The sequence below is a fragment of the Myxocyprinus asiaticus genome, chromosome 38 (assembly GCF_019703515.2).
Source record: "Myxocyprinus asiaticus isolate MX2 ecotype Aquarium Trade chromosome 38, UBuf_Myxa_2, whole genome shotgun sequence".
Classification (NCBI taxonomy): Eukaryota; Metazoa; Chordata; class Actinopteri; order Cypriniformes; family Catostomidae; genus Myxocyprinus; species Myxocyprinus asiaticus.
In genome coordinates, this window is record NC_059381.1 from 20,336,168 (window position 1) to 20,397,115 (window position 60,948).

The 60,948-nt window shown below is 36.8% G+C and overlaps 1 protein-coding gene across 1 annotated transcript; it reads left to right on the forward strand.

Annotated features, from left to right (window-relative positions):
* Positions 1 to 18,468: 18,468 nt before the first annotated feature.
* On the forward strand, positions 18,469 to 60,685 carry jam3b (junctional adhesion molecule 3b). The gene is made up of 9 exons (XM_051678399.1): positions 18,469 to 18,629; positions 53,885 to 53,953; positions 54,309 to 54,422; positions 54,669 to 54,821; positions 55,405 to 55,607; positions 57,466 to 57,565; positions 57,659 to 57,788; positions 58,118 to 58,172; positions 58,346 to 60,685. Exons 1-9 carry the CDS (start codon positions 18,581 to 18,583, stop codon positions 58,379 to 58,381), a joined length of 909 nt encoding a protein of 302 aa, XP_051534359.1. The 5' UTR covers positions 18,469 to 18,580; the 3' UTR covers positions 58,382 to 60,685.
* The last annotated feature ends 263 nt before the right edge of the window (positions 60,686 to 60,948 follow it).

Below are 60,948 nucleotides of genomic sequence, written 5' to 3' on the forward strand. Positions count from 1 at the left end.
TGTTCCAAGTATCTTGGAGAATTTGCCACAGTTCTTTTGTCTATTTAGGCTGTCTTAATTGCTTCTATCTCTTCATTTAATCCCAGACTGATTCATTGTTCAGTAGGGGGTCTGTGGGGGCCATGCTATCTGTTGTAGTGCTCCCTGTTCTTCTATTCTAATCTATTCTATTTACAAAATTAATGTTTGGAAGTCTAAAATTTATATTTCATTTTGACACACTAAAGCTGAAGGTATACATAACTATCTTAAGATAAATGTTTTTGTGAAACATCTTATGTGCCTAAGAATTTTGCACAGTACTATATATATATATATAAACTCAGCAAAAAAAGAAACATCCACTCACTTTCAACTGCTTTTATTTTCTGCAAACTTAACATGTGTAAATATTTGTATGAACATAAAAAGATTCAACAACTAAGACTTAAACTGAACAAGTTTCACAGACATGTGACTAACAGAACTGGAATAATGTGTCCCTGAACAAAAGGGGTGTCAAAATCAAAAGTAACAATCAGTATCTGGTGTTGCCACCAGCTGTATTAAGTACTGCAGTGCATCTCCTCCACATGGACTGCACCAGATTTGCCAGTTCTTGCTGTGAGATGTTACCCCACTCTTCCACGAAGGTACTTGCAAGTTCCCGGACATTTCTGGGGGGAATGGCCCTAGCCCTCACCCTCTGATCCAACAGGTCCCAGACTTGCTCAATGGGATTGAGATCCGGGCTCTTCGCTGGCCATAGCAGAACACTGACATTCCTGTCTTGCAGGAAATCATGCACAGAACGAGCAGTATGGCTGGTGGCATTGTCATGCTGGAGGGTCATGTCAGGATGAGTACCGCATGAGGGAGGAGGATGTCTTCTCTGTAATGCACAACGTTGAGTTTGCCTGCATTGACAACAAGCTCAGTCCAATGATGCTGTGACACATCGCCCCAGACCATGACGGTCATTTTTGTGCCCATAGGCGACATTGTTGCCGGTGATGTCTGGTAAGGGCCTGCCTTACCACAGGCCTACAAGCCCTCAGTCCAGCTTCTCTCAGCCTATTGCAGACAGTCTGAGCACTGATGGAAGGTTTGTGCGTTCCTGGTGTAACTCGGGCAGTTGTTGTTGCCATCCTGTACCTGTCCCGCAGGTGTGATATTCGGATGTACCGTTCCTGTGCAGGTATTGTTACACGTGGTCTGCCACTACGAGGACGATCAGCTGTCCTTCCTGTCTCCCTGTAGTGCTGTCTTAGGTGGCTCACAGTACGGACATTGCAATTTATTGCCTTGGCCACATCTGCAGTCCTCATGCCTCCATGCAGCATGCATAAGGCAAGTTCACGCAGATGAGCAGGGACCCTGGGCATCTTTCTCTTGGTGTTTTTCAGAGTCAGTAGAAAGGTCTCTTTAGTGTCCTAAGTTTTTATAACTGTGACCTTAATTGCCTGCCGTCTGTAAGCTGTTAGTTTCTTAACGACCGTTCCACAGGTGCATGTTCATTAATTGTTTATGGTTCATTGAACAAGCATGGAAAACATTGTTTAAATCCTTTACAATAAAGATCTGTAAAGTTATCTGGATTTGTACAAAATTATCTTTAAAATTCAATGTCCTGAAAAGGGGACATTTCTTTTTTTGCTGAGTTTATATATATATATTTATATGTGTGTGTGTGTGTGTGTGTGTGTGTGTGTGTGTGTTACATTTTTATTGTTTACTTGCATAAACTGTACTATTTGCAAGTATTTACATTAATATGTAGAACACGTGCTGAATCGGTACTGTCTTTTTAAGACTAGCGGCATCAGCCAGCAAGCTCATATAGCGAGAGAAGACGTGCATAATTTCTTTAACACATCCATGTGTGATTCGAATTAAATGTTTCTTTTTATTTTCTTAATCAACAACTGACTGTAAAAATACAGAAAGGGTGTTTAAAAAGACATTATTCAATAACATATGGAACCTTGGATCTCATCTTTAGACACAGAAGGAGTTAAACCAAACCAAGCAGTGAAAGAACTCTGCTAATAACTTCTCAATCTATACTACTCAATCACTGGTGAGGGAAATCGGAACATTTAATAGCCAGTGGCTAATCATAGGCATTTTTAGTCACATAGCATGGTAGCACATGCAAGTGAATTACTTGCATTATAGAGAGTTGCCACATAGAGTGAAAGATCGATATTTGGATTTTAGGATCGATATCGAGATTGTTCAAACGAAGATCGTGATGCATCAGAAAATCTACATTTTACCTAGTCCTAGTATTAATAGGTCTTTATACATGAAAATATATACTGTAGCTGCCTTTATATTTTAGGAAGGGGGTCCCTTGCAAGAGGATCATCATATTTGTGGATCCTTATAATCAAAATGTTTGAAAAAACCTATTCTAAAACAAACAGATGGCGAAATCCACAGACTAGTGTGCAAGTCATGGAAAGGAGTTTTAATAATATATAAACAGAGAGTTGCAAGCTTGTTTGCATGAAAGCTTTTAGCATAAAACATCAGCTCTTAATTTTGATAAATGCGACAACCTTTCAAAAATCTCTCCAAAGGCCAAATTAATGAAGTATGTTGTCATTAGGTTAGAAATTGATGGATGGTGTGACCCATAATTCTCATAAATCTCAATGATAATTCTTTTAAATCTCTTAGTCTATGATGACATTAGTCAATTAAAGATGAAAGTGGTAAATAACGCAAAGGAGTCCTTCATAAAACATTGACTGTTACTCTGATGTCACGTCTTGACAGTTAAGCATTGCTCTGATGAACTGGAGGTGTGAGCCTCTCGCATTACAGTAAATGATCTCACCTCAATGTTGAGAGGATGTACATGCATTCTCAGGCCTGGAGCTAAAATGAATCATCAAAGGACTATTAAATTACCATTGTTTTGAATAGATAACTGCCCCATTCATGCATACTGTGATCTCTGAGAAATACACTACAAGGCCAAAAGTATATGAACACCCACTCTTACCAGCATGGTCATACGGAAAATCGACATGCTGCTTCTGAATGTTCATGTATCCTGAAATCAAGCCCTTTCTGCTGAATTACTAACAAGTAGCATTCCTCTTCAGACATTTTTACATCAATTTAAATGTGTTCACCTTTTTCTATGGCCCTGCTGATAACGTGTTGCATGAGCAATCTCAGGGACTTGTGTTCTTATTCTAGGGAAACCAGGAAGTAATCACATTCACATAAACAATTGTTGATTTTGAGTTTGCATTTTCGCTCTAAAATTACATTTTTACTCAACTGATGGTTAGGTTTAGGTTTGGGGTTTGGGTTAGAGCAGGGTTTCTCAACAGGGGTGGCACCGCCCCCCAGGGGGTGTTCAAAGGATGTCAGGGGATGCTGAGAGCAAATTAGTAGAGAGGGGGTCAAAATGGTTACAAATGGGGGGCATTGTGGGGCCTGGGTAGCTCAGTGGTAAAAGACGCTGGCTACCACCCCTGGAGTTCACTAGCTCGCTAGTTCAAATCCCAAAAGCGCATTGGGAATTGGGCATTCCAAATTGGGATTAAAAGAAAAAAACAAAACAAATGGGGGGCGTTTATCAGTCATAATTAAATCTATCGTCAAGTTCCAATTTGCATTAAAACATTTATCTAGACTTGGAGTATATCAGTTGGTTCTCAATTATACGAGTTGGTACACATTTGTACTGCGGTTCATCTGATTTTGAAGTCTAGCAACGCATCTGAAGTACGTGGTTTAGCAGCGTCAAATACACAGGTGGAGGCACAACCTCGGCTAATGCACCTGTATGGCTCTGTAGAGGGATACGGCTCAAAGGACAGAGCAGCGTGAGCGCAAAGCTCTTAAAGCTCGAGCTCTTAAACTCGCAGCTTTGCGAGAATCAGTGTGAAGCAAGGCGCGAGAAGTGGAAACCATTTGAATTCGGCACAGAATTCTACATCACCACCCTTGAATTTACTATAGTAACACTAACTGTACTTTAGGCAGAAATAGATTGATAATAAATATTATCATATCACTACTTAAGCTCTATTATATTTGTCATAGGCTACATTAGGGGAGTGAGGGAATATAATAAATTTTTGTTACAAGTAATGTACGTAATTTGAAACGAAGAGCGCGAGATCTTGCTGACGAGTCGACTGTCATTACTGCCACTATCGCCATTGAGAAAGAGATCCTTATGGATTTAAAAAACACGAGATGTTCTGCATGACCGTGTGATTGGTTATTAAACAGGAAAGGAGGACTGATTTTCACTTCAAGTAAATTGGTAAGTGCTTTTTGCATTGTTATAGCAACATCAGGAGCTTTCTAAGTGTAAATTAGGTTGCTTGAGCATTCAGTGTCGGATCAAGTTTTGAAAAAAAGTGCTGCGTTCCATTCAAATCGGAAAGTCGGATTTTCCAACTTCCTACTAGGAAAGGTACAATGGAATGCATCTTGAAGTCAGAAATACAACTTGTAGGCTCGTGCAGAAATTCTCAACCGAGATGCAGGGGCATGATGTCACACAAAAATGTCGACACTCGGGGAGATATACAAAGTAAGTGATAAACATTCACTTTATTAAGTAATATCGATAAATTAGTTAGTTTCCACATTACATGATATTAAAGCTTGTTTAACAAAAGCCTGCAGAAACAGGTGTATAAAACTTTATAGTCTCTTTTAATAATCGTGCACCTGTAGCACAAATGCTAGCGCTGCAGCATTGTTTATCAGTTGCGTTGCTAGGAGACATGACAATGAGAGTCAAATCCCTGCTAAGCTAACGGGAGCATTGCAGTTCCAAATACCAGGGAATGGAATGAATTTATGGTTGGAGATATCAAGTAATAATATCCCACATCCAACTTGAATGGAACGCAGCATAACCATGTACCCTGACGAAACTAAATTTATTGCAAGCAACATTTAAATCACAAATATTATTAGATAGATTTTTCCAGGTATTATAGACCTCCTTGGTAGATTCATATGAAAAATTATGATTTTTGAATGTCTGTTTGGGAGACGTTCATTTAAAAAAACAGTCATGCTGCAGTTAAAATTAGGCTTGCTTGAGCAAGTGTCGTTTCAAGTTTTGGTTTTTGTGCATATCATTTGGTTTTTTTAAAATGCCAATTAGTATTACTAGCTAGTTGCGACATAATGTATGATGCCCAAAGGCATATGGTGGCTAATTCATTGTGAAACTGTGTTTTCTTAATGGCATGAATCACACTGAAGGTGTAGACTTTAAATTCACAGCCCGCCATTGTAAAATAATCAATTAATAATTTTATTCAGCCGTTATTCATTTTTACTAACACATGATAGAAAGTATAGCAGCAAAACTTCAAGCAATCGCAGAATGGTCCCATCAGTATACACTTCAGAAAATTCTGCACCATTCATTGAGTGCATGTCTGGGCTTAAAAGATAAAACTATGCAGAACTTTTTTTCTTCTCTGTTCCAAGTTCTACTTAATGGCTGATGTGGCCCCAGTACCAAAATAATTGCACACACCTGCTCAATTGAATATGTAAAACTAATACTGTCATTTTCAGTGACAGATTATGGGGAACAAAAACCCTGAAGCAATAAATGTTTTGTACATTAAAAAAACAAACTTTTCTTTAGATTGTTTAAGTAGCATTTAAACATGATTTAATCTATTAAATTTTTTTTTAAATTATGATACATATCCACTTAATAAAGAGCACCCCCACTATTTTCAGAAGCACCCTCAGTGATTTTGATCTGGAACCGGGCCTGAAGGACTGTATATTTTTTCATAAATTACAAACCCGAACACAAAATCCTACTTGAAAAACTGACCTCTAGCATGGACCACTCTGAGAGCACTGACAACAGCGTGTTCGCCTCGCTACATGTGTAGCGTACCCCAAACAACATGTCAGGTTTCAAGCGGTTTTTGCTGAGCTTCTCAACCGGAATAGGCCCCCCGATGTGCGGGACCCCACACAATTGCGTGATTTTCAAGGTAGTTAAAACCACTACTGTTCAGAATAATGTTGTTATGCATGTGCAGATGAACAAAAATTCTGTATCATGCAAATATTAATATCAGAAATACCAGGAGAAACCACAGTTAACAACATATTCCACAGTTAATGTATCCTACAAATTCAGCTTCATCTGGTAAGAAAAAAATTATAGTTGTATAATAATAATAATAATAATAATAGTAATAATTATTATTATTATTATTATTATTATTAGGCTATTATTATGAAATATAATATAAGAGTAAAATTTAAAAATGGGTATTTCATTTAGTTTCGACACACTTCCAATTGAAGCCCTGCCCACACACGGTTCTATCCGAATACAGAGACAGATACAGATAATTTTGTCATATGAACAGATACAGATACAAATACAGATAATGGCTTCACTGCACACCCCTAGTAACAAAGTTATATCCAATTTTACAACTTGTCATGCATCGTACCGCCATAAACCCTAAAATGCCTGTAAAACAAAGATTTAAACAACTTAACAGCTCAAATGGTACACAAGTTTTAACAGAATAATTAATGTAAGTGCTTTCTGCATTTAAACCCTCCAAAAATTGGCCCCATTCACTACCATTTTAAGTGCCTCGCTGTACGCTTGATTTTGGCTTTTTTTTTTTTTTTTAAGAAAAGGAGATATGAGTCAAAATGATTTTTTGTGGAAATTGACATTTTGCCGCAAATTCTGTTAATTGAGCTGAACTTGTATTGAACCTGGAATATTACTTTAAAAAACATTACACAATCTTCTTGAAAAGTGGATTGCAACTGATGTGGGCTGCATTCAGCGACACTCCCTCATAGCTACCTTGGAAAACTTGTGGAAAGCTGCTTGAACCAACTTCAAATAAATAATGGGGCTGAAGGATTCATGAAAGACTTTTATTTTTATTGTTGAATGGGGGCTTTTGTATGCCACGCTTAGGCAACTCCCATGGGTACTACTTTAGACAGAAAGTCTACTAATTACTTTAGTAACTCTCTGCTCTAAAGATGCTTAGCTCATTACAAATTCTATAGAATCCAGCCTTTTTCACTAATGAAACTAATTCATCTTCGCCCAATCAAGACAACAATGTGATGTACAGAAAAATAAATAAATAAATAAATAAATAAATTCAACAGAGAACAAAGAAAATGTATCAATGTCTGAGGAGTGTTTTTGCTCAAATGGATCACCATTCTCTCTTTGGTGAATCTAAATAAAGGTAATTATTCTGGACACAGAATGAGAGTATGTTGGTGTTCCAGGGCACTAGGTAAACAGTCAAATTGCAGTCATGAAACTGGTTAATTGAATCCAGATTTACAGTAATTCAAAATCTAAGTATTACAGTATGTAGTTTCAATTATGAACCAATGATGCAACATGTGGTTGATTGGATTGTGCCACTTACAGGATTGGGACGTTATTTTCATCCACATATCTTGAATGACAGTTGCATGATAAAGCATATCTTAACTCTTTACTCACATAAACACTTCACTCCCTCATTGCATAAGACAGAGCATCACACAGCTACACTGTTTACATTAAACGCTGCTTCCATATCTGTTCAGTGCATCCGCTGACCACAACAACTATGTTGTCAGGGACCATAACTCCCTCTCACTGCAAAGAGATTGTCGCACGCCCTTAAAGACTGCAATATGCAGCATCTGTGTGAGGAGAGGAAGGCTGAGTCCAGAGCCAGGCATGCCATGTAGGCAGAAGCACAGGACAGCTGCATCTCAACTTCAATTAGGTAATGGGACTTGACAGTGCCTGTGCCCACAGCCTCAGTTCAAGGGGAGAGAAATGGGCTGAAGCTCTATCCCTGCACCCCACATCCCTTTGGGCAAGGCTGGAGACAGGATGCAGGCGGACCCTGCCAGCAACAAACAACGTTTGCGGGAAACGTGGTTTCTGACATTTTTTGACAGATAACTTTGGGTTTGAAGGTGTCACAGTGAAATCATACTGTAGCTTAATCTTAGTGAAGCCTGGTACACGGTAAGGGAATTATTTGCTTAATTCACTTGGGGTGGCTGGGTCAATAGAAGTGTAAGTAAGTACTGGAGGTTTATGTGCCTAAATTAACAGGGATTAAGAATCACTGAATACGTTTGATTTAAAACGCTAGATCACAGTGGAGCTTCTTAGGTAGTAAAATAGGTTACAAGGACATTAGAGGAGCTTTCTAGAATGTATTAAGTCCCTAAACCTCTTACACCTTTCTTTTGAAACTGGATTGTGAATTTGGATTGTGCTGGTAAATGTCTATGAAATAAAGGGTTTAATCTTGTCTTTGTCCTGGAAAAAGGAAATAAATCTCAATCATAGGAAAACTCATTGTTACTGTTATCTCTTTGTGTGGATATAAATCCATAATATTACACATGGGTTTAAAATTACCTAGTCTTTTTTGTAGACTATAACAATTCAACTCATATGATGCTGGTTAAATAGATCCATACGCAACCAAAACGACAGGTTTTGCTTTTAAATAGCCTGGGGTTGTGGAATGCCATTTCACAAGTCCATGTTTACACTTTCCAGGTATTAGTCACAAACAGATTAAGTAGCTTGAACACCGAGCCATAAATTCCCGGCACGTGATATAAAGGTGTGCCCTTGGCCAAGCCCTAACACAGATGGGTATGCTAAGGCTTGTCTTTTCCACCTGTTCGCCTCAGCCTGCCAAGACTCAGGCACTGTCTGGGCCTCCACAACTACAGCTGTCACGAACCCCCAGCATGTCAGGCATGCATGTGGTCAGAGGAGCTAAAGAGGGTACTGACCACTGATGCACGCAGCCTGTTGTCAATGCTGCCCTGCAAAGGCTAACGCAGTAACTAAACATTTTGTCCAGCATGATCACACAGGAAATTGACATGTCGCTTCCAAAAGTTCATGCACCCTAAATCAACTCCATACTGCTAAATTACTGACAAGTGCCATCCCAATCAGACAGTTTTGCATCATTTTAACTGTGATGACCCCTTTTGGAGTTGGCACAACCCCCTTTTGGAGTAGCCATACCCCCTTCTGGAGTAACTCCGCCCTCTTTTGGAGATTCCGCCTCCATTTTATAGGTCACCGGCCTGCATGTATAACTACTTGGAACATTAGACCTACTGTTGCCAAATTCAAAGTGTAATCAGTCTGTTTTGTCGAAATTGAATTATGGTCAGAACTGGATCTCTTGGACTAATTGGACCTCCTGTGACAGAGCAGGTTGGCTCAACTACACTCAGATTCAGAGAAACGGAAGTGAGTCTAATCCACATTTGGCTGGACTGTCAAAAAACTTAAAAGACATTTTTCTCAGTTACTGTGTTTTGGATTTGTACTGTAGGACAAAATGTTCTAATAACATGGTGGGGAACATCTGCAGAGGAGCAGCCTGGCAGCCTGGCAACCAGAATGGGCGAAGAAATGAAAAAGTGAATCAGAGAGGAAGAGGGAAAAAAAAGAGAGGGTGGAGAGAGAAAGAGCGAGAGGACAGAGAGAGCTCTGGATGTATGCCATACAAGCAGATGCTGCACACAGTAGCACCTGGGTCTACAGCTCGCCTATCCTCCCCACGCACAGATTAGCCAAAGACTCACACTTCTGAAAACCCAGTGAACCAATGATAATTATCCTGGATTGTATTCATAGCACTCTCGTTCACTGGCAAATCCCAAGGTTATTTTCATTGTAGGAGGAAATTTATACACCTGCGTTGCATAGCAACTGTGTTAAGCAAGAATACCATTGAAGGGAGGGGTTTCTTGGAGACCTTTGATTACTGACAGCTGTACTTTACAAGAACACTGTAATTGCTCCCACAATTGTTGCTTAACATCATTAATTACAATATTTTTATGTGCTGTGATTTTGCATATGAATGTAATATGACTAAGTTATATTTATATATAAAATATGTGTGCCAGAGGTGCCAATAAATATGCATAGACAGTGCACATACACAAACACAAAATAACATCAGGGTGACAATGCAATAAACATGAATTAAACAACATAAAGTGTAATATAAAACATCTTATGTACATAACTGATAACAAAATGAAAAAGAAATAAATATTTCAATAAAATGTAATCAAATGTTACACAGAGACTTCTGAGCAAGCACAATTACTATTTTTCACCATACACCATACACTGTATTTTTTCTTACAATATTTTACCGTAAAAGTGCATGTATTTTCTTGTTAAACATAATATACATTTTCACTGTTAGCTATAACCTAAATCATACTTTTTACTAAAACACACACATTTTACCATAGAAATAGATGTATTGTCTTGTTAAATTAAATATAATTTTTCACCGTACATGATAATAACCTGTTTTTTACTGCAGCATTTTACCATTTTTTCCATTAAAATCACAATAATTTTTTACAGTGCATTGGAAAGAAAAATCACAAATGAGGTCTATTTAATTTCTTAATTTAAATTTACATTTACATGTATTCATTTGGCAGACGCTTTTATCCAAAACGATTTACAAAAGAGGAATAATACAACATAAATGATTCATCTTAAGGAGTATATTAAAGTACATTTGAAATGTATTTATATATTACATATAAAATATACTGTATATACTATATTTTGAAAATATTTTCTCAGTCTCATTTCTGTCTATTTATTTTTCCAATGGAATTTTAGTAGAGACAAAGAACTCAATTATGTCTCATGAGCTTTGAAAAAGCAAATTCCGAGCAATGCAATTTCACAATGAGTGCGTATGGTCTAAATGAACCTCAACGGTTGTTCACATTCCAGGCTGGTTGTCCAGGTTGCCAGTCCTTTAAAACACTGCCAGCTCTTCTCAAACCCTTAAATGCCCTCGGCAAAGTAAAATTCTCAAAGCAGAAGCTATAAGTTGCTATGCAGATGATAAATTCATAACACCTGTTTCACTGGTAACTTTCAAAACAACCCCTGTCCACTCAATGTACTTTTGAAAACAGACTTGGTCAAGGTGTTCTTTTGAGAGACAATCTGGAGCTGGTTAGCTTCTTAGCATCACAGGCAAGTTAACTTCATATGTTGTCATATAAATCCTTTGTAAATGCACATATTTGAATAAATTCCATTAATCCATTTATTGTGGCAGTATAAGTTCACTACATGGCCAAATGTATGTGGTCACCCAAACACCACACCCATATGTGTTTGTTGAACATATAATTTCAACACCACAGTCACAAATGGGGAACTGTTAGTCCTCCCTTTGCTGCTAATCAGCTCCTACTCTTCTGGGAAGGCTTTCCACTAGATGTTGGAACATGGCTTTAAGGATTTTCTCCCATTCAAACACAAGTGCATCAGTGAGGTCAGGTGCTGATTTTGAGCAATGGGACCTGGCTTGTATTTACATTTACATTTACATTTATTCATTTGGCAGACGCTTTTATCCAAAGCGACTTACAAGAGAGGAAAACATAAGCGAATCATCTTAGGAGACAGTGGTATGAAAAGTGCTGTATTACAAAGTATCACTATCATCATAATAGTATTCAAAACAGAATAAAGTGCAACAGAAATGTTTTTTTTGTTGTTGTTGTTGTTGTTGTTTTGGTGTTTGTTGTGCACAAAATAACTATATGATTAATTTTATCCACTTGTTAGTAATGGGTGTAGCTGAAATAGCCAAACCCATTTGAACTGTAAGAGCAGACTGATCACACAGTGAATTCGGCAACAGGAGGTCGAAAGTTATGCTGCTGAAATCGGTCAATGCTTACAGAAAATTAGAACCACTGCCCCCGGTGGCAGAAGCTGGAAGGGTTGTTTAGGTGAAATATCCAGAAACTAATAATAAAAGTGATATTGTTAATATATTTTGCATGTGCCTTTTTGAAATTTTTAATTTATTCATTAATTATTTATTTTTTATAGTTTTAACAGTGGTATTTGTAACAAGACCATAGTAAACACACGGAAGCATGGATCTTCTTCACTACCATGGTTAGCTGTAACATGATTTCTACAAAAAAAACTATAGCATTTTTGTAATTATAAACAGAGGACCTACTCAAAACACATGTAAAAACAATAAATACAAAATATAAATATTTATAAGTTGTAAGACTCATGCAGGACCAGCACATTTTTTAGACACTTTATCAAGTTAAAAATAACTTCAAGTCTCAGAAACGCACCTCGGAACACCTGCGTTCTGTTTCAGTCATTGCGCTGTGTCTAGATTGTTTTTAGTGCAGGTGTCACAAAGATTTAACGTTCTGAACAAGTTCAGGTTGCAAAGAGGGGACTGTTACAATATTTAACATTATTACAGATTATTCTGCACCAAGCAAAGTTTCAGTGCTTGATAAACGTTTTTTTTTTCCCTCAAGCTCTAGTGTGCTGAGGGGCTGCCGTGCCTTCTATGTTTACTGTTACAATACTGTTACGAATGTTGCCTATGATGCTTACATAAAATACAGCCTTTTGCAACATGGTGAACAATACACTGCAGCATCAGAATATAAGCTCCAGGAGAAAGTAAATAAGACAGAAATATATTACTATTGTATACAACAAATCCTCAAAGTTATAAAAATAATACTGTATCATATTATAATGACAAACTCGACAACAATAAATAATTGTTGGGTTATAATAATAATAAATAACAACTGAATTCCAAAAAGTTAGTGAGTGAAGTAGTGAGTTTTGCACACCCTGTTCATTAAAAAAATGTTTTGTAAAAATATATGTATTGCTTTTTTTTTTTTTCATTGTATTGTGGAAAAACTGGAAAACATGCATTAATTATCTTTAACTAGATTTTTATTTTATTAAACATTTTGAATGTACTTGGCTACAATGGCTGATAAGATGAATTTCAAATTATAATTTAAAATCAATTTTATGTAATTTTTTAAGCCAAAATGTTCTAAATTGGGGCCCCAATGGTCGGTTGGTTGCTTGGGGCCTCAGAAATCACACCGTGCACATTTTCATTCATAAGGTTTACACTTTAGAAATATTGGCTGCACAGATTCATAAATTCTTTGTAATTTTTTATATGTTTACTTAAAATGTCGCTTTTTCTTGTGCCTCTTGGTTAATCAGTCATACAAAGATTTTTATAGGCCTATTATTCGGATGAATCCGTTATTCATTTTGAAGTCATTATTGGTGCCTTTCCGAATAAGATATTCAACTTCGGGCACATCCCTACTTGTTAGTAAGTGATTTTTTAAAACAATTAAATCATGTTAACACGTATATTGTTTACATCTTCTGGCTATACTTTTGAGTGTGTTTTTCATGCAGATTGGCCCCATTCACTTCCATTGTAAGTCCTTTTTTTGTTTTTTATTTTTTAAAGAAAAGGAGGGAGGAGTCGAAATAAATTTTTATGCCAACATTAGACCACAAATGCTGTCGACTGAGCCTGATTTGGTAGAACCCAGAATATTCCTTTGAAAAAAGGCACTTACAGTGGAAATCAATGGGGCCAGTCAGTAAACATTAAAATACACAGTTTCAAAAGTATAGCCACAGGATGTGAATAGTATACATGTTAACATGATTTTAATGTAATAAAATAACTTACTAACCTTATCTGTTTAAAGTTATATCCAATATTGCAATTTTGTTGCCATGACAACAAAAACCTGTAATCCTGGTATTGGATAAAACTTTATAAGGTTAGTAATCAATTTCATCATGCTAAAACCTTGTTAACACCTACTGTATAATGTTTAAATCCTGTGGCTAAACTTGTGAAACAGTGTGTATTTTAGTGTTATGGACTGGCCCCCATACACTTCTACTGTAAGTGCCTTAACGTAACCACTTTTTTTAATAAATGAGAGGCGAGTCGAAAGTTTTTTTGTGATAATCAGCATTATGCCACAAATGCTGTTGATTGAGCTTAACTTGTATTTAACCCTAAAAAAATAAACTATTTATCCTGAGACAGAACACTTGTTTTAAAATGAATGGGAGAAATTGGAACACCCAATGTGACGGATGTAGAAAAGGAAAAGGACTGACTTGCCTTGAAAGCGACTTTGCCCGAAATATTAATTTAACCTTGTGCTACCCCATGTACACATGCACGGACGTTGTATTTTGGCTTAGGTATACACAGCACATAATTTAAATTCATTCAAATGACTGATCTCAGTCCAGCAGACTCTGTGCTGTCACTAAAGGATTCAACTTTTGACGTATGGAGTCACGTGGCAAAATAACATGGCTCTGACCACAGCAGAGTTTATCTTTGGGAGAAACGGCAACAAAATTACATCTGGTAAGAAACCTAATTAAATTTTTACATTGAAACCTGTTTCTGAGTCAAAAGATTAGAGTCGATTTATCGCGAAATGCCACACTGCTAAACACAATGTACACTGATATGTACATTTGCAAATTTTTTCCTTAGAAATCCTATATTTACCGGGCATTACCATATTGGGAATCAATAGGTTCATCCAAAAGCTGAAAAATTTTGCTTTCAGAGGTTTTATATGGAGTTAGGATGAATATAAGGTGAATTAAGAACCTTTCTTAGACCAGTGCAGGTAGACAGCACACTGGAGGTTAAGTCATTTGCTAAATGGGGCTAAGGGAGCAAGGGAGGATCCTATATATTTGCAGCTAAGTGCATTCACTCCTAAAATCCGACCAAATGTTCAGTTTAAGGCTGCAGATTATGTTTGGACCACTCAACATGTTTGGCAGACATGGGACAATAGTAATCAGTACATAGATTTAAAATGTATGATGTATAATTTTATTTTAACGTTGTTGGTAGTGATTGAATGATGTTGGCCATTACTTTGAATCAGAATGAATTATGCTCATTTCTGATGTAATTTCTGTAACGTCTCAAAAACAGGAGTAACCAACACTCCTGGAAACACAATAAACAATTTGATAAAATAAAAAATGCTTTCTATAGCTCGGTTTTATTTAAACCAGCTGTCCACATATTTGGACATACATTTTTAGGAAAACTATTTGCTCTAGAATTTATTTATTTATTTTTGCATGTTTATTAGGTGCTAGTTACAAATCAAAAAGGGAAATGAAAATGCACACAGCAGTCACATGGTGGTCTCAGGAGGTTAAAAACAGAAGCCTTTTACTTAAGCTCCAAGAGGAATGGATCAGTTCACTTTTGGCTGAAATGGTGGTTTGTTGGCAGCCTGACAAGATAAAATGAGTTGAAAAAAAACTAACTGTTTTTCCTCATTCCACAAATACTGCAGACAATGTTTCTATGATATTATATGACATGTAACAAATTACAATCTGTTTAAAAAAATCATTATGAAAAATAAATCCCAAAACTGTTGTATCAACGCCTAAGATGGTAGCTTTGAATCACATATTAACATTGCCTTTGTTTCAAGGTAAAAAATGATAATGTAGAAAACATTACCATTCATAATGTTTACGAACATATCCTTTTTGAACACAATGTGAGGAAATATGTTATTATACACAAGGAAAAGTATTCATCATGAGGGAAGTATATTAGGCGAAGAGGGAAGTGCCTCATGGCAGGAAGTGTGTTTAACGCAGGAAGTCAAAAGAATTCTGTATGACTGACCTTAGCTGGCCTACAGGTTTAAAGGGGGAAAAGACTTAAAGTTAAATAAACTGCACAGCTAATTACAGGTACTGTGCATTAATTACCTTTGCTTTTAAAATATGTATTTTGCTGTTATGTAAACATAATATGTTTGTGTTTATTATGATGCATTTGTGTAGAATGCATGTGCACTGTATATTTAATTTATACATTAATCTTTAGATAACTGGCCACTGTTTTATCAGACATGATTGGTAGTGAGTCTGTCAGGTGCCTAAGGTGTTTCCATGAGTAATAAATGCTCACAAGAAAATCAAGGTTAATGAAATTTCAGATTTAATATTCATATGAGGTTATTATAAAATGTTCATTTCAAAGCACAATTTAAAAACCTCCTGAATTATAGATGTCATTTGGCTAATAACATTTCTTCTTCAAACTGACAAGTAGGTAAACAGAGCACTGGACATATATAGAAATGAGTTTTATTAAATATTAAATTTACATTATGTTTCAATGAGCTTCCCATCAATCACATTGCATTGCCTCAGACAACAACATGTACATACACACATACAAACAGCTCTCCTGTGTTCAGCAGCCAAGGGTTTCTGTGAGTGTGTTAAGATGCTGGGATGTCTGCTTGAATGCTCACAAGCTACGCAAAGCTGGGGGGATTCATCCATCTCCCCTTAACTCACTACTCTGTCCACCTTATACAGGACCTGCATCTGCCTCTTCTCCCTCAATAGACTTTCACTCATATTTTTGTTTGTTTGTTTTCATTTTATCTTATTTTTAAGTTTATAAAAAATTTAAAAAAAATCTAGTTACTACCATATGGAACACCATGATGATTTTGCTTTTTTATTTGATCTATAAGATTTCTCTCTGCATGCTTCTTAAAAAAATAAAATAAATAAAAAACATCTGCAAAGCCTTTCAAGAAGGAATATATATTGTAGAAAATATGTATGGAAATCAGATGATGTTGATACTGCACATGTGCCCTTTTTCAGCCCGCAGTTGTCTTCTAAATGTCTTTTTTTTCTCTGTCTTTTTTATTATTAAATTTTTTTTTATTATTATTTATTTATATTTTTCTTGTCAAACTAGAGTGACAGTGGATGTAAGTAGCCTTGACTGATGTACCCTTCATATAAAAGATAGAACATCCAAGATATAAATACACTGACTTAATATCCTTCATCTTCAGCCCTTTACCAATCAGCTCCATACTGAACAACACATAATCAGAGAGCACCGATTACGGACTGCTCTTAGTCTGCACCAAGTGCTGGGAGTGGCTAATTAGCAAAGCAGAAACACTCTTGCTTTGAGTGACCTTGTCGATAATGGCTGGTATAGGAAAAACATGATGTGCCCTGAGCCTTCTGGATTTGCTTATCTCCTGTTGTCAGACACTGAAATAGTCTTTGTACTGAAAATGTCCCTCATATATTCTCTTTCTGACCTTACCATCAGACAAATTCACGTAAACAGGGTGTGATAGCATCTCTTATTACCTCTAATGCACTTTTTTTTCTTTTTTTTTTTTTTTTGGTGGTAAAATAAATATAGCAAAAAAGATTACTAAATAGCAGAAGTTTAAGCGTGAACTTGAACATATTAAGTAAATTCTACATAAGTGAATTCTACATTTGTACTTAAATTCAAACATGTTCAAATGAATGCCCAAGCTTATAAGTATTATTCATTTATGATTGTTTGTTATCGTTTCAATGCATCATCATCTGTCAGTCTTAAAGTAGAAAACCGTATCAAATTTATTTGATAATTTGAGTAAAATAAGTATATTTTCTTTAACTTTATGAAGTTGGTGTTGCCTGCATGCACCAGGCTTGAATAATTAATGAGTTTGCGTGGTTTCACTGTTAGCAAGTTTATTTGTTTTTATTGTTGATTTTGCTGTTACGTTTGGTAACTTCTTGTTTGGTGAAGTATGAAGTTAATTTTCAACTCAAAGTTACCTTTTGATTTTTACTGTCATCGTGTTTTATGCACTAAGTATTGAGTTTTGCATGCATGGCCCTTGTATCTTGTTTCTCTTTCCTGTAATACAACGTGCTGTTGTGCAATAGACTTCATACAGAGGCGTGCCCTGTGTAAAGCTTCTTTATTTTATGTGTGATATGAGTAAACATGTGTGCATAATCAGAATCAGAATCAGAATGAGCTTTATTGCCAAGTATGCTTCCACATACAAGGAATTTGTCTTGGTGACAGACGCTTCCACAAACAATACAGCAACAAGACAGAGATAATAATACAAAATAAAATAAAATAAATAAATAAATACAAAATAAAAAGTGAATAGAAAATTAAGTATTTATAGGAATACACAATAGGACAATGCTCTGTAGTGCCGGCCAGAAGGCAACAGTTCAGAAAGGTAGTGGGCTGGGTGAGTGGGGAGGAAAGTGAATTGTAAAAAGTACCAATAAAATATTCATTTAAATTTGTCTAAATGTGCATTAGATTTTGTAAGCAAAAGTTACTGGATTGACTGAAATGTTTAACTCACTTCAATCAATTTTATGTCATGATGTTAAGTAGACTTTACTCAATTTTTTAACATCAAAATTTACAACACCAAAATTTACAACACCCAACACCCAACAAACACCTCACTTCCACCAACACATTCTCTAATTAAAGATATAAAAATACAATACAATACTGTAATGTTTCAATTTGTTTACTAACAGTTTTTTATTTTTTAAGATAAGAAGTGGAGCAACTTTCTTGGCTTGACAAAAAAAAAACAAAAAAAAAAAATTACAGACACTCCTAAAAATAGTGGCGTAGGCTATCTAAATATTCATAAAGTTGATGCTCTTTGTAGTCATGGGAAGTCAACACAATAGCGCAATGTGTTTCTCTCACTCCGGTCGGTGAGCTCTCTCTCCATCCTCTCCTAAAGCAGACCTAAAGCCTTTTACTTTGCGCATGTACAGCCAAACTGAACATTTCATGACTCCAAGATGGCGTTAACACCACTGGCTTGCGTTCTGCTCCTCCTTTCAATGCAATGTGAGTACACATCTTCACATTTTTATACTTTCTTTGTAGTAGAGGCAAAAGTGACACATCGCGAATAATCGTTTATCACAGTTCTGGAAATGTTTATTTATTTATTTTGCTGGCGACATAAGTGATGGTCAGGTTTCAGAGAAGTGGTCGCCTCTATACCAACTAAACTATTGAGCTAAACCGTTAGCTCTTTTCCAGATATGTTAAATATGGATGTTGAATACAAAGTGAGATAAAAGTACCGTTTTCGGTTAGCGCGCGGCTGTTGTTGTGTTTGGTGTGATATTTAGTTTTCTCGAGACTCGCATCCCGCTCCGCCGTGTTTGTCCAGCTGACCAGAAATAAATCCGCACGGTTCTGTTTTTCCCTAGTTCTGCAGGTTATCAGTCATCCCTGTACAGTTGTTTACGGAAATTCAACGTTTACATTTTAAAAGACCGCCTTTAGAGACCCAATACAACTAAAGTAAAAAGTTCGTACTATGTTTTTATTTGCAGTGTCTCATCTAGTTCAGTCCTTTGTCCCGCTGAAAAAGTTTTTGAAATGACATAAGCAAACGAATGATGAGTGCGTGTGTCAAGTTGTTATATTTTTTCATTCTGCGTGGTTAACGTTGTCACGTTTTGGTTTGGTTTTAGGGGCTTTTATGCTTAGAAGCAGGTCGAGTTGTAGCGGGCGAGTTTATTGCGAGATAACGGTTTTGTCCCAGTGTGTTCACGAGGGGGGTCAGGCAGCGCGCGACACTGACGGCGCAGGCTTTAATTTCAACATTTTACAACATGTTGTCTTCAACCCAGACTTTTACGAAGCAGTTATAAACGATCTGTCATATTTTTGTCATGGATCTGTTGAACAGTCGGTAGTAATTTAATCAAAGGCACCAGTCTAGACCAAAAGCCAAATTAAATTCAGGCAGAAGCCAAACATGACTGATTCGTTTGTTGTGTATAAGTTGAGCTTTCTGTTCGTTCTGTGGACGGAAAAACAAGAACAAGTGAATTTAAAAAATTGGCACAGTTTGAGGCTAACTCATGACATTATTATTATTGCATAATAATCGTTATTCATTATTATTCATTATTATTCATAATAATCATTATTAATTATGAAATTGTTAAAGGTCGACTGTAGTTATAGGGAGTCACATGTACTCTTGTAGAAACGTCCCATTACTCCTCTGATTATTCAAGTGTGCCGATTGGCTAAATTAAAGATAGAGAAGTCATGGAAAGCTTTGTGTTGCTAAAATGCATGACTTTTTTGTCTTCTCATTTCTTTATACATATTTATTCATTTACGTTTTTGGAAAGGAAAATTGGTGTTTATATATATATATATATATATTGGTGTTTATATATATTGGGTTGCTTTGGTTAATTCAGTAATACTTTAGAAAAAGGTTCCATTTGTTAACATTACTTATTAAGCATTTATTAATTGTTGTTAATGTTAATTTCAACAAATAGTTATACATTTTTTAAATCAAAAGTTGTGATTGTTAACATTAGTGAATGCACTATGAACTATCATGAATAACAATGAACAATAGTATTTTTATTAACTAACATTAACAAAGATTATTAAATGGTATAAAAATATATTAATTGTTTATATATATGTTAAAATAATTGTTTGTTCATGATGCATTAACGAATGTTAACAAATGGAACCTTATTCTAAAGTGTTACTGTAAATTCTGAAGTTTAATCAAATAAAAAACACGTTACATTACAGTTACACATTTCACATAAGTACAAAGGTAATTAATTACAATAGTAATAATACTAGCAAAGTGTTTTTACAAGCAACTCCATGAAATACATTCTTATTAACATGTTGTTCATTATTATTATTCATTAATTGTATATTTTAACATAAACATTAATTATATAAGTGACATTTTAAGCAAAAATTTGCACTCCAACAGACCACTTAAATAAACTTTTTCAAGTTAATGTAACACAACTGGGGCTCAAAGTTAGTCCACAGTCATTAAAACGCACAGAAGAGTCCAGAGTTTAAGTCACCTCATCAGCAGAACAGTTGAAAGTGTGTATCAAAGCTGTTTCTCAGTGGTTGTTATAGCCTACATTATATGTTTAAAAGAACTGTCTAGTCTCTGGGGAGTGTGATTGTACAGTGGAAACTCTCTGGTGTCTTTTGGTGCCAAGATATGCTTTACAGGATAGGATATAAAGGTTGAGATCACACCCCATATTTTAGATGAAATAGTTGGACAAGTGATAGCCTTCCATTTGTGTCCAGTGCTTTGATGCAACAGCTCAGAATGTTTAAGCTTATTACTTTGAACAATTGTGGCATTATGAAAGATAATGTTATATTATTGTAGATAATGTTATTATGAGATAATATTCACCATTATATTCAGGGTTCCCACTGCGATGGAAAATCAGGAAATGTTAGAGATTTTTTAAATTGTGAAAAGCCTGGAAAAATCATGGAAATGAATAAAATCATAAAAAGTAATGGATATTTATTTAGTGTTACACTTACAGTGATAAATTTTTCTAGTAATGCTCAGCTCTGAAACATTTCATCGGCTGTAAATTGCTCTTAGTGAGTGCAATTTATACATAATGAATTTTAAAAATCTATATCCGGTAATCTCAAATGACTGGAAAAGTCAAGGAAAAGTCATAGAAGAACACTTTATATTGCCTATGAAAATTCTGATAATTGTCTGTTGACTTTAGATGTGATAAAATAACACTTAAAAAGTGAAAAAATAGTGAAAGATATAGTTTGCCTCTGAAGGCTGTGCTTTTTTATATGCTTTCTCTTCCACCCGTACAATGCTTCAGAGCAAATGGTTTTCTGGGACTTCATGAAAAGCATGCCCTCTGGGCAAGTCCATCAGTTACTTGCTGACATTTTTTCAATGTTCAGTGATAGTGACAGAGAGAAATATAGATAGCCGTGCTCTTCCTCTCAAAGACATGTTACCCTTTCATACTATGTTATGGCATGAGTTTATTTCTGATGGAGGTTCTTTTAAGCTGCAGACACCACCATAACAAATCTTGTATACAATATATTGTATTCAGAGGAAAGGCAGTCCATTGTCACTTTGATGTGAAATATTCCAGACGGGAGGTCCCAGCATAATCCACATAGGTACCACAACAGGCAGGCTGCGTGATGAAACATGCTGAGTCTTTAAGCAACAGGAGAACAGCACATGTCCAGCCGCCCAGCCAGAGTAACCCAGAGTAACATTCAGAAACAGCTGAGTGGCTGTGGGTGCGAGTGAATGGAAGACCCCCTCTCACATGGAGTTGAAAAATGTCCCACTCAGGCCAATACAGACACTCAGCATTGAGGACAAATGTGGAATGCTCAACCACAGTAGATCTCAGGACAAACATAAACCTGAAGGTTTATTCATGTTATGTTTAGTGTTTTATATGTGTAATCATGGAGACAGGGGTAAGAAACTTTTGATATTTCCAATATTAAAAAAGCTAAGCATCTTGAGTAAAACACTTAAAAGAAATCCAAGTTTGCAAAGTTTCCTGTGAAATGGAAATCCCTGTCACCTATCTGAAAGAAACTTACAAGATGTTTTTATTCCCTTGCCTGTGTTATCCTGTTTTTATTCATTTTTATCTTTTGGTAAGCAGTGACAGATGTGGAGGGGAAAGCTTAGAGCTAACAGATTCACAGTTCAGGAATGACAAGCATGTGTATTCTTTAAATGTCATTAAGATTTCCATGTATAAGATGGGCATTGATCAAAATAGTGCCCAACTGCTGGGCTGGATAAACTGGTGTCCGTGCAGAAGAGCAGGATTACAGGGCAGGCCCCACTTTTTTTTCATGGAAGCTGAGTAAATACTGTCACTGTTCTCTTTTGATTTTACTGGAATATCCAACACTCATCTCTTTTCAATACTGTTCCAGTAATTATCATAACATATCATCAGTGGTTATTATTGCCTTTTCAACTACTTGGTCCATTCATTTGTTTGCCTAACTAAGATATGGTTCTTCCTTGTTTATTCTGAGCCAGGGTGATAATTTTGCAGTACTTTATCTTCCCTTCAGTTAAGTACAATGTTTGGGTGATTTCCTGTGGCTGAACTTTATCTGGGCACATGCTCCTAAGGGGAGGAATGTGCCTGTGCAAATTTCTTCCTCAATTTTGTCTGTCTTTGCCAATTGCTGCTTACACTAGGTCATTAGTTCTGGAGCCATTGGCATCAGTGAAACAGTTGGATACTGCCAGCTTTGTGCAATAATTACTTTTTATCTAATCTGAGAGAATGAGATATTGAGTGTCTCTTTCCCCTCCAGTTTTCCTTTTTTAAATCGACTTGTTTCATGTATATAGCAAAGTCAGATAATTGCCTGAGACTGAACCTTGATTTACAATGTAGTCACAAAGGCAATTATTGTTGCTAAAAATAGAAATATGCCACAGATCATCAGACAGCCACTGGAATCAAAATGCTCTCTATGGAAACAAGCAATGTCATTGTGCCCTGTGTATAAGCTACATATGCAGTGCAGTGATAGTTTGAATAGAACTGGCTTGATTTTCATTCAAACTAGAACGATTGCATTTTTTATGTATACTTTGTACTTTATTACAGAAATGTGTTGAGACAGAACAGTAAACAAATGGATATGACATCTTACCATCTATTAAACAGAGTGAATTATTGAGTAATGTCTGCTACATCTTCAGTTGCTTCTTCCCTGTCACAAGTACAAATGTTGACAGTTAGAACTGTCTAACTCCCAAGATTCACCTGGGTGATGATGATTTGAATGCCTCACATCAGATATCCAGTTCTCAAGTGACTGCTAAGAAGAGCAGATGACTCTAGTGTGCTGATATAAAAAGACCCTCAAATAAATGTGTTGACTGTTCTAGCAGAGGTTTGAGGTAACAAGTATGGCAGATTTTCAGAATTTAAAAATACTGAGGTGGTTTTCATACATAAGCTGAAGCTCATTTTGGGGGGTTTGTGAATGTGGGAGACGATGTCTGGCAATTCAAGAAACATAAATGCACAATATGAAGCTCCATCTCCAAACAGCTCATCTACTTTAATTTATTCTATAACTGAAACTCATCATCGAATTATGCTTTGTCATCTTTACAACTCTAGTAAGAACTGCAAACAGTCAATCAGATGGTAAATGAATCACCTGCTTGACACAGCCCACTTTGTCATTGGGTTCACATGGCTGTTCATCAGTAAAGAGAAAATATATTACTCTGGCCTATACCATATACATTTTTTATGATTTCCATTTTTAGTGCCCTATAATTTCTGTGATGTGGAAAACATGGACAGAATCGCAGAATCCAGTCATAAAAACAGAATTAACTATAAAATGCGGAATGTCACAGAATTTGACATATTTGGGATAAAATTAATGTACGAATGCACAAAAAATCTTATTAAAACCATAATATGTTCTAGTGTGAAGATTAAACCACAAAAGGCTGGAATTTAATGAAATAAATATACTGTACAGGCTGCTTCTGCTGCACGCTTCAAAATGAATGTGTGAAGTCTGGCGCTCAAACACTGATAACGCCTCATCATGAGCAAATTCCCTTTCAAGGTGAAATAGTCTCTGATTATGAGCATCACACACATCTGTATAGCAGATGACAGAGAGCAAATCACATATTAACCTTGAAGCACGCTGCACTTGCAGACTGTATATTTATATAATTATATCACAGCCTTTTGTGGTTTAATAAACACATTAAGCCACTTAGCAAACTGCTTATGCGGAGGTGAGAAGCTGTCATCAAAAGCATACAAACTGAAAGCACTTCATTCGGTTTTCCGCCAAGTGAAAGCTCAATTTAACTAGACGTGTGAAATTGAAGAAATGTAATATTCAATGTAATAATATTAATAATTATTATAATACATCAATAATAATTACATTATACTTAAGCAATATCTCACAAGCAAGTGCCGTTGTACAGAATAAAAGTTTTCATCAATGCTTTCATTTATACTGTGATGCTCTGCCGTGAGGATCTGTATAGAAGCACTTCATTCAGTAAAAATTATTAAATGGTATGTTGAAAATAACTGTTCCATTTTAATTTGACTAAAGTTCTAAGAATTCATTTGATAAGACTATAAATGATAAAATGTATTTAAACTTTAAAACACGGAATTCAGAAATATAAAACAGAAACATGGAATTTGGAAAAAATTCAAAGTAATTTGGACAAAAAATAAAACGGATTTCATAGGGCCCTACTTTATGCCTAGATATTGTAAAGCACAATAGCTGGAACAGACCTTACCTACAATAGTGCTGTTCACTTTCAAAGAATGATTAGTAAGTTGATAAGTCAACAGAAACAGTGCAACCCAATCTTATTTGGCTCATTAGCGCAATGTTACTCGTCTCTGGGTTAAAATCCACCATGATTTGTTGTGTGCATTTAGCCCACTGGTCAGATTGCACTGACAGATTGTACCCAGGCCATCTGGCAGGCCACCCCATAACGCTTCTCACACTTACTTGCAAAGTGAACAGGGATAAGTTTGAACATGAAGCATGCCAGCCCTTAAAGTTGAACATTAAGCTTACCCTCTAACAATTAGCAATGAAATCTATTGAAATCAGCCATCTGATTCACAAAGAAGTATTAAATGGACTACTTGCAGAACTGCTTCTGCGTTCTATGTAGTGCGCTCACATTTCCGGTAATACTGTTCAGCGAAACTACATGCAGAGGTTTATTCATAGGAAGGCAGATTATTTCTACTTTTTAGGGCTGTCAGTTGATTAAAACAATACATCATATTTTTGGTGCTAACGTGACTGATCTCAAATTTATAATTTGATGTTTTTGCCTCTAAAAATATATTTTTTCCTTTCCAAATGTAACTGTACTCAGCTCCTGAATAATAAGTCTAACATAATTGTCTGGACGTATAATAATCTGGACATCTCAATGCGTTTCATTCATTGATGATATTTCATACCTGCAGAGGTGGGTAGAGTAGCCAAAAACTGTACTCAAGTAAAAGTACAATTACTTAAAAAAAAATAAAAAATACTCAAGTAGAAGTAAAAGTACTAACATAAATAATTACTTGAGTAAGAGTAAGAAAGTATCCAATTAAAAGAATACTCAAGTAGTGAGTAACTCGTTACTTTCACAAATGACATAATGGACGTTAGCTCCCCTATATTCCATTACATAAAACACATTTAACATGTATTACAGAATTATTATTATTATTAATGAAAATTCTGTCATCATTTACCATCATGGTGTTCCAAACCCATATGACTTTCTTTCTTCCATGCAACACAATAAGGAGATATTAGACAGAATGTTAGCCTTGGTCACCATTTACTTTCAGTGAATGTGTTTGTTTCTCCATATTTTGAAAGTGAATGGTGACTGAGACTGTCAGTCTCTAACATTCTGTCTAACATATTTTGTGTTCCACATAATACAAAGGGTCACATGGGTTTGGAACAACATGAGGGTAGGGAAATGATGACAGAATATTAAATTATGGCTGAGCTATAACTTTAAAGGTATAGTTCACCCAAAAATTAAAATTCTCTCATAATTTTCTCATCCTCATGCCATCCCAGATATGTATGACTTCCTTTCTTCTGCAGAACACAAATTAAGATTTTTAGAAGAATATTTTAGCTCTGTAGACCAAAATTTTGATGCTCCAAAAAGCACATAAAGGCAGATAAATGTAATCCATAAGACTCCAGTAGTTAAATCCATATCTTCAGAAGTGATATGATAGGTGTGTGTGAGAAACAGATCAATATTTGTCATTTTTTGCTAGACATTCTTCTCCCTGCCCAGGAGGGGGCGATATGCAGATAAGAATGTGAATCACCAAAGTTCTGTACAGCAGTACCGCCACTCTCTAAATGCAGAGTACGCAGCCTAGTGAGCAGGGCACCAACCCCGGTCGTGGAACACACGCTGTGTCTGAAACCGCCCCCTATCCACTATATAGTGCACTTTTTCGAGTGTCTGCCATTTTGTAGGAGTGTCTTAATTCTGAGTGAGCCACTCGTTCTCGACTTTTGTTCACTCATTCTTACCCACAATGCACTCTAATTTCGAGTGTACATTTGATGTACACTTGACGACGGTTAATTGCCCACAATCCACCACGGGGAAGACGTAAGAGCTGGGAGTTTACTACTTCCTTCACTCCTGCAATGTTTTATGTCATGCTGAATGTATTAAATTACTTTTTGACAAAACATTACTTGATTAAAATAACATAACATATAGAGAGACAAAACATACAGATACATTTCAAAATGTACTCTTTATTTGATAAAAGGTGTTTACTCTTTATATTAACATACAGTATATATTAAAAATGACAAACAGAATGAAGATTTTTTTTGTATTAATATATTATTTAATAAGAATAACAAGGCCCAAGTATTTTAAAAGTGCATATGTGATGTTGTTTCTGTGACAGCCCCAGAGATCCGACGCTTTATGTATACGTCAGCGTCCGAATTCACTCACTCATTTTGTTCACTCACTGCTGAGATATAGTGCACTTACTGCCATTCACTATACAGGAAATAGTGAATGAGTGAACGATTTCGGACACAGCCACTCTCTTCGACATACGAGCGTCTTGCACCCGCACATCTCTCACACGTGTGCCTCGCGCACCTCGCTGTTCATGCGCAGAAATGCTGTCTGTTCGCGCTCCAGTTGTCAATTACACGTTCGGTTCAAAAGACATTTACACTTAACTTGGATGTTTACATGGATTTATACAGTTAATCCGCCTGAAGTAGCTGCAATAGTTTCCAGTAAATGCGTAAATACTGCTCATGACATGCGGGATGTGGGACAAAGCGCGCTGATATATTGCTGCACTGATTTAAAAATGTACACTTAAAAACTGATGTCATAAGAGCCCAATAAGAGAATCACCCTGAAAATGACCATCACATTACACAGAAAAGCCCGCGTTAGCATTAGAGCCAAAACTTACCTCAGCGTGCTGCCTTAAGTTGAAGCTGAGATTTTAATCTTGAAATATCTGCTTGTCTTGGTGTTAAATGAAGGCATTGCATGATGAAACTATTCTTTTTTTCACTGTGCAGAGCAAAGAAAGTGTTTCACTTTGAAGAGTTTGATGCTGCAGCATTGATGACTTGAGTGACAGTCTGTGACAGCGCGCATAGCTGTGTGAACTTCCGCTCACGTAAAAGTCCCATTCAATAATCTCTCAATAAATTACACATTAACTAAAACCCAGTAATGTAGTGATAGGAATGCCAGCCATTGTAAACAAGTAAAAGTAAAAAAATTTAATTAGAAATTTACTTGAGTGAGAGTAAAAAGTACCCACTTTTAAACCTACTCTAAAATATATATATATATATATATATATATATATATATATTTTTTTTTTTTTTTTTTTTTTAAAGTTACTCAAGTAAATGTAATGGAGTAAATGAAGCGTATTACATCCCACCTCTGCATACCTGTTGAGCTTCAACAATAAATTCCACCATACAACCATTGCAAATTACCTTACATTCAAATTTAATAAATACATTAACTGCGCTAAAATATTTTAATGGCACTACACATATATAATTTATTTTTTAAACGTTGTAACTCATTGTCTTTGGCAGCTTTTCTACTAAGGCATTTACAGTTCAACGTATAGTAATATACAGTACTTATTAATAAAACAATGACACAAAATAAAGATTAAAGCATACATTTAATAAAAACGGGGTGATGCATGCATTCATCAGGTCTCTCTCTCCTCCCTCACACATGGAGCATTGCAGTGTTTGAAGCGTTTAGTTGTTTCATTCAAAGAGTGTTGGTGCTGACACCCTTTAGGCCTTTTCTAGTCTCCTTCAACCTTCTGTCATTTACAGTTCAAACTGATCTGTTTGAACAGTCATTTAAGGTCTGCTACAAACCACCGTGTAAGGAGAAATGGTGAAATACGCTGAGCACTGAAAAGAATGATGTGTTGGATTTACTTAAAATATATACAGTGATGTGAAAATTTATTTTGTTTTTGTGTATATCTCATACTAAATATTTTCAAAAATTCAAACAAAATCTAACATAAAAAAGGCAATCTGAGTAAACACAAAATACAGTTTTTAAATGATAATATTATTTATTGAAGCAAAAAAGTTACCCAATAATAACTGGGCTTGTGTGAAAAAGCATTTGCCCCCTAAGTTACTAAATCCCCAAATCAATGAAACTGCATTCATAATGGGGTTCAGCTGGACTAGACACAACCAGACTGCCAGCCCTGTTCAATCAAATCAACACCTAAATATAATTTCAGCAGCATGAAGTTGGCTAAAAGGTCTCACCCAGTAACACACTATGCCAAGGTCAAAAGAAATTCCAGAAATTATGGGGGAAAAAGTGATTGAAATACATCAGTCTGGGAAGGGTTACAAAGCTTTTTCAAAGGCTCAGGGACTCCAAAGAACCACAGTGAGAGCCATTATCTCCAAATGGAGAAAACTTGGCACAGTAGTGAACCTTCCCAGAAGTGACCGACCTTCCAGAATGCCTCCAAGAGCACAGGGATGACTCATCCAGGAAGTCACAAAAAAGCAAATTACAACTTCCAAAGAACTGCAGGACTCTCTCACATCAATAAAGGTCACTGTTCATGACTCCACTATCAGAAAGAGACTGCCAAAAATGCTGACCATGGCAGAGTGGTGAGGTGAAAATCACTGCTAACCCAGAATAACATTAAGGCTCTTCTGAATTTTGCCAAAACACACCTTGATGATCCTCAAACCTTTTGGGAGAATGCTCTGTGGACTGATGTGACAGAACAAGGACTAAAATTGGAACTGTTTAGAAGACAGGGGTCCTGTTACATCTGGCGTAAATCAAACACAGAATTCCACAAAAAGAACATCATACCTACTACGGTCAAGCATGTTGGTGGTAGTGTGATGGTGTGGGGATGCTTTGCTGCTTCAGGGCCAGGACGACCTTCAGTAATTTAGGAAAACATGAATTCTGCTCTCTACCTGAAAATCCTGAAGGAGAACATCCGGTTATCAGCCCGTGAGTTGAAGCTCAAGTGCAACTGGATTATGCAGCAAAACAATGATCCAAAGCATAGGAGTAAGTCCACCTCTGAATGGCTCAAAAGAAGCAATAGTAAAGTTTTGGGTGTGGCCTAGTCAAAGTCCTGACTTGAACCCACTTGAGATGCTGTGGCAGGACCTTAAACGGGTAGTTCATGCTTGAAAACCCTCCATTGTGACTGAACTAAAGCAGTTCTGCAAAGAAGAGTGGGCCAAAATTCCACCACAGTGTTGTGAAAGTCTGATCTCCAGTTATCAGAAGCGTTTGGTTGCAGTTGTTGCTGCTAAAGGTGGCACAACCAGCTATTAAGTTTAAGGGGGCATTTAGTTTTTCACATGGGTGATATAGGTGTTTGATAACTTTTTTCAATAAAAATATATATATTTGAAAATTGTATTTTGTGTTTACTCAGGTTGCCTTTGTTTTATGTTATATCTCGTTTGAAGATCTAAAACAATTTAGTATGAAAAATACACAAAAATAGAAGAAATCAGGCAAATACTTTTTCACAGCACTGTATGTAGCATTTTTGCATTATGCTTTTAAAGTAAAATTCAACTTATGTTAGCTAATTGTATGTTAACATAACTGGAAAACCTTTGTTAGATATACACAAATGTATCAGTTCATTAAACTTTAATTAAAAAGGTATTTCATACGAATATGATATTTATCAACTAATAGCACATTGTTTCAGATTAACTTTAATATTGTTGTTTTTACCTAATTTAATTGGCTCAAGGGGCCTGGGTAGCTCAGTGAGTATTGACGCTGACTACCACCCCTGGAGTCGTGAGTTCGAATCCAGGGTGTGCTGAGTGACTCTAGCCAGGTCTCCTAAGCAACCAAATTGGCCCAGTTGCTAGGGAGAGTCACATGGGGTAACCTCCTAGTGGTTGCGATTAGTGGTCGCAGAGAGTAGCATGAGCCTCCACATGCGGAGTCTTCACGGTGTCATGCACAACGTGCCACTTGATAAGATGCGCAGATTGACGGTCTCAGAAGTGGAGGCAACTGAGACTTGTCCTCCGCCACCCAGATTGAGGTGAGTAACCGTGCCACCACAAGGACCTACTAAGTAGTGGGAATTGGGCATTCCAAATTGGGAGAAAAGGGGATAACATTTTTTTTTTTTTTTTCAATTTAATTGGTTCGAAAGGAAAATAATGTCTGAGATCAGTCATTGAAGAAGTGATTCCACAAAGAAGTGCAGATAAAACTATACTTCAAGTACACTCATTCACATGCGCAAGGCAAAATTACATGCTTGAACAGGATCCAACTTCATCAAAGAGAAAACTAATCATTCTAATAGTGACTTTACAAAAGTAATTACAGTAAATACACATTAATAATATTAAAATGAGCTAAAATCTCTATGAATTCTTAAAAGCAACTAATTAAATGCCCCAATAAGTTCCTTTTGACCAAACAAACGTGCTTAAGTAATTCAAAGGCAAGGGCTTATGGGTATTCCCCACAACCTCAGTTCCGTACTTGATCATTTGAGTTAGTAGTACTTAAAATCTTAATTGTATGGATTATTAAGCCAAAGACATACATAGGAACTCACAATTATTCTTTTACTTTATATATCACTCTAAGTCCACCTTATATTTTGTGTTGTACACGTGAATGCAAATTAATTTAAAAATGTTATAAATATGTACGCTTCTGAGTAGAAGCTATTTATTTTCTTAGGTTATGGTTGTTAAGCCAACAAATAATTTTTTTCAGTGCTTTCTCAGATCGGCTTGGGCTTTAAAAAATGTTATTACACAAAATTTGAAGATGCTGTATTCAGTAATGTCCAGAATATTGTGTTGCATATTGTACTATGTGTTGCATACTGTACATTGCATATGTGTTTTTTGCACCTCTGGGCTAGTGCAAGTACTCCATTTGGTTGTTTTTAAGATTAGAATCAGAATCAGGTTTAATGGCCAAGTTACACTTTGTTCCAAGTTCCAACACAAATCAATGTATATACAGTAAAATATGATATACATACAATATTCAGTATACAATACAATTTACAGTCCACAATAGAAATACAATGCAATATGCAACACAGTACATGTACTTTAAAGTCATGATTTGTGATCAGTTTACCAGCTTTGTAGTCCAAAACCAATGGACATTTAGGCAAAGGATTTTGGCAAAATCTGAGAAAAAGAGCAAGTTGCCTGAAATATTCAGAGCTCAAACATGGGTTCAGTGGTTTGTCTACATTTTGAGAAAGATATAATCTCCTGTTTGTTTACTTCCTCCAGTAGCCTCAAACTTTGGCGAACTTTGTAATAGTATGCGCTGAGTACAGCTGCTGCTGGTATGGGTGCATGCCCTGGACAAGTAAGTGCTGGGGATATTTGTCCGAATGCCAGACATTGGTGTGGATCTTCATACCCGGTGGCCCTGAAATGTGTATATAAGCCTATATATGAATATTTAATAGTTGTTTTCTTAGTTTGCAATTGTAGTTTGAAGTGGGCCTACAGGCTTTGAATGATATGTAATGGAAAACCACATTCCGATTAGCATTTGTCTGTGGCTCTGTAGTGTATCGTAGTAATAAAGCAAATCACCTCTTTCCTTATATCTGATGGTTAATTGTAAATGTTTGTTGATGTCTCAAGGCTACCACATTATCTCAGACATTTCCCCCACAGCAGACAATGCAGGCGGCATGTTTACATCACGGTATCGGCGTATACACACAGATGACCTTAAAAGGAGTCACTGAAATAGGGTGCATGAGACACTTTCTGCAGGAAACTAATCAGTCAGTAGCCTTTAAGAAGATTTGGTGAGACTTAAGACGTCCTAATAATGTGCGGAGATTTGAAAACAATGCCAGACCCTTGGATGTAATTAAACCATCTTACTGTAACTAACAGAAGTGGAAAAAGATTCCACTATTATCAATGTACACTGGTAGATCAGAGCAATACAGAAAGCAAAGACAAATGCAAAGGGAAGATAAAGCTGAATCAATGTATATCTTCAAAGATCATTTAAATCCAGTATAATAAAGTTTACAGATGTAAAGCAATGGACTGTTTTACAGATCCTTTTATAGGATATAACAATATTTTTATATTCAGAATAGCTTTGGCAGGGCTAGTTCCCCGAATAATGTATGGATTTTTTTCTTTGATCTGTTGAATTGAAATAGTACTCTGATGCATTGATTTAGTATAAAATATACTAATAAAGAGACGTTTATTTTGCTTGCATTATTGCAATATATTAACATTCTCCATCTGCTGTGCTTGACCTCTTCATTATAAAAGCTCCGGGAGTGTGCATGCATGCCCCAAGGGATGTTCTCATAAACTCTAGAAATGATTGGCTGTAGCCCTATTTCTTACAGCCCTATGATAATTAACATCTTCTGAGATTATTTAATTGCATTTGCAGAAATTGTCTATGAATGGGACAGAGAGATCTGCAAATCTCTCTAATGTACAATTATTTTGATGCATCAAATTAATTACTTTTGTACTGTATGGAGCTTCTGTCTGAACAGAGAGCATGCAAATCCTTTACCTTCTGAATCTATACAGTGTTTCTGTGGGAAATAATATAAAAAAATTTAAATTAAAAGTATAGTATGAGATGTGATAAATCACACTGAAAAAGATTTTGACCTAAAATTGCAACAACAGGTTACCATTTTTTACATAGTATGTGATAGAAGTCATTTTAGTTATATATTTAGGTATAATTATATATATATTTAAAAAAATCTGATACATTTTGAAAATCAGTAATAAAAGTACTAAAATACATGTTTTACTATAAGTTTTATCATGATGCAGTGCATTCATGTTGGATTTGTTAAGTTGATAGTGTTTCAATTTGCAGCACTGAGCTCAGGAGAAAGATACCATTGGTGGAGACCTGAGAAAGATGTTGTGTGGTATTTTAGATGTAACGGCATCCCCTTGTTGTTTTTTGGATTCCTGAACAAAGAGAACACTGATGTGTAGGTTCTTGAAATATTAACAACATGAAACAGTAGTGAAACAATAGAGACAACAAATAATTTATGGCAAAAATAAAGCATATTGGAAGACACGCAAATAATGCCTTTTAGCTTGGTCCCTTGGGCTCATATGGCCATTGCGCTCCTCAGAAGGGAATGTTTTCCCCCAAGTTTAAAGAAGCCTCTTTATCTCCCCTTCTCCACAGCTGTGTTTCAAACAAGCACAGTGATCTTATGGTTTTTGTGCATTCACAGAATCTTTAGTTGGAATCTCCATATTTGAGTGGAAGAGCCCTTTGAAACCTCCCCAAATGAACAGTGAAATAAATTGTCTGCAACAAAGTCATTCATGCTGAAATGGGCAACCATGCAGCATTATTTCTTATCAGCACCACTCAGGATCACTTCTCATATGTCTGTGGGCAATATCCTATGGTTGGGGAACAATATTTGCGCTAGTCGAAAGCCATCTGTGAAATGGAAATGGAAAATCTGCGATGCCAGGTTTACTTCAGCTCAGCTCCCAGGTAGAAAATGTGCTGCTCTTTTCTATGGAGGATAAAGCACTTGGGCCCCTACCAGTTTCCTCTTAATGAAGTTCCAAACGTACGTTCGGGAGAAGCTTGTTCATCTAGGCCTGCCAGTCGTATCCCAAACATACACACTCACTGAGCATTCTATTAGGAACACCTGTACACCTACTCATTCATGTGATTATCTAATCAGCCAATCATGTGGCAGCAATGCAATGCATAAAATCATGCAGATACCGGTCAGGAGCTTCAGTTAATGGTCACATCAACCATCAGAATGGGGAAAAATGTGATCTCAGTGATTTCAACCGTGGCATGATTGTTGGTGCCAGACGGACTGGTCTGAGTATTTCTGTAACTGCTGATCTCCTGGGACTTTCACGCAAAATAGTCTCTAGAGTTCACTCAGAATGATGCCAAAAACAAAAAACATCCAGTGAGCAGCAGTTCTGCAGATGGAAATGCCTTTTTGATGAGAGAGGTCAACAGAGAATGACCAGACTGGCTTGAGTTGAGAGAAAGGCAACGGTAACTCAGATAACCACTCTGTACAATTGTAGTGAGCAGAATAGCATCTCTGAATGTACAACACGTTGAACTTTGCGGCAGATGGGCTAAAACAGCAGAAGACCATAGTGTTCCTAATAAAGTACTCAGTGAGTGTATAAGCAGCTGCTTCCCTCACACCTTATCATGGGAGGGGCTAATTACATCTACTGCTATCCAAATTGGAGATTCCAAATATTAAAGGCAATTGAGTTGACTAGATATTTTCAGCAGTTTAGGAAATACTATTCCCCCTGTCAAACTGCCCTCATTAGTGAAGTTTACATTGTATTCTCTCAGGGCAATAAAGGCTGAGTGCAGATAAGCATCACACAATAAGGTCAGGACGTTAAGAATTTGCAGGAACACACATCTGGAACATCTGATGCAAATGTTATGCAATGCTTAAAAATCCTAAGATTCTGTACTTTGTAGATGGAGTTTTGGTTGCATAGTTTTCTCTGCTCCAGATGTGTGGCTTGAATGTACCAAAATTTGATGATTATCATTGTCTCGTTGGATGTCTTGTTGAGAAGGGTTGAACATTTTGCCTTTGTGATAAGTCTCAGACTTGCTCTGAAAAGAACGGGGATTAAACTACTTTCACTTTATTTGAATACTTCTGGCTCAAGCTCCAGATGTAAGCACGTTTTTTTCACTGATATTTTTTTTTTTAAACCTGGACATGTAAACGTCAGATGTATTCATAATCTGCAGCCTTAATCAGTGGGCCTGCTGGGCCTTGATGAAGCACCAAAGCATTGTTGAAATGTCACTGTTTATAAATCATCAAGGATTGTGAGCAATCTGCCCAAGCCTTAATGTTGCCTCAGTGGCAAACCAAGAGCACTTTTGGTTTAAAATTTGCATTTGTTTTTGCAAGTGTTAACACTTGAAAAGGCAAATCTGCAAATAGGGAAAGAGCAACAGAAATCTGACTCTTGAATATACAGAGAAAAATGTGGTAACCTGCAAATGTTAGCACAAGGAGCTATTTTTACTTGATTTAACTCTTAAAATTAGTTTTGCACGTGTAACCTAATGTATTCAGGTTGATTCAGTGATTGTTAGCCTAAATAATATTTCTGACTTGAGTCAAACCAGTAAGTCTAAATTAAGATGTTACCACATGAAGCAAAAATGTTTAGGTTAAATTACCAAACATTTTTACACACCCTCACTCTGCTGCTATAGCTGAAAAGCATCAAATTAAGTAGTTTTTTCTATTAAGGCTAGCATTTATCTGAATTAAAGGGAGCAAAGGGCATGCAACCCCTTTATTTTGCGATGGTGGAAGAGTTTGTAATTTGAGATAATGTAAAAGAATCTGTCCATTTTCTAGAAATGTCAACAAGATGTGGTGGACACATGGAGGAAACAGTTGGTAAATCATGAAGAATTGTGACAGATCTTTCCAAGGTATAATGTGCTCAATGGCAAACCAAGAAAATTTTTGTCTTATATGAAATATGCTACCTTCCTTTTTGCAAGTGTTAACATTTGAAGAAACAAATCTGCAAAAAAGAAAAGAGTTACAGAAATCTGACTCTTGAATATACTGCTACTGCCACATGATATGAAGTGCTTTCCTGAAGCTGCATCAAGACGTCAGTCCCCTACATCCTCCCACGGTCCGTTGGAATGTCCACATTTGTTTTAGATGTCTGGGCATTGAATGCTCCACATTTTCGCCGAGTGAGCGAGAGCAAAGTGTTTCCCAAACAAGAGGGGACCCTCCTGAGCAGGTGATGAAGTGGTTCCATTGGGGAGGTCACTGCATGTTTGGTGCTCAGTTGGTGTCTCTCCCAAGCCACAGACCCCCCACTTTTAACCCCACCTGTTTCTCCAGCAACATTCCCTCTCTGGCCACTTAGACGGCATATGCAAACTATTTAAATCTGAAGCATGCCATTGTGAACATTTGTTGTTTCAGTCTAAATCACTCTCTTTAAATTCCTCAGCCTTTTTAGGTGTATTATGTATATTTGAGAGATTTATGTAAAACTCACATGGATTTAATTTGTGATAGTGTTGACACTTAGCCTAGTCCCTGAGGAGTGATTAGTCTTGAAAGCAGATGAAAGTAAAGATGTTTAAACATAAAGCTTCTTAGTCCAGGCAGCAAAATTCAAAAATGGAAATGACTGCAACTCTGAATCCTATGATATTAATAATAAGTTCAGGTTAGGACAAGACTGAATAGAGTGCAACAGTCGGGTTTCGGAAGTAAAATCTAGTGATGTCCAGTTCGTGAAAGAATCATTCTTTTGAACCGGTTCTTTTTAGTGAACGAGTTGAACTAGTTCACCAAATCGGACTGAATTGTTTGAAACAGTTCGCATCTTGAGTCAACACTGATCCACAAGTTACTCTATCTTAACCTTTCTCTCGGATGTGCCTGACACTCCGAATTGAAATGAGCCGATAACCGGGAGTAATATGATCCTAGAACTGGTGATATCTGCTTTTGCCAACTTTTCTTTGCAATGAATCGCTCCAACTAGTTCACAAATCGGACTGAACGCTCGGGTCGCAACAGTTCTCAAGTCAACAGTACAATGAGTCGCTCATAACAGTTCTCGAGTCAACAGTACACTGAACTGAGAATCGAATCTTTCGGAGGTGTCCGACATACTGAGAACCGATGAGCTGCTGACATTTAGCATGTGTGTGATTAAGGGGTGAAATGTATGTTTCAGGGGTATTTTGCTAAAGTGTATTGAACAGAGAGTGTAACAAATAAAACATACTGGAAATATGTTAATGACTTGATTGTATTACCATTTTATCAACATATGAAGATGATCCAGTCTACAGCTCTCGAGTCAACAGTACATTGAGTCGTTCGCAGCAGTTCTCGAGTCAACAGTACACTGATCCGAGGACAGCAGTTCTCAAGTCAACAGTACATTGAGTCGATCACAGCAGTTCTCGAGTCAACAGTACACTGATCCAAGGACAGCAGCTCTCGCGTCAGCAGTACATTGAGTCAATCACAGCAGTTTGCGAGTCACCAGTACACTGAAATGAGAATAGCCTCTTTCGGACATAATACTGAGAACTGCTGATCAGTGAGCAGCTGATGAGCATGCATGAACCGAGGACTTGAATGAGGGGGTGAAACGTTTCAGCTGAGAGATGTAAATTAATTTTACTATTGAGTCTTATGCAAGCAGATTATATCTGAAGTTGTGATGAGCTGGATGATGGTTTCTATAAAAAAAGTTGAGTTGATTAAGACTAGTTTAATCACTTTTTTGCTTTAAACATGTGTAGAACATCCACATTTGTATATCAGTGTCAGTATTGGGTGCTTTAGGTGCAAAACTTTAACGTGTTGTAAGATCACTGAATGAAACACTGATGACTATAAACACCCTTATTATTATAACTTAATTAAATAAATGTTATAATCATCAATATGCCCTTACATATGGCTTTATTGAATGTGTTTGTGCATGTATTCTATGACGCCAGCGTATTAGCGTTATATATAGTGACGTCATTACGTATTACGTAAATGAACTGGTGAATCGTTTTTTTGAACCAGTTCATTGAAATGGACCATCTGAAAGAACTTGTTCGCGGAAAAGAATCTGACTTCCCATCACTCATAAAATCCCATTCATGTTTTCCACAGAGAAATGTATTTTTTATGATGACAAATCTTTTCAAGACATACCTACCATGAGTTTTGAGATACTGTAGTTAAGCGATGTTATACTTCTTTAGAAGCCATAAGTACATGTGATTTCAACTTTCAACTGTTCAAAATCTCTCCTTCACTCTCAAACAATGGGTATATTTAGATGTAATCTGAATATTTTGCGATAAACGACTATAAATCAATAGTTTTTTGTTGTACATACATTTTAATTTGATTATGTCATTTGCAATGTTTCATGGGATTGTAGTTCATTCATTAATGCAAAAACATTAAGTACACAGTCTTGTATATTTATCTTTTCTTTTTTTTTTATTGAAATTTTGATTTGTTTCAAATCAAAGTTTGTAATGTTGTTATTCATCTCAGAGCTGGTTGCTTTGGTTCATGGTTTATACCTGTAGAATGTGCCATGTCGTCACATCCGGTGTACAACCCCCTTTAATTTACCATGCCGCTTACTCTTTACTAAAGTTCTTTTGAGAAATATGTTTGAAAAGACAGACTACCGTGCAACAGGTAGCCCTATTTATACCTGAAAAAACATTCCGATTTAGGCTATATTGATAATCATCTGGAAAATCTGATTATCAATGCTTGAAAAAGGCATCAATCCCAAGCCTTATATCTCTTGGTTGACCTTTTTTTTTAAACCACCTATGGTGAAAATAAATAGGAAAAATAGTGGGTGCGCATTATTATGCAGATAAAGCAAATAGGGAAAGTTGCAATGGTAGTAGTAAGTTGGCCCAGTCAAAGTAGCTTTCCATGGTAAAAGCCTAGAAACAAGTCGACCTCTCGTCTGCAGCGTCTTTCCAAATTTTAATTCACCTGTTGTTCATTGTCCGAGACGTCACACACATTCATTGCAGGCCTGCATTACTTCTTTTTAAATGCCATGAGGATGCTCACATTAATCAAATATCAAAGTAACAGTGGATGAAGTTTCCTTAAAACAGTTCCAAAACTCTCCCTTCAAACAAGCAAGTCTGTTAAACACAGTACCTATCATCCTGAGAGAAGAGCCTCTCTCATTTACATTAGAGACAACTTTGAGAAACAAATGCCTGGAAGACACAAGGCAAATTTGGTACTTGTGTTCTCGTGTTTTAGGTCAACTGGGACTGTTTTATGTGAATGTAAATGAATTTTAATTAGATAAATAGGTTTTCTGGTGGTTTTTAGTGTTGTTGAATACCCACTGTGCATTTGGCCATTTCCTTGACCAAAGGCATGCTTAACCACCGATATATTTGTGGAACTGTATTCCTGGATTGATTGGGTTTGTTGTCCTAATTTAAAACCCAGCTTTGCACTAGTACATCACTGGTTCTGAAGAAAAGCGAAGGCAGGCTACGGAGAGCTTTTTAACTTCACTCTCCCAGAGTTTTAAATGCAGCATTAAAAAGAGGCTGCTTTGCCATTCGTTTTTTGCTGATTTCACACATGCTTAACATCCGCCCATGCCTTCTTCGCACATGGAATTTCACTGCACTGGGTTAAATGTGACCAATGATACAATGCATACCTTGAATGCACTGTAAGTCGCTTTAGATAAAAGTGTCTGTTAAATGCATAAATGTAAATGTATATGTAAGAACATATTTTGTAATGGATGCAGGTGACAGGGGTAAAGTTTTATAGTAACAACTGTAACAACTACAGATTCAACTGATCCAACTGTTCAGAGCTGCGAGTACACCACACTGGATGGCTTTTGTACAGGAATGCAAACAAAAGACAATTAACGAGAGTTGCTATGGGGGGCCAATGTTGCACAATAGACAATGAGAGTTCTGGGATTTTTGCTTGGCCTGCTGTTTTAGCTCTGATTGTATCTTGAAGAGAGGAGTGAATGCTTTTACCGGGTCTATTATGCAGTTTATAGGCTTCCTGCTGCTGACTTGGTCACTGCTCAGTGAAGGCTATGATTCTGTTGTGAAGAATAGAGACTGAGAACCTCTCTCTTTTGTTTCTATGTGTTGCTTAACAATTCGGTAACACTTTACAATAAAAATTTATTCGTTTACAGTAGTTTATGCAATAGTTAATATGAACTAAAAATGAACAATACTTTTACAGCATTTATTAATCTTGGTTAATGTTAACTTCTACGTATACTAATAAATATTTTCATTAATATACACAAGTTATATACAGTATGCAAACATTAATGCAATATAAACAATGAACAATATTATTTTTATAAATTAACAAACCAAGATTAACTGCAGCATTAAATGCTGTAGTATTAACTAATATAAACAAATATAACCTTATTGTATTGTAAAGTGTTTCCAGTACTACTTCCTGAGCAGAGATCATTTTTGTTTATCATTTTTTTGAGTTGGGTTGTAGTGTGTAGGACTGCACAATTAATTGAAAAAATAATTGGGATTACAGTTACAGCTGTCACAACTAACTAATCGTGAAAGTGTCAATTATAGCAGTCCACAATCTTCTCATGTTGCGTCAAATTCTTCATTTTAATTTTCTGTTTAACGTGTGTTCTTGTAGCGTTTAAGCATTTTAATCAGTGTTGGGTGTAATTTGATTACAAAGTAATTAGTTACTGTAAACTATTTATTTTTAGTCAGAAAGTAGTTTAATGCATTACATTTTTAATTCTAGTTATAAGATTGCATTTACTGACTTTCAGTTAAGTTCATTACTTTTAATTACATTACTTGGGTTACACATTTCGGTCACACTTTATATTAGGTGTCTTTAACTACTATGTACTAACATTAAAATACACACAATACAATGTATTTTGTCACAACCCCTGCTGGACTGTTTTGTGTTTGTCTCTGTTTTGTTTTGTGAGCACTTGGCTGTGTGTGTTTGCCAGCCATGTGCTGTCCCTGCTCCACCTTGTTCCCCTAACCACACCTGCTTGTTAGTCTAGTCCTTGTTATGTTGATTGCCTTCAACCTGTACCTAATGTGTGTTCCTCTATATATTATGTCCTATTTCCTCTTGTGTTGTCAGATCGTTTTGTTAGTCTTGTGAACTATAGTTGGTTGGTCGGTCAAGTCCTGTATGTCCCTGTCTTTTAGTCAGTTAGATTTTGTTTTCTCCTGTTATTTTCTCCCCTGTGAGTTTTTATTTTATTTATTTTTTATTGTGTAATTTTGCTTTTTTACCCGGTTCAGTCTTTGTCTCCCTCATGAGTTTTTATTCTGTTTTTGATTGTTTAAATAGATATTTTATCGTTTGGGTCTGCGTTTGTGTCCACAATCCTACACTCACCCGTGACAGTAGTTACTGTGTAACTACATGTTTGTGCAAAATTCTCACAAGATTCATATTTGCTGTGGTTGAGGTACGGGTAGGTTTAGGAGTAGGGGTACTGTAGGTTTAGGGTTTAGGTTAGGGTTTTAGGGTAAGGGTTGGGATAGGATTAGAAGTAAGGTTAATGAGGTAACTACAGTTACTTTAAATGTAAGTACAATGCAACAACACAAATGTACATAAGTACATTGTATCAAATGCTTATGTACTTACTTGTTAATGACACCTAAAATAAAGTGGGACCCACATTTCTGTATTAAAACAGAATGTTATAAAATATAAAACATTAATTTTGTTAATTTTCCCTTTGCGTTTCTCTGAGAGTTGAAGGGCGTTATTGTATGAGAGAAACGTGGGGTGCTGAGTGTGTGATAATGAACAAGAAAGAAATACAAACATTATTTGGAATTCGTTGATTAAGTAATGAACAAAGTGTTTAAGTAACTTAAAAGTAAAGTAATTAGTAATGTGATTACTTTTCCATTAAGTAATCAGCAAAGTAATCTAATTACAATTTTACAGTCTAGTAATTTGTGAATTGTAGTGGATTACTTTTTGAGGAACTTACCCAACAGTGATTGTAACCAATCACAGACAAGTCTGTTGCTTGCTTTTGTGTATATTATATTTAAAATTTGAATAACAGCTCTGTTTTCATGCTTCCAAGAGGACCAATGTGAAGTGCACCATTTAGGCACTGTCTTCTTTTACTGATAAAACTGCTATAGTGAATTTAGAAACAGTTTTTACCTAGTTTTGGACATGTAGCTTCCAAAAAAATCATGGCATGCATTTGATCCATCCAAAATAAATATTTTCTTGTAAATTTTACTAATTTAAATTAATTGCAATTACAACATAAAGGGAAATTATCAACATTATGATTTGTGTCTTAATTGTGCAGGCCTAGTTGTATGTAAATGTTTAACCAACATAAGTATGTCAGATTTTGAAAAGAAAACTAATTTTTCTTTAAATAATCACAGCTTTTAAACATTGTTAAAAATGTATTTAATATATAATACATTATGAAATGTATATTCCCTTCACAAAGGGCCACCCCCATGGTGCTCTTTTCATTTAACCCCATTGAATTATAGGTCATTCCTTTTGAGTAGGAAGTGAAGAAGATTATGGCATAGCCCTGCTAAATCAACAAGTCTCCACCAGTGGTAGGGTGGCATTATTCAGCTGTCAGACAAGCCATACCTCACTGCTTTTCTACTCAATCCATGCACACAACAATGTATGCTATTGCCAACACTGGGACCCTTTTTAGAGCTAGAGCAACACAGATAATCTAGCAGCATAACTGCTGTATTATGAAAATTTGTGTGTGTGTTTGTGCATGGACGGGCAGGAAAATACGAGTTCATGTCCTTTAGAATTCAGATCACTCTCTCAATTTGTTAAGCCTGCTCAGGGATTTATCCCAATGCTCCTAATGTATGTATATGTCACAGCATACTATTTAGAGAAACATGACCCAGAGCACCACTGCAATGATGCTTGTATGCATTTTATGCTCTAATCCATCATCGCAAAGACGTCATCAAAAATTCAGACACCGTCATCCTCTCATATTGTTTAATTCTGTCACAAGTTACAGAGAAGAGGAGGTTCCCCCCTTTATGCTTCAAAGCACAAGGTTTTGCTGCCACTGCTCTTGAAGAAGAGTCTGGCAGAAATTACATTCCTAATTAGGATTAAGGAAGAGGTCAGTCTGCTTGTACTAGAATGTGAGGCATTTGCAGTGAGCGGGGATGATGCCATCTGTGCTGAAAGCAGTGAGCAGCTAATTTGGGAACTGAGAGCACCACGTTTTGCAGATTTTCATTGTAACCTGCTAGCTGCTTTGCAATGAATACGTGACCCTCCAATCAGCTAAAAACTATTTGGCAAGCTTATTTAAGGCCTTTTATCATTGAAGGAGATAAGCAGTTTGTTTGCTTAGCCGAAATAGAGCATATCTGTATTCAAATGTGTTTTAAATATGTTTAAAGAGAGTCTTATATCTGATTAGCCATTTCTATGACAAGCAGTTGTTGAAATGGCTGCTCAGAGCTGTGAGGTTGAAAAATAAGCCTCCAATAGATCTTATCAGGGGGATGGTCAATGCTCCCAGCTGCCCACGAACTGGACAGGAGGAGGTATATGGCTCTCTTACCTGAAAATGCAACCAATTATTTGTCTGTGCTGTCTCTGCCTGCTATTGATAGTTGCTATAAATAGCAAAGGCATCTCCTACGGTAACCTGTTCTCACCCCTATGAGAAATAACTCATGGACTTGATACTTACAACTGCCCACTGGATAATCAGTAATCTGCAGTGGTCTTGTTCAGTTGAGACATTTTGTTAAAGGGATAGTTCCCATTGAAAATGAAAATTAAGTCATTGTTTGCTCACCCCATATTACATTCTCTCTGTCTTCCAAAAGGAAAAATATATAAATGTACTTTTGCCATATAATGAAAATGAAGTGACAAGAAATACTGTTAAAAACAACTGTTAAAGTAGTCAATATGACTTTTTCCAAGTCTTCTGAAGCCAAATTTTCAAGTTCTTGTCCTTTAAGGAGCTTGACAGCCCAAAGTCACTATGGACTTTAATGATATGGTAAGAAGTTGGGAGAAAAAAACAAACATTTGTGTTCCACGGAAGAAAGAATGGGTTTGTAGTGGCATTAGGATGAGTAAATAATAACATAATTTTTATTTTTGGGTGAACTATCCCTTTAAGTTTTATATTTGATCAAGTATTTGTCTTAATTTCCACAAATTGGGGCATTACATGTGTGGAATGTCTGCATTTGTTCTGCTACAGTTGCCATCAAACATTGTTCCAATTAATTTAGTATGCGTTTGCTCCCACTGCCTGAAACTGTGTCACAAAACAAAGGTTTCGATTGGCATTCATGTGGACTTGAATTGTGGGACACTAAACAAGGGGTATATTTTTATTGAAAAAAAAAATGATGCGATCTAATCGAGCCTAGTTATTTTATGTGACTGGAATGCTGGGTTAAATGTACTCATTATTGGATTTGTGCATGTAGAATCAGCAAAATATGATCAGTGGATTTACTGTAATTAAAAGATTATTTGAAAGATTATTTCTTCAAATGCAGAACATCAAAAGATTAGGCGATGTCTGTCTGGTATATCTGGTGCACAAAGCAAGAGCAAGCTAGAGTATTTGAGACAAAAGAGGTAATAATGTATACCATTTAATGTGCAGTTTAACACATATCATCCAATGAAATCTAAAGAAATCATTAATTACAAAATCTGATTCTGATTCTGATTAATGACCAATGAACATTTATGTGATTCATGCATGATACCATAAATATTGGAACATGCAGTGTTGCAGTTGACAATAAAAAAAACAGGAAATTTTCTTCTACGACAAAGTACAGTACAGGACGTGGGGCCTCAAGAATAGTTGAAGCTTCTTAGAAATAACTTCTACCTCTTAGTAGAGCTGGAAATAACTTCTACTGATACAAAATCTGCTGACTTGCTAGGTCAAAGCATGAGCAATGTCACAGATTTTTACATAGAGAATGATATGCTTTTGGAAATCAGTTTTAATACTTCACACACACAGAATAGATCTTAATATGTCACATTCACCAGGATTGTACTCCTTTTTTATTGTTTGTTTGGTGCCAAAATAAAATACTTCCAGCCACAATCAAAATTAAGCCATACTCTGTTTATCTCATCTTCCATTACTTAATGATAACTGACTGCCAGAATCTCAACTTCCTATGAATCATGATGCCATGTAGAAAGGGGTGTAATAGAGCTGTTTAGCCATGATGTCAATTTGTAGGCAAACCTGGAAGTCTAATTCTTCATGGGTTCCCTCTGGATTTTCCTATGGTTTATAATGGATTTTTTTTTTTTAACTTATGAGTAAAATAAGGTCTGTGGAAATCATTACTTGTCATAAGTGGACGTTTTGTTCGACAACATAAATTACACACAGTAATACCTCAAACGTTAATTTTGAAGCCGCTGTGTTTTTTTTTTTTAAGTATGTATTTCAATAACAGCTTCAAAATTAACATTTGAGGTATGACTGTGTGTAATTTATGTTGTAGAACAAACCTCCACGCATCGTCAAGTAATGTTTACCACAGACCTTATTTTAAACTTAAGTTCAAAAACACCATTATAAAAACCCATAGGAAAATCCAGAGGGAACCCATGGCGAATTCTCTTTTAGGACTACAAGCTGAACAGCTCTTTAGGATTCAGGACAGAGATGTGGAATTGGAGATGCGCAAGAACACACACCAGTCCTGTGAACTGCAGTCGACTGGAGGACAAAAAGAAAGGGGCCTCTTGCATTAAATAATGCTGACGCAAAGTGACATGTTCTGAGGCGTTCTGTGACACCACTGCCCCTCTCTCACTGGCTCAACTCAAGCTTAGTCTTTGACCTGGCTAGATCAGATGGTAGCTCGGCTGCAGTCTACCGCTCAAAAACCTCAGAATAACAAAAGAGAGCCTATTGCAGGCACGTGTGAGTGCAGAACGCAAGCAGCAGAGCCTCTGGCTAAAAGTGAACGGTCACAGAGCATCGAATTTAGAAATAATGCAAATGAATCCTTTTGCACGTGATCTAGTCAACCTAGTGCAGTCTACCTAGATTTACCTAGTCTAGTCAGGCATTTAAATAAAGTGCCCCAGTTGACAATTAAACTGATAGTTCACCCAAGAATGAAAATAATTTTATCATTTACTAACCCTCATGTTGTTCTAATTCCATGTGACTATTTTCCTCTGTGGAACACAAAAGAATTTAGGCAGAATGTTAGCCTCTGTCAACATTCACTTTCATTGGAAAAAAAAATTTTTTTATGAAAGTGAATGGTGGCTAAGGCCAACACTCTGCTTAATATCTTCTTGTTTTTTTTATGGAAGGAAGACGGGGTGATTAAAATAAAGAATTTAAAATTTTTGAGCGATTGATCCTTTTAACATTCCTCCTACTGCAGACAAGAGCAAGTCATTGTTGTGTTTTAGAAAGAGGTGTGCTTCAAGAGGAATGTCGCCTTGTTCTGCACTTGCACTCTGAAATGACGCCTTGTGACATTTGCTCAGCAGCTGAAGGAATATCAGAGGTATTTTCATTGTGGAGTTTGCCTTATCTTTGCTGAACACTACTACTATTTTTAGTCTTGCTGTAACAAGAGAGAAACACCAAGCCGTTTCTTCCATCAGAGGAATATTCTCCAGTGCAATCTACCAGTTTGTGTAATGGGACTTTGGGAAAATGTTGCATAACTGAATATTTCTCCTTAGTTTAATGAAAATCAGAAAGTACATGATGGTTGCATATGGTGATACAAATGAACAAGATGTACAACCAATGTAATTCCCAGAGGTACCTCTCAGCAGTACTTTCATTATTTGATGTTTTCATTTAAGATCAAAAACGGATGAAAACAGATGAGTCTGAGGTCAGAACATGAGGTCATTACTGTCCTTAGAAGAGCAGTGAAAATTCCAAAGTCACTTGTTATTTTACTGACCATTAGCAAATGAATATTCATATGATGTTCAATATGAACATTTTTTGTAGTGTCAGTAATCTTCAGTGCTTATGCCAAAGAGGCTTGGTTGAATCCTCCTGACTTGCAACGCCCAGAAAGATCAAACTGGCAGACATAAATGAATAAATAGGTTTAAATAAAGGAGATAAGGCTGCTGACCACTCAGGTCATCCAATTTGGCAGCTTCAGTCTGTCAATAAGAGCTGTCCACAGCTGTAAAAACACCGCCAAGACTGACCTCATGCCTAATACCTATACACTTTCGTTGATGCTGTTATTTTCTCGAGAGTTGAGAGGTCAGCTAAGACACTTTCCCTGGAGCAGGTGGGCTGTCCTATTTGGAGATTATTTGTAGAAGAGCTGCTTGGGGTTTAACACAGCTATGTCAATTACCGAGGCGACTGGTTTTACTAGGAGCCTTATCTCAGTGGAAACTCATCTTTACATGGGATTTAACTTTTCCCCTGGGAAATGTATGCTCATTTGGAATTCCAGTTTAAGATGAAGTGCTGCCATCAGAGAAAAGTACATAAGTATGCTAGAATTAGGATTATCCACCTTTTTTTTAAAAGCGGTGTTCGACGATTCATAATGGACACCTGTTTTCACTCACATCAGTGTATGTTTTCAGGGGATAATGTGATGTTTAGTGTATTGGTGGATGACATAAAGCTATGAACTGAGGTTAGTTACATTGAGATCATTAACCACTTCGAATTGTTATGACAGCCAACAACTGCTCAAACTGAGCTTGAACTAATTTTTACTTCAACTAACACTTAAAATGTTTGTTGTTCTCCATCTGGAACACTCATATTGGTAGTTTCTTATGGAGACCAGAACCAATCATCATGGCGTCGCCCAGTGGTTAGTCAGGAAAACTGTGGATAGGCTTGGCAAGCATTAATATTTTTGCTTAGAGTGAAGTGACTGGTATTTCACTTGAGCCCATGAGCTTGCCATCTTGACTTCGTTTAAACATTCCTGCATTTATTCTGAGACTAATTAATAGCCGATAGCTGTGCTCATGTGCTATGCAGTGTGCACACACTCAGTACATTTACATGCACAGTTATAATAAAGCTACATTGTGTTTTACCATAGCCAACCTATAATCTTCATCTGTCTGTCCAAGTTTACACGATACAATGCGTAATCGAATATTTCAAGGAAGGGCAACAAATATGCCATGTTAAATCCACGTCCAGTGTTACCATGCTTTCAGAGTATGTATGCATATAACGTTGAGGCCAATTGCGGTCTGATTTACATGTAAACATGCTGTATGAAGAGTTACAATCGCATTATCCAAATATGTAAATCAGACTTTGCAAATATCAGACTGACAATTTTGTATGATTTCAGCCGGACTAAAGCATTTATATGACATTTAAAAAGACAAATTATTGTTTTAGTTCGACTTAAAATCAAATGTTTAAAGTGCATGTAATTGCTGTATGTTTAAACAAAAACAGATGCCAAAACACCCATAAACCAGAAAGGGAATTGCAAACATCCCTTGTTATTTCTCAATGTTTGAGAAATTCAACATTTGAGTCTATACTGAAATATGTACCCTCAAGAAACTACTAAGTGTTTCTACTGGCTCCAAGGATGTAGTATGATATATATACACTCCTTAGCAACGTCACACTGGGGATATTGCAGTACAGTTATCCATGTGTCAGTGGAGGAGAAATTGTGCCTCTTACGCATTATGAATTGTTCAAGGCTACAAACATGCAGATCCTTCTAAAACTGCAGGGGTAGATCTATGGTGTGAGAGAAACTATCTGTGTGATATTGCTTTGAGGCTTAATATGTATACCAGTTGGACAATATCAACATACAGGACACATCCAATCAAATCCCAGTGAAACAGACCAGGCTGTGTGGCATAAATGGCTCTGTGGGCATCTTTTTTTCTCAGCCAGTGAACAGCCTCCCGGCATCCCCTCCTGCTCCCAACAAAATGTATCAAAGCTGCAGTTTAAAAATAACAAGGAATATTATCCACTTCATGCATTGCTGAGTGAAGTGAATGTGTTGAATGCTCTCTGACAGGCCGCATTGGAGCAGAATGCTTGAAGTCTCAGCTTTTCTGCACACATTTCCCTCTGCTGATTACCAATCATGATGCAGGGTGTGGTGGTTTTAAACTTTGCACTGTAGAGTCTGTCGAAACATCCCCATGATTCTGGCTGTATAATTCAATTCTCTGTGGTGTAATGTTTCCAAATAGACTGTCATGCTGAGTTAAGTGTTGACGCCAGGATTCGAAAATTGCCTCCTCTTTGAGGGCATCTTGAAAAGGTGTATCCTGCCAATTTTGGCGACCTTTCTCACTGTCCTATACCGTAATACCACTTCCACATTTTGTTGGCTTTTTTCCCAATTTTCCAAGGTTCATTTTATATCCGTTCAGTTTCAAAGGCATGCAGATGTTGATATGACAATTAGGCTAAGTCAGGGAAAGCTCTCTCTCTATTGTATTATTCAGTTCTGTAATGCCCAGGATTTCACCAGGGCATTACACTAAGATTATTGAAGAGAACCAACAGTTAGCCTTTAAAGGAAGAAGTGGAAGATTAAAGCTTGGCTCGGATTGTCATATCTCATCCAGCTGCCCAAACAGGAAGAGAGAGGCCAGGATATGTAGGTCATAGAGCACCTGCCTTGTTTGAGGGCTCAATTATCCCACAAATGGCATCAGAGCACAGAAACTTTACCCAGCAGGACAGACCCTCCATAACAAGATGAGGTGTATGTCCAGTCCAAGTTTTGGAGGCAAACGTTACTGACACAGGCTGCTTGGTATTGTTGTGCACAGCCCCTAAAACATGCTGCTGGGACTGTGGTTTATTTGATGGAGATATCAGAGGGCAGGATGTGGCACAGCCTGCATCCTCTCATTATGTCCACATCAGTCTTAGAACTGTTGTCAGCACCTTTTCCTGAAACCTCTGACCTCTGGATTAAAAACTATTTGTGGACATTAAGTCATGTTTACATCTGGCTGACTGTGAAAGGAAATTATAAAGAAGACATCAGAAGAATGTACATCACATAAATCAAATCAAATCACTTTTATTGTCACACAACCATATACACAAGTGCAATAGTGGGTGAAAGTCTTGGGTGCAGTTCCGAGCAACATAGCAGTCATGACAGTGATGAGACATACACCAGTTTACAATAAACATCAGATTTACACATCACAATTTACATATCTAATATACACATAATTACACACAACACAACATACAAATAATGCTATACAATGTACAGTATACAGTACACACAATACAGAATAAACATACACACAATATAGAATACACATTATACAATAAAAATAGTATATATAGTATATATAAAATATACAGTAGGTTGTATTGTAGTGTATTGACGTTCAGGCTGTTGGCTGATAGTCAGTTGCCAGTGTGTTGTTAAGACAGAATGTAATTTATGACAGTCCAGTGTGAGATAATAAGATTAATAAAGTGCAGTGCTGATGTATATTGATCGCGAGAGATCAAAAGTCTGATTGCTTGTGGGAAGAAGCTGTCATGAAGTTGGCTGGTGTGTGTCATGATGCTGCGATACCGCCTGCCTGATGGTAGCAGTGAGAGCAGCCCATGGCTCGGGTGGCTGGAGTCTTTGATGATCCTCCAAGCTTTTTTCACACACCGCCTGGTATATATGTCCTGGAGGGAGGGAAGCTCACCTCCGATGATGTGTCTGGCAGTTCGCACCACCCTTTGCAGGGCTTTGTGGTTGTGGGCGGTGCTATTGCTGTACCAGGCAGTGATGCAGCCAGTCAGGATGCTCTCTACAGTGCTGGTGTAGAACCATGTGAGGATGTGGCGGTTCATTCCAAACATCCTCAGCCATCTCAGGAAGAAGAGGAGCTGATGAGCCTTCTTCACAATGGCCTCAGTGTGGACGGCCCATGTGAGTTCCTCAGTGATGTGGACACCGAGGAACTTGAAGCTACTGACTCTCTCCACCGGTGCTCCATTGATGGTGATGGGACTGTGTTCTCTGTCTTTTCTCCTGAAGTCCACCACAAGCTCCTTTGTCTTGCTGATGTTGGCTCCTGACACCAGCGTGTCAGAGTGTGCAACTCCTCTCTATAGGCCGTTTCATCATTGTCAGTGATCAGACCTATCACCATCGTATCATCAGCAAACTTAATGATGGCATTGGAGCTGTGTGTTGCCATACAGTCATGTGTGTACAGGGAATACAGGAGTGGGCTGAGAACACAGCCCTGTGGGGCTCCAGTGTTGAGGGTCAGTGATGAGGAGATGTTGCTGCCCATTCTAACCACCTGGCGTCTGCTTGACAGGAAGTCCAGGATCCAGCTGCACAGCGAGCTGTTTAAGCCCAGAGCCCGGAGTTTCACATCAAGCTTGGAGGGTACTATGGTGTTGAATGCTGAGCTGTAGTCTACAAACAGCATTCTCACATAAGTGTTCCTTTTTTCCAGGTGGGAGAGAGCAGTGTGTAGTGTAGATGCAATGGTATCATCAGTGGAGCGGTACTTGCGGTAAGCAAACTGCAATGGGTCTAGAGGGAGGCAGCACAGAGCAGATGTAATCTCTGATTAGTCTCTTAAAGCATTTGCTGATGATGGGGGTTAGAGCAACAGGATGCCAGTCATTTAAGCAAGTGATTTTGGATTGCTTTGGCACAGGCACAATGGTGGATGTTTTGAAGCATGTGGGGACCACAGACAAGGAGAGGAAAAGGTTGAAAATGTCCGTAAAAACACCAGCTATGTGTTGGTGGTATTTTGGTGCGATTGATTTAAAATTGGCTCTGTTCAAGTCCCCGGTCACAATGAATGCGGCCTCAGGGTGCGCGGTTTCCTGCTCACTTATACAGTATACAGTTCCTTGAGTGCCCGGTCTGTGTCGGCTTGTGGGGGGATGTACACAGCAGTGATAATGACTGCTGAGTATTCCCTCGGTAGCCAGAATGGTCGACACAGAAGTATGAGAAATTCCAGATCAGGAGAGCAGAAAGACTTGATAGAAAATCTTTCTGCTCTCCTGATCTGGAATTTCTCATGAGTGTTATGTCAGCTTTTCCTGATTTTTTTTTTTTTTTTTTTTTTACATTTTACTGTTTGTTTACATACATGTGATATTGACTATCACAGAATAAACAAGAGCGTTTTAGCTTGTTGTGTTTTCGTAGCTTTATTTAAAAATGATGCCAGTGAATTTTAAGAAGTTCATTTTCACACTTTCATTGAGGTCCTCATTTAAATCACTGTGGAGCGTCTCTGAAACAAAAAACAAAAGGGAAATGGGTTATTAAACAAAAACAGGTTATTGAAGAACATTGCTATGAATGAACATTATCTTATACATGTCCTCCTCACATTTTGTTTTCAGGCTCTTGCTACCTCAAGAGCTGATGTGGTTTCTCTGTCAGATCTGCAGCCATCTCTGTTGTTCTGTTGTATTGCTAGCCTTGCTCTGTGTTAGATGGATGAATTCTCAAGAGCCTTGGCCCAAAATACAATCATCAAAGATTCATAAAAATTATCCTTAGCAATCAAGAGTGCCATTAAAATTTCAGTGCCCTGAATATATGCCCTTAAGGAAACACTGTTTTTAAACTACGTTTTAGATTTTTGTATGGAAGATACAAAATTGCTCAAAATTATCGTACACTTTAAGAGCAAAGACAAACATTCAGACAGTGTACCGCTAGTTGTGAATTGCGCATAAATGGTGGTCAATTGCTTCACCATTAGGCTGCAACTTTCAAACGCAGTTTATCCACGGTGGACAGAGGTGCTAAAATGTTTTAAACCAATTATTCTCTTTATGATGGACATTGCATTTGAGCTTTTCATAGTAGTCAGTGATAACAGGCTAGAGAGTTAACTTGTAACCTAATATATTGAAGTGGCAGAGAAAGTGTTGAGAAGATTTTTCGATTTTTTTCATGTTCTCAGCGATCTCAAGTCTATATGGAGACTTTTCTTCCTTAGAGAACGTACAGAGTGAACATTTTCCTGATGTTGGCAAAAACGATGAGACACCATAAATTCTAAAAATAGCATGCAATTCAAAGTTGACCTTTTTGATTTAGCATGTTTATTAGTGAATACACGCTGAACTTAGCTAGCCTATCTGTTGGCCCTGCTCAGTATCATTGCTGCACTGGCCTTCACCTTAAACAGTCAGCTGTTATTCATAACAGGACGGAGACTACTTGTCAGACTACACAATTATCTGTGGTGTGTCGCTTTTACATCAGCGATGTTTGTTGTGAGCGTGAAACTAAAAATGGATGGTAACATATCCGTTCACAGCTCATAGGGATGCGAAGAATGTGTGCTGTCAGGGCGAGGGGCTGGCCAGTGGGGTTGACTGTTAATTTAATTTTAGGAATTTTTGAAGAGTTCAGTTGTACCAATATCACGAGTGACGCTGGTTAGTACACCCTCAAAATGTCGGTGAGCAATGATGGTGATAATTAAATAAAAAATTTAATCCCTGATGTTTATCTCTCTGTCTTGTCATTGCAGTCTACATCAGCACCTTGGCAGTAATCCTGAAGACGATGAATTCAAAACCATGGGTCAATGAGTTTGAATGTAAGATTCTAATATTAAAATTAACATGAAATCAAAATAACCTTATTTATTTTATAAATACATGTTTCTTTTTTTCTTTTTTTTTATCAGTGCATGTCACTCTTTGTAATGTTTCATCAAAATGTAATAACTTGCACCTGAAACAACTTTCTTTTTCAGCTTCGAGCACTTACTTTTCAACCAATTCCCAATAGACAAAATCAAGTCACATGTAAAAAAATAATACCTGTTTCACATGGTACATTACCAAAGTAAAATGTTTTGAATGCCTGTTGAGGTTTACTGTAAGCTGTAAATTGGAACTACAAATCTCTGAAACAATCTCTATTTTTTGTCGCTTCATCTCTTCATCCAGCAATCGAGCTGTCTTGCATGATTGAGTCTATCTCCACTATTAATCCCAGAATAGAATGGAAGAAGATCAAGAATGGAGAGCCCAGTTATGTATATTTCGAGAAAGAAATAGCAGGTAATCTCAATTATACATTCATACAAACAATGCGCCATCAGCCAACACATTCCATCTGTATTTAGGAGGTATTAGGACTTAACTATAATACAATTTAGGGATTAGGAGGAATATAAATATTTATGTATATGGTTTGTGTCGCATGTTATGATTCACTTTTTTTTTTCTTTGGGAGTATCTTTCAGTCCAGCTATTTCAAACAGCAGTGAGGTTTTTTTGTTTGTTTGTTGTTTCAATTTTCTACAGGCGACTTGGAGAAGAGAGCGAAAATTCGAGAACCAGCAACTTTAGTCATTCCTAATGCAACACGATCTGACACTGCTGATTACCGTTGTGAAGTCACTGCCCCCAATGACCAAAAATCTTTTGATGAGATTCTCATATCTCTCGTTGTAAGAGGTGAGTTGTACCACTCAAATAATTGCTAAACTATATCAGGTTATTCTACTGTCATAATGTTTTGGTCAGTATTTCTATGTAGACCACTTGGTCCTTTAATAGTTCAAATGGGAAGACAGCCACATAGTGTTATGCCTTGTGCTGAAATGGGACATGTGTGTTCAAATTTTTAATATGCTATAGATGTCGCTAGGTGAGATACTTCACAATAAGTTAGGATTGTATTTATTTTTTTCTGAAATAGCATTATTAGTATTTAACCAACTGCGGCATTGTAAGATGAGAAGGAACGAGCCAACACACACATCCTTGGCACACATTTGAGGATGCTTTCAGTCCAGGCTCAGTTAGGCGTGTCTAGGGCTATATGAGGAAAGCTCTGAAACTACATCTGAGTTTAATCAGGGATCTAAAAGGGGAAGGAGCAGTATGTTCAGATGGCCAGGATGCTTGCAGTCAGGAACTGAAAGAGTTACTTTAGCGCATGTCGATGAGGATGCTACAGTAGGATCTTTGTTATCTTGTGGGAAATCTCTATGTCTGTGTAAGCATATTAACATCAGTTCTCTTGTGTGACATGCAGTGAAACCCGTAGTGCCCAGATGCTCCGTACCCAACTCAGTCCCAGTACGCAAATCAGCAGAGCTGCATTGTGTGGAGGATGAGGGCTATCCCAAGTCTCAGTACCAGTGGTTCCGCAACAAGGAGGAAATCCCAGAAGACCCCAAGAGTAGCCCTAAGTTCTTCAACTCCAGTTACACCCTGAATGGAGAAATGGGCACACTGGTAAGTGGGGATGTACGGATGCAGAAAAAGAGGTGTGGGGGCATGGCGATGGGGTAGGCGTAGGGATATTTTAGGGAGCCAGTTGATGTGCGATGGGCTCAGCCATGAGGGGAATCTGCTGCCCTCATTTGCACATTCCAGAGTGCCATTCTCCACCATTTGTACTCAGTGCCCTTGTCAACCTTCACACCACTTTTTAAAGTTTGACCTGCTGGCATGTCACTTTGGTATAGTCTCTTCTCCCTAAAGAGACTATTTCTAAAGGGCTGGCTGATTTAATATATGTCCTTTAAGACTTGCCATTCCATTGCCTAGCCTTTTTCACTGTGCAGTGTTTCCCATTTATTACCTAGATGGGGTTTGTCCTGCCACAGTTACATAATGAACTGAACATATTTTGATACTTTTCATAATAACAAAAGATCTCTAACGTTGTGTTTTGCACCATTGCTTCAGCAAAGCATCTATCACTCCCAATAAGTCAGTATAAATGTTAGTTAATAGACCTGCTGTGGTCTAGTGTAGTGTGTCATTATAATAATCAAACAACCATAACAAGCAAACGAGAAAACACCCTGCTCTTGACTGCGTAACTTAAGTAGCTTTAAAAAGTATTAATGTATTATAATCATACAGTAAAGATCAGTAGTAGTTTTATGTTGCATTTCATTCTGAATGTTTACTTGAACACTTGAAACTGCTGTTAAAAAATTTCTATTCTATAAAAACGTTCTATTATTTTTAATCTATCAAATTTCACTACCGACTACTGAAATTTTGGTATCTACATTGTACATGGTAGATCTTGCTGCAATAACATGAAAAAGTAGATCTCATTGCATAGAACTATGAGCATCCCTGCTGTTAATGGTGGCGATGGAGGCTTTCTTTATTTGACTACCATACATAACATAAAATAATTATCATATGACAATAGCCTCCTCCCCTTCCCAGTGCAGTTTACATTTCTGTCGCAGAGAATTGAGTTGATTGCATAGGTACAATATTAGGTTGGGCATCGGTCATAATTTTACAAAAATATACAACATAAACTTAAACATTTTACTTGAGCATTTAACTTAAATTAAAAAAGTAACTTTTTTACTCTGACAAGTGAATGACCAATTTACTTGTCCAGAGGACAAGCACATGACAATGCTTAATGTCGAGCCCTGGCTCAAATGTATGCTCTAGTCCGGGGGTCGGCAACCTTTTTGACATGGGAGTGCCATTTTTTATTTTCCTGGTCAATGGCTGTGCCGACGATACCCCCTAAAATAGTCTGCTCCTATCTCACCGTTGCTGGCGTGCCAGTGATTACCCCTCCGTGTGACAATGCTGGCATGCGTGCCATAGGTTGCCGACCCCTGCTCTAATCTATTTTGTATTTTGACCATTTGTGAACTGCATTAAACTCTTTCTCATTTACCATGCTTTGTGGGTGTGACTTTTTTGCCATGTCTTCACCATTCATATCTATACAAACAATGTGTTGATGATTAAATTACTACTTGTGCACAAAATTGTTTACAAGAGCAAAAAGTTCTTCATAGATCTAGCCTCTTAATTTTGCTCTCAAAGTGCACCAGATTGATGCATTTAACTTTAAAATGTACAAAAGTTTCTTAGGGGAGAGCGTTTCCCCGGACCCCCCTAGAGGGTCCGAGATCCACCCACCACAGCCTCATAAAATCCTGTGGGAAACACTGCCATGTGTGACACCACCAGATCAGTTTTATAAAGCATAAGCACTACAATCAGATAACTGCTTCCAGGTTTCATTTACCTGCCTAGAAACACACATAGATCTTGTGCCAAAGAGTCAGCAGCTGAGATCACTGTAATTTATGGTCTTCAGAAATTCAGTGCTGTCAGGAAGGAGGACACCGGAGAGTACTACTGCAGAGCAAGAAATGAGGCTGGCTTCTCAGAATGTGGACCACAGATTATGGAAGTTTGTAAGGATTTTTTCTCGTCTTTTCACATATGAAAATGTGACAGGAAATCCCTAAAGCATTTGTCATGATCTCATGGTTTTGCCTTTTTTCTAGATGACATCAACATTGCTGGAATCATCTTGGGTGTACTGGTTGTGGTGGTGGTACTATTGTGTATAACACTGGGCATCTTCTGTGCCTATAAACGAGGCTACTTCACCAGCCAAAAGCAGACGGGAAACAAGTAAGTACAAGCGAAAGAGAACTTTGACAGCAACTTAAATCTGAGTCACACTCTGTCCCCAGGCTGATCTGACTCACAATTTTTCATCTGTATTTTCCAGTTTGTTGCCAAAGGAGCACTCTTTTGAAAGTATTTCAGTTCAGTCTCAAAATCATATTTAAATTGTACACATGTCGGAATTACATTGAGACTTATGCTAAATATGAATAAACGATAACTTAAATGATACAGTAATGTCTGTCAGCTTAAGATGTTTTTCAGATGTAATTATCTTCTGTCCTTCAACTCTGCATATATTTTTTAGCTTAAGTACTATTTTTTTCCAACAGTTACAAAGCTCCAGCAAAAGGAGATGGAGTGGACTATGTCAGAACAGAGGATGAGGTACAAGAAAATAAAAGGGATTTTTATATATATATATATATATATATTATTATTATTATTATTATTATTATTATTATTAAGGCTTCCAAGGACTTAAGAAAAATCCCGGAATGTCTACAAGTTTAAGATGGGGCATCATTCCAGCCTTTTTTACTCAATCTTCTCTCTTTCAGGGGGATTTCCGACACAAATCCTCATTTGTCATCTGAGAGGAGGGTAAAGTGATGGAGGATACAGAATTAAACTGAAGGTTATTGGCGCCATACCTCACAGACACAAATCCCCAAACTGACGACATAAATGTTGGCGCTACCACAGCACGTGCCTTGCTCCATGGTACGACTGCGACGACACAATTTGTATTTGCCAAAGGTGACAAATAATTACAAACGTCTGATCACTGTTTAAAGACAATAGATGCTTCTTGTTTCTTTCATTCTACTTTTTCAGCCCCTTTTTATGAATGGGTAAAACCATTTCGCTTTGCTAGCCGTAGCATTTGTTACAACTCTGCACCTGTCAATATTGTTAGAACTCTGTAATTTCTAAAACATTTGTTTTTTACTAGCTAAATTTGTCAGACTATTTTTGATGGAATATATTTTAAAATGCCTATAGAAAATGTTTACTTTTTTAAATATTTGTAAAATACTAACCTGGAAGCCAGTACATTTTTAGACTAATTTGGTTGTGAGAGAAATTAATAACCATTTCCACCACTTTGCATCCTGAGTTTTAGTAATTCAATATTCAAATTAATGTAACGGAGCACTCAGTCATGTGAATGTTTTGTTTTCCATTGAGATTTCAAATCCTTTCAACAGCATATCCAGCTGCACCGGCTTCAATCAAAGGTCTTATGTACTTACTATACTGCTGGGATTTAAATGTTAATAGTGTAAGGATGTTCCATGTTCATGTTTGTAGATAGTCTTAGACAGTGAGTATCTTTGGAAAATCACCAGCAAAAGCTGGAGAATACTTTAAAAGACCAGTGCTGCGTATCCTTGATTTTAAGTGTCCTTCTATGCTAGCTGTTTATCTTGTATATAGTGAATATACAGTCTAGGTTGTTTATTTTTTTCTTTTCTTTCTCTACATCTCTTCCTTTTCTTATTTGAGTGAGAAACACTCACCATGTTACTTTTTAATATAACAGGGTTTGTATGTTGGCTACCTGACTGGTTGTATATAGATCCACTGTGAGCTACACTGTGCATAAGATGTTATCAGTTTAACGAAGAGTTAAACCTTCTGAATGAGACAAATATGACACTCTTGCCATGGAAGTAAATATGAAATTGAGAAGTCTGGTCATGGTAGAGAGGGGATCTGCCTTGTCAAATACATTTGATAGACTGGACCCAAATGATGTTTTACTTTCATGTAAACTTACCTTTAAACTTTTCATTTAAACTTATCTTGCATAGCAGTGATCATGGAAAAAACCTGACAATGCATACATACTTTAACCTACATAAAAGGTGTTACGAGTACAATCATAGCTAAAATTAATGAACTGAATGCTTTTGTTAATATTTTATGAGACTATGTCCTTAAATCTGCTATGGGCTCAGAAATCTTCAGCAAACCTTTGAAGAAGAACCATAAATCATTCCTCTTAAGTGCCTTCTAGTGTAGTAGTACAACAGTGATATTGCATTGACAATAATGCAGTTTTTAGACAATAACTGCTGTAGCAGTTAATCGGAATCTACACAGAACAATTTTTCTAATTCATTTTCATCACTCTTACACCAGGTCAGTATTTCAAAAAGAACAGGTGTTTGAGAGGAATGATAACGTTCTGCAGTCATCCATTGTTTGAAAAAACTTGGTCACACATATCTAAAAAAAAACAACTTTTTCCCCCCCTTTTTTTTTTTTTTTTGTAAATACACCTACTGTTGTGCATTGATTTGGGGATTTGTTTTCATTGCCGTAGATACTCTATAATGTATTAGTGCCTAAATGTAGAGTGAAATAATGTGTCAGGAGGACAGACCAAAAGTATTAATTTAACAGATATTCTTAGAGACAAAGGTTTATTTAATTGATTTTAGATTTAAACTTAGGAACTTAGTACTACATTATATGAGTCACAGCCCAATTCAGTTCTATATCCCTGCATTTGTCACTGAAGTACTGTGAGGGGAACAGAAAATGAAGTACTTTGTGTGTTTAAAAAAAAAAAAAAAATTTGAGAGAGCTGTACCAAATACTGACTGCCAAAAGAGCATTTTTCCAGTATTTTTCCCAGTTCTCTTTCTTTTTTTATTTGTGTGTAACTCTTGGGCAAGATTGTTTGGAGGCTGAGATCACATATTTTTCACTCATTTTAGTTTTGGGGGGGGATTTTGTGGTTGTTTTGGAAACAGCTGGAATTATAAATGAATCATATTTCATATTTCATTCACTGAATTCATGTTATGTCCCATTGGTTTGGGACAGGTACAAACCCTGTGTGAATTCTTGAATAGTATGTTTGTGATTAATAAAGCTCACTTCTTTAATTCAATGTTTTCTCTTCATTTTAAAATTAATTAATTCAATATTAAATAAATCAATTGTGTTTAAAAAAGGGTCATGATACCCCAAAACACATTTTTACAGATGTTAACAGATATGTACTGGTTGCACATCATTAAAAACTGTTAGGCTATAGCACTTATTGTGTTTATTATTTAGGGTAAAGTGTTTGTTTTTTTTTTTGTTTTTTTGTTTGTTTGTTTGTTTTTTGTCATTCAGTTCTTCCGATTTAAAAACGAAACTTGAA

Coding starts and splice junctions, on each gene's coding strand:
- jam3b (XM_051678399.1), top strand. CDS start 18,581: ATGGCGTTAACACCACTGGCTTGCGTTCTGCTCCTCCTTTCAATGCAA. Junction 53,954..54,308: donor ATGGGTCAATGAGTTTGAAT/GTAAGATTCTAA, acceptor CTCTTCATCCAG/CAATCGAGCTGTCTTGCATG. Junction 54,822..55,404: donor CATATCTCTCGTTGTAAGAG/GTGAGTTGTACC, acceptor TGTGACATGCAG/TGAAACCCGTAGTGCCCAGA.